The 72089-nt window shown below is 44.9% G+C and overlaps 1 protein-coding gene across 1 annotated transcript; it reads left to right on the plus strand.

Moving 5' to 3' along the window:
- The first annotated feature begins 27026 nt into the window (after positions 1-27026).
- RPL8 (ribosomal protein L8) lies at positions 27027-40308 on the plus strand. Its single transcript, XM_040338096.1, has 6 exons — positions 27027-27124; positions 30266-30409; positions 32245-32386; positions 35039-35257; positions 35389-35504; positions 40114-40308. The coding sequence occupies exons 2-6, from the start codon at positions 30272-30274 to the stop codon at positions 40270-40272; spliced, it is 774 nt and encodes a 257-aa protein (XP_040194030.1). The 5' UTR covers positions 27027-27124; positions 30266-30271; the 3' UTR covers positions 40273-40308.
- The last annotated feature ends 31781 nt before the right edge of the window (positions 40309-72089 follow it).

A 72089-nucleotide genomic window follows, 5' to 3' on the forward strand; every position in this document is an offset into this window, starting at 1 on the left:
TACTTGACAGAAACACAGTATATCACAGGTACACAGGTGGTGTGGCAGGTGTAGTGCTGTTGAAATACTGAGTCACCTATACAGTGCTGACTGCCCCAATAGAAAAAATATTTCAGGAACCTGTGCCTGCCTGACTATGTACTTGACAGAAACACAGTATATCACAGGTGCACAGGTGGTGTGGCAGGTGTAGTGCTGTTGAAATACTCAGTCACCTATACAGTGCTGACTGCCCCTATAGAATAAATATTTCAGGAACCTGTGCCTGCCTGACTATGTACTTGACAGAAACACAGTATATCACATGTGCACAGGTGGTGTGGCAGGTGTACTGCTGTTGAAATACTCAGTCACCTATACAGTGCTGACTGCCCCTATAGCAAAAATATTTCAGGAACCTGTGCCTGCCTGACTATGTACTTGACAGAAACACAGTATATCACAGGTGCACAGGTGGTGTGGCAGTTGTAGTGCTGTTGAAATAATCAGAGTCACCTATAGATTGCAAACAGCCACTATAGTTGAATAAAATTCCTAAACTATATGAAGCACAGCAGATGTCACAGGAATAGAGTGCTTGTTGATATTTTTGGACCAACATAAACCTAACACTTTCCCTCAGCAGAATCAGGAACCTTCCCCTCACATAAGTGAAGCAGTGACAACGAGCCAGATGCCATAAGATGATGCAGATATCTAAGGAATAAAGTGTGCCTCTTGATATTTCTGGAGCAGTATAACAGCATAGACCTAACACTTTCCCTCAGCAGAATCAGGAACCTTCCCCTCACATAAGTGAAATCGAGCCAGATACACCTAACACTTACCCTATGCAGCAGATTCCACCAGCCTTTCCCTATCTAGACTGAAGCAGAGTGACGATCTGTGCTGTTTGCCTCTATCTAATATAGAGGCACGTCACATGATGGGTCACATGCTGCACTGGCCAATCACAGCCATGCCATAAGTAGGCATGGCTGTGATCAGTTCCCAGTCACAGTAGTAACACGAATGGCGATTGGCTGCCGTGCAGCGCGCCAAAACATACCCGAACTCCGAACCCGAACCCAGACTTTTTCCAACTATTCGGGTTCGGGTCCGGGTTCGGGAAAAACCCAAAGTCCGTACCGAACCCGAACTTTACAGTTCAGGTTCGCTCAACCCTATTCCAGAGGTCTTTTTCAGAGTAGAGAGGTAGTCTTCTACTGCTGGCACGTTACTTGGAAGGGAAGAAGAGGGCAAAGTATTAGGGTGGAATCCATAATTCGCGTAAAATGGAGACAATTGGGTAGATGAACTGGTGGCATTGTTGTACGCGAATTCGGCGTGAGGAAGTAGATGGAACCAGTCATCCTGGAGATGGGTACAGTAACAGCGGATATACTGTTCAAGTGTTTGGTTGACACGTTCTGTTTGCCCGTTGGTCTGAGGGTGGTATGCGGTGGACATGTGATGGTCGATTTGCAATGCTTCACACAAAGCCTTCCAGAATCTGGAGATAAACTGACTACCTCTGTCCGAGATGATCCGAGATGGTAACCCGTGGAGCTTGAGAACGTGGGCGATGAAAGCTTTCGCAGTCTGAATGGAGGTTGACAAACTTTTCATGGGGAAGAAGTGAGCCATCTTAGTTAATAAGTCAACCGTGACCATGATGGTGTTCGCTCCCTGTGACCTGGGGAGCTCGACCATGAAGTCCATTGAGACAGCTTCCCAAGGTCTCTTTGGTATGGGAAGGGAGGTTAGGAGTCCATAAGGAGGTCTTCGAGAATGTTTGCTGCTGGCGCAAGTTACACAAGAAGTAACGTAGTCCTGTATGGTTTTGGTCATTCCTGGCCACCAATAATTCCTTTTGACAAGGTGAATAGTCTTTGTGATACCAGGGTGACCAGCCAAGGGGCTGTCATGGAGTTGTTTAAGGAGTAAAAGTTGCAGAGTGGGGGGAACGTAAAGTTTGTTGTCGTAGGTATATAGGCCATTGGCAAGTCTTGTGAGACCGTTGGGTAAGGAGTCAATCCTGGAGCAACTTTGTATGAGCAACTGTTTGAAGCAAGTAGCTGAGCCAACGAAGCGGTTCGGGGGAATGATGGGAAGAGGAGGAATGACAACATTGTCTTCCTCGTTCATGCGGGATAATGAGTCGGCCTTGACATTTTGTGAACCGGGACGATAGGAGATTTGGAAATCGAAGCGATCGAAGAACAGACTCCATCTAACCTGGTGTGCGGAAAGGGTTTTTTCAGGCCTTAAGAAATTGCAGGTTACGGTGATCTGTGAGGATGGTGAAAGGGTGTGTGGTCCCCTCTAGGAGGTGCCTCCAGTTAGCTAGGGCATCCTTAATGGCAAGTAGTTCTTTTTCTCCAACAGGATAGTTTTTCTTGGCAGGTGATAGGGTCTTGGAGAAAAAGGCGACAGGATGTAAAGGCGTAGATGGGGACCCCCGTTGGGGGCAGCTCCTAAGGCAAAGTGTGAGGCATCTACTTCTAGAACGTAGTGACAGTGTGGGTTAGGCAGTTGGAGAATCGCAGCCGAGGAGTATCTTTGCTTAAGTGTGTCAAAGGAAAGTTGTGCTTCATTAGACCAGGCAAAGGGAATCTTTGTACTCGTTAAACAACTTAGTGGTTTCACAATTGCTGAGAAGTTTTTGATGAACTTGCGATAGTAATTAGAGAAACCGAGGAAGCGCTGTAGTGCCTTCCTTGAGCGTTGAACAGGCCAGGAAAGAATGCAGTCAACCTTCGACTGGTCCATCTGAATGCCTTCGGGGGTGATGTAGTATCCGAGGAAGGATATACAAGATTGTCCAAATACACATTTTTCTATCTTGGCGTACAAGGGATGTGCTCTGAGTCTGGCTAAGACCCAACGTACGTGTTTGATATGTTCTTGAGGGTTGTTAGAGTAAATCAAAATGTCATCAAGGTAGATGACAACACATACATCAAGTAAATCCCGAAAGATATCGTTGATGAACCGCTGAAAGGTTGCGGGTGCGTTGCACAATCTGAATGGCATAACTGTGTATTCAAATAAGCCGTAGCGAGTTTTGAACGCTGTTTTCCATTCGTCGCCAGAGCGAATTCTTATCAAATTATAGGCACCCCTGAGGTCTAATTTTGTAAAAAAAATTGAGGTTTGTAGCCGTTCGATTAGCTCAGGGATGAGAGGTAAAGGCAGTGGCGGCCCGTCCATAGAGGGCGCCCGGGCGCCGCCGCTCCCTCCCCCAATCAAAATCTAAAAAAATTTTTTTATTTAAACATGTCCCTTTAAGGAAAAAAAAAATTCCAAAAAAGGTCCTTAGGTGCACTGTGTCCGAGTGCCGGACGCCAGGCACAGTGCTGTGTGGGTAGCGCCACGTCTGTGCAATCACGGGATTGCAGACGAGGCGCTACATTGGAAGCAAAAAAATGCCTTTGTGGCATTCTCCATCGCGCCACTTGGCTCCGGGAGTCCAAGAAGATGGCTGTGGACTCCCACATGGAATGGGCCAACCAGTTACAAAGGGTGGCATCCCTTTGGGTCCAAGGGTGCAAGGCCAACACCGGGGAGGAAGTATTGCAGCTGTTCCTAATGGAACATTTCTTCCAAGACCTGGCCGCAGACATACAAGACTGGGTACGAGATCGCCGTCCCGCTAACTTAAACGAGGCGGCTCGGCTAGCAGATGAGTACGCGGAGACAAGGAAAGTAAGCCAGGGTACGACGCGGCTGGCTCAGAAGGTAGAACCGCATACTCCAACCGTCACCCCACGCCCAGAGTTTCGGGCTCCAGTCCCACCACGTCCTCAGGGGCCTAGCAACTACCCCCGGGATTCGCCTAGGGTGACGTGCCATCACTGCAGCGACACGGGACATATTGCTCGTTATTGCCCTTTGAGAGCTACAAATAACAACTGGAGACGCACAACACCCAACACAGAGGTCACTCCATCACGTCCCTCTGCGGCCCACTGCCTGGAGACCGAGGGGGGCCCTGAGGAATGTCTGGGAATTTGGTATGAGGCAGACCCAATACAAGCGGCCTCTCCGGATAACCGTCAGCATCACCGTCAGGAGGTACGAGTGAATGGACAAGTAGCACAAGGCTTAAGAGATTCCGGGACTACTATCACTCTGATTCAAAAACATCTGGTAAAGCCAGAGAACGTGTCCACTCGCACAGTTGCCGTCCGGGTCGCAGGGGGTGCTGTATTTCGCGTACCCACCACCCGTGTGCACTTAGACTGGGGAGCCGGGTCAGGAAAGACCACAGTTGGTATCATGGACAACCTACCTGCCGAGGTGGTGCTGGGCAACGACATTGGCCCTCTGACTTCGGCTTATTTACCTACACCTGCTGCTGCTTGTCCCGGGACCACCCGCGTTGCTGGAATCAACCCGCTTGCTGCTGAGAACCGGGTAAGACTACCTTCCCCGACATGTACTGTAGATCCGGCACAATATCACAGTCTAAAATGGGAATGTGACAAGTTGGCCAGTGAGAAATCAGAGATGCAACGACACTATGTCATGTATTATGAGATGTCCCGTGGCTTGAACATTGAAATGCACAAACAGGCGGAAATTGTCAAAAGATTAAATGGGATTTGCATCCAGGTGGTGCCGTATCTGTCCCAAGAGCATCAGCAACAGGTTTTGGGAGCCATTGAGAGAGCAAAACAAGTGACTGTTCCAGAATTGAATTCTATTCTTCACCGTCACCATCAGCTACCGACCTGGTAAGCCAATGGGAAGGCCGACGGACTGTCCAGGCAAACGGAACTTTTACCCTAACAGCAGACCGGACATCCCCAAGTTGATCCGAAAAGGATCAATCTGGGTCTGCCGGAGTGTTCCACAAAGGGGGAGTAGTGTAACGGACACATGCATGCTGCCGAGACAGTTAAAATCTTCGTGCAGGGGGACTACAAGGAACTGCATGGCTTGTCACAAATGGATGTACCACATTGTATTCTGAGCACAAAGGGTTAATTGGACAAGGATCTCTTTCATTGCTGAATGCTAATGTTCCCTTCGCATAGATAATGAACCCTCTGTTGTGTGCAGGTAAACAGCCCCCTGTGAGGTGTCTGCTGATGGGGATTATGTGTGAGTGATAATTGTTTTAAAGGTTAATTGAATTCTATGTGCCTGGCCAGAAAATGTTAAGTGGTTGCGGTGCCGAAGCGGCTAGAAACTGGCCAAGTGATTAATTCAAGGAGATGTCATTGTTTCAGGGGGTCTGTGTTGAAGCCCCCTACTGGGAAAAGGGGGGGGCGGAAACTGTCATTGTTCTTGTAACAGTTGTAACCAGATATAAGCAGGTGAAATATGCCAAATAAAGTCAGTCTACTTGACCCTTCAAACGTAGCACGTCTCGTTTCTTGGAAGGGCGTTCGATGGGATATACCGGCGGTACCTGCATATCGCAGCTTGCCAGGGAAAAGGACGTCTCAAACGGCTGAGACCCTCACTACCAGTGGGTAGCCGTTACACCCGCCTAAAATGAGGGTACCTCTTTGGAAGGATGTAAGTTGATAAAGGGTCGAACGGAAAAAGGGAACTTGTTTTGTGTTGGGGGCATAAATATTCGCTATTGTGTACATCACATTGTGTATGGTACCCCGCAGGAATATGTATCGTCCCTGAGGGTCCCTCTGAGTATCTAGGATTTCAAAAGGACAGTGTCGAGAAATTAATACCGACACTCCCTTGGATTTTGCCTCATTATTGGGGGCGTGAAACACCAGTGGGAAGTTTCTATCAGTTAATTTGGGTATTGTATCTGCACGAAAATGTGTCTCTTGGAGGAAGGCTATGTGTACTTTTTCTTTTTGTAGTAGAAAGAGTAGACGAGACCGTTTTTCGGGAGTATTCAATCCCCTGATATTCAGGGAATATATTTTAATGCGACTCAGAGGTCCCGCTTTCTGTGCAGGGGGTAAGGGGGGTGATACCGGGATCATGTCTGCAGCGCACTAAATCTGATGGGAAAAGGAGAGGAACTGTGTTAGGCAAGGGGCAGGATGGGAAGTATACCGCCCTCAGGTGCGGTCAACAATGGCAAGTACAATGTTGGTAGAGCGGGCCGGGCGACCCGTAAGTTTTAGATACCGATTAAGTGGTGAAGAGTAATTCACTCACTTACTATTTACAAGGAACAATCGGAAAATTACAGTGGGTGCGAGACCCCCGGGACCCCACCACAATCCCAAGAGCACCCACACACCCCTGTTGCGGGGTCAGCCAAGCCAGCCAAGGGGAGAGAAACACAATTACTGAAGTTTTACCTATGAGTTTCTAGCAAGATTTTTAAACAAGTAAATAAATGTAACCAGTATTAGCCAAGCCACCTCAGAGTGGATTCAGACTGAGAGAAGACAGGGAGCTTATTAAAGATGTAATAGGTACCAATTTTGTTAGTGACCTAAGGCAGATCACAGTCAGTAGTTAATTTTGGATCGAAAGGGGTTTCTCAGTGTGAATCTCACATTCTGATCAATGCAAAGAAAGAAAACTTTTTCTTATCCCATAAGGAAGTGTAATCAAGAGAACCTGTTTAACAATTAGAAAATACTATATAGTCGCTAATAACATTGAAAGTGATCCATTTCAAGACTACAACATAACCGGGCCTGTTCTGCAGTCTCCCATCCGGGAGAAATGCCAGTGGTGCGGATATGCTGCCGAACACACCCGGTCAAAACTGTTTACCTGTTACCGTCGATACTCCAGGGTCTCGGGGAAGCAGTGACGAGATAGAAGGGAGGAGAGGGGCCCGAGAAACCCTGGGTCTCTGTTAACACAGGTATGAGAACCTAACTGTGATTGGTTTTGGGTTTGAAGTAGAATACTAAAGTCACACTACCCCAGTGTAGTGAAGGACAAAATGACTCAAACAATGGAGGACGAGATGGCAGTCCAATGTTCTTTGGTTGAGATACATCTTAAGTGACCCTAAAGCAAGATCTGTGGTCAGGAATTTTCCACTGTCGACCCCAGAGGGAAGATTATGTAGTTAGGCCCCGTAACACCAGGTAGTGTGAAAAAAAAAAAAAAAAACTTTGTGATCTAAGTGAGCAGGAGAGAGGTATCTCTCAGTATCGGGGACAACGATGAGGGGTGAACTTGGTAGGGCAACGGGGAAAACTTTCCCATTAAGAACTCAAGAGAAAGGGGTAAAACGAAGCATGTCAACAAGCAATTGATGAAACTATCAGGGGCTGTTGTATGATCTAGATCAGTGTCAAGTCCATTACTCGTTCTGATCTCTTCTGGCCCTCCTGGCCTCCGGTGGGGTCATTTGGTCTTGTTCTCGTCTTACTCCAGAAGAGTTCTGAGGGGTTCTTGAGTTAGAGGGAGATCTCATCCTGCGGAACCTGGTGACTTGGGTTTCCATGGGTGTTTCAGGTGGTTTCCCTCTTCTCCCAACTGACCGGCGGTAGGGTGCGTACCAGTCAGGCACTGAAATCGGTGGCAGGCCTAGTGTTTCACAGAACCTGGGCAGGTCCTCCGGCACTCTCAAAGAGGCATTGCGACCTTGGTTTGAGGCTGCCAAACAGAAGGGGAATTTCCATTTATACCTAATGTCTTTTGACCGCAGCACCTCCAGCAATGGTTTAAGATCGCGCCTATGTTGCAGGGTGATTCCTGAAAGGTCTTGGTATAATTGGACCGGGGTTTCACCGCAGTACAGTCTCTGACCCCTGGCCCTACTCAGGATTTCTTCTTTTAGTTTGAAATTAGTCATACAACATATTATGTCCCTAGGGGGGTCTGTATCTCTGCCCCTTGGGCGCAGGGCACGGTGTATTCTCTCAAAATCGATGAAGGTTTGAGGGGGTTTACCTAGAATCGAATTGAGAAGGGAGGTGACTTCTTTTTGGATTTGCTCTCCCTCAATTACCTCAGGCATACCTCTCACGCGAAGATTCCGGCGTCGGCCTCTGTTGTCTAAATCTTCCAGCTGTCGATTCACTTCCCTCAGCTGGAGGGTATGGTCATCTATCTTTCTGGTGGATTTTTGTAGAATTACTTCGTGTTCATCCGTTATCTGTTCAGTAACTGACACCCTATCGGCAAGAGAGCGCAGGTCTATGCGGAGTTCTGCTATTGCTGCGGCAAGGGTGTCCTTGATATCTGCCGCTACTGCTCTTAAGTCAAGTAAATTAATTTGTTGTGTTCCAGCACTCCCGGTGCCCGCCATAGCCCCCATTGCTTGAGAGGATATCCCTGGTTCTGGAGCTGTCAGCACAATTTCTGTGGGAGAGTGTGAAGGTGCTTGAGATGTACTCTGAGTACGACCCCGGCGGGTGGGTGCCATGCTCCCTTGGGAAATGCGATGTTGATCCGTGATGCTATGTCCTGCTACTCCAGTGTGTTCTCTGGGAGACCGGGAACGAGATGCCGAAGAATGGCGTGATGAGGTTCCCATACTCGCCGGTACCCGAGTGGAGACGGAAAAGGACAACAGAATTACTTTCTTTTTCCCCGGGCAGTCTGTACTTTTGTATACTGCAGTTTCTCCTTACGGTATGTTGCAAGGGGGTATATTGCTGTTTGGCAGTGAGGATATTGAGTTTACTCAAGGATATTATCGGCCACCACTGGGTTGTCCAAGCGGGCTGACAGAATTTGCGGATTTGCCCACCCTTTCATGCCATGCGTGGCGTATTGCAATTAAAGTTCTTCCCCTGCCTTCCTTTCAGAATGGTTGGTGGGTTAATAGGGGGTCTGAGGTGCCGGGCAAAGAGAGCAGAAAAGTATTTCCAGGAGGAACTTAATGTTCAACTGTATAGGGTGAGGGCCGGGATTGCGGACCAGCAGGCATTTCCTCCAAGGGGGGTGATGTCTTGACCATGTCCCCAAACCCCTCTGATCCCCACTTCTAGGGATATTGTGGTGAAAGACCGTCAGCAGTGTTAAATGTGTTCCACAGAAGCCTCCACAGGGAGGACCAATATGGCCGCCGACACCGGGTGTGTATGCCTAACTCAGGGGCTTGCAGGTAAGTATTACCTGGTGCTGAGGGCGTCCTCGGGCTGTGCGGTCCCCGGTCCACTAGGTAGTGGGGTGTTCAGGAGCAGGTGAGCACTGAAAACTCTGCTGGGAGCCTTCACTGAGGGGACCAAGATGGCCGCTGCGTCAGACTGGGGGCCGATGCGGCCTATCGGCGGGTCCGTGAGGTAATGGCCGTCGTTCGGTGGTGTCCCCCCAGACAGCGCGGTGCTCGGTCAGGCTGAGGAGGGATGTTGAAGAGCACTGGGGGTCCGTTTGGGTCGTGCGGCTCCAACTCCGGAGGTGACAAGATGGCCGCGGCTCCGTGACTAGGCCGAAGCCGCGGTCTTTCCTGAGGTGCGTCCCCGGGACCGGGGAATTCGTCTACGGTGGCCGCAAAAAGCACTTTTTTTGTGCAATACGTGACACGTCCGTAGGCAGAGGGGTCCTCTCAGGCTCGCAGGGTGGTTTCCTGGCACTTTGGAGGCAGGATGCTGTCGTGAAAGCTGATGTGCTTTCTGAGGCGGCAGGAGCTTAGAGGTTAGGCGTCCATACTCTCCGCCGGCTTGGCCACGCCCCCTGTTGCCAAACATTTGCCCATTTTAAAATCTGATCGGATTTTAGGCCCTGTTCTTCCAGATCGCCCCCAATTCATTTATCGTAAAACGCCTTCACTTCGAGATAGTTTAGCTCCCGGGGTTATAGATCCACACATGATTGCTGATCCCAAGCTTTTTAGTTTTTTATCCGGTTTTTACGCTTGTGGCCGATGTGCGACTTGTAAACATGCAAAAAATTATATAAAAAAACGGAAATATTTTAGTTAATCCGTAACGCATATACAGTATAAGATTAAACAACTTATTATGTGCACTACGGTAGGAGTTGCCTATATGCTAGAATGCGATTGTGGCCTACATTATGTAGGCTGTACCTCTCGAGCATTACATGTTCGAGTGGGTGAACATATTAGCAATATTAAAAGGGGAGTAAAAACACACAGCGTATCTAGGCATTTTAGAAATTGTCACCAGCAGGATCCAAAAAGCCTTAAGTTTTGGGGTATTGAAAAAGTACCCAGACATTGGAGGGGTGGACATTACATACGCCAACTCAGCCGTAGGGAATCTTTCTGGATTTTTCAAAGTTTGATGTTCTGGATTTTTGAAGTTTATGACGCCCGCAGGTCTTAATGTAGATTTTAATTTAAATTGTTTTATTTCTAACAGATAAATTATTTTGTTTTTTATTGTATTTTTTATTGTAATTACATGGTGTCTATTGTTTATTTTATGGTGGTTGTGGATGACGTCTTTTTTATATATATATATATATATATATTTTATATATTTTTTAATTATTAATATTTCTAAGATTTTTTTTATATTTAAAAATATTTATATATTTTTAATTATTGGTATGTTCCCCTTTAAAGTTCAGTTTACGATTTACCGTATTTATCGGCGTATAACACGCACAGGCGTATAACACGCACCCTAACTTTAAGAGGTTAGTTTCAGGGGGAAAAAAATTCCACAGCCCCCTGCGTATAACACGCAGGGGCACAGTTTACCCTCTATTTTCAGGGGAAAAAAGTGAGTGTTATACGCCAATAAATACAGTACATAGATTGTGGCCAGTCTATGTTATTTAGTGGTGAACTTGGTACCATAAGCACCTTAGTTTATTTATTTGTAGTAAGCATGGCAACCTTCTTTTCATTGAATCTGCTCATAGTTCATAGTGGACAGTGGAGTAGACAGCATAGTGTAGTGGACAGTGTAGTATATGATGAGTATGAGTATGAGTATGAGTATATGATAGCCATGAATAAGCACTAAGTCAGTGCGAAACGTCGGTTATCCTCCTGTTTCTGTTGCTGTGATCTGGTACGTTTTGCTGTTCGTTTAAATAAAGACAACCTGTTTGGTTTGGAGTGCGGCCATCCATCCTTCATTTTACGCCCATGCTTGCCTAGTGCACTGCCAGCACCCTTGGAATCCTACACCTGTGTATGACCCTATAGCAGACCCACCTTGAGCGGTGATTTTCCTTCCCCTTTAAAGTTCAGTTTACGATTTACCGTATTTATCGGCGTATAACACGCACAGGCGTATAACACGCACCCTAACTTTAAGAGGTTAGTTTCAGGGGGAAAAAAATTCCACAGCCCCCTGCGTATAACACGCAGGGGCACAGTTTACCCTCTATTTTCAGGGTAAAAAAGTGAGTGTTATACGCCAATAAATACAGTACATAGATTGTGGCCAGTCTATGTTATTTAGTGGTGAACTTGGTACCATAAGCACCTTAGTTTATTTATTTGTAGTAAGCATGGCAACCTTCTTTTCATTGAATCTGCTCATAGTTCATAGTGGACAGTGGAGTAGACAGCATAGTGTAGTGGACAGTGTAGTATATGATGTGATTGTGGTATGAGAAACGGTCCGTGATTGGCCGACTCTATCAGTGAGTTTCATTTGTTGTAGTATGGTTGCCATGCCGCTATATTAGTTGTTATCAGCGGGATGTCTTCGTGTTATCCTACCTCGCGCTGATGAAGTCCCGCCCACGGACGTAACGTGCACGAGGGGGAGGAGTCACATTAGACGTCACCCACAGCCACCGCTGCTGTTATTGTTTCTCATGCTGTCGGTTATGTGAGTAGTTTTGCTTATGTCCTTTTTCAATTAAACACTCTTCATACAGAGAGCACTAGATTGTCTTAATTTATGCCTTTTTATATGCACATTGGAGACAAAGCTCAGGACCTTGATTTACATCTTTGGATTGATATGCTGATCAACTGGATGTTCTAATTAGCTACACTGGGAATGAGTTACATGCTATGTGACCTATTATAGGTCGAATCAGTGAGGTGAGAGGCCACTCTGTGTGCGGTGGAGGGATTTCTGGCCACGTTTGATCCACATTGCATGCCGTTAGAGTTATTGTGCCTTCTCACATTCACTTATGGACTTTTTCTTCTCATGGACATTATTTATTAGTGTTTATATTTATATTTAGAAGAATGGGGTAAAAATTGCAAAATTATATCCTTTTAAGGAAGAAGACGTAAAACACCTTGACTCTGCTCCTTTGGTTGATGCAGCTTTCATGCGTCTGGTTAGATACGTAACCCTTCCCCTGGAAGATACGGTCTCGTTCAAAGATCCTTTAGAGCAGGGGTGTCAAACTCAATTTAATTGTGGGCCGCATCAGCATTATGATTGCCCTCAAAAGGGCTGGTTGTATCTGTAAGATTAGATGTCCAGCGCATCCCTTCCCCTTTACATTAGATGTCAAGAGCCACCCCACCATCAGAAGTTGAGTCCCCCACTCTCCCATACATCACAGTGCACCCCCTTTTCTTATGCTGCTGCTTGGGAAAAAGCTGGATGCATTGCTTGAAAGTAGAAAGTAAGGGTCTGGAGTAGAATCAGAAGAGGGCTGGAGCTCTCCTGCAGCTGCAGGAGAGGTGCGAGGGCTGGATTCGGCCTGCAGGTCTTGTGTTTGACACCTGTGCTCTAGAGAGATGGATTGATTCGGACCTGAAGCGAATCTATCTGGCGGCAGGTTCAGTCTGTAAACCAATTCTGGCTTTAGCAGCTGTCTCAAAAGCCTTAGAGGCATGGTCAGACAATGTGGACGATTCCCTCAGAGGTATCTCTGAAGAAATGGCCAAAAGCTCTCCTATCCAGGAAATCAGGCTGGCATCTGCCTTTCTGGGGTAGGCCTCTATTGATGTTATTCGCCTAGTGGCTCGAGTAATGTTGTCAGTGGTTTCTGCCCGCCGTGCTTTATGGCTCCGTCCCTGGTCGGCGGACCCAGCTTCAAAGCAGGCTTGGTGCTGCATTCCCTTTGAGGGCTCCTCTCTCTTTGGCAATAAACTTGATAGTGCCATTTCCCGGGCCACGGGTGGTAAGTCGGGGGTTCCTCCCTCAGTATAGGCGTTTGCAAAACCAGAAATGCACCTTTTCGAGAGCACAGAATACAGACCGTGCAAGGAAAGCACACAGCTACAGACCAGGTCGTGAATTTTCAAGGTCCTGGAAATCCAGACAGTTTTCTTTTAAGAAGCCAACTAAGAGTACTCCTTCTGCTAATCAGGAGTCTACTAAATCTTTTTGAAATTGGGCCCGTCCAAGCATGTCAGGTGGGGGCTCGTCTTCTCCACTTCTGGCATGTCTGGGCGGCCTCAATTCGAGATTTTTGGACCATCAAGACAGTCTCTTTAAGCCACACCTGGGTCTTCAACAGCACCCACAGGCTCAGATTCATGCCTACAAGTCTTCCATGTGCAGAAGAAAATAAACAAATCTTGTTAGCTTACGTAAGCTCTTTGTTAACTCAAGGCGCAGCCATTACTGTTCCAGATGGCGAACGAGGGCGAAGGCATGTACTCCCCTTTGTTCATGGTACAGAAAAATAACGGTACCTTGGGACCAGTAATAGACTTGACTCATCTCAACCGATTTATTCGGAAAGAAAAATTCAAAATGGAGTCAAATAGACCTGAAAGACGCGTAATTTCACGTTCCAGTGGCGGCAGACTATCAAAAGTACCTCCGCTTTGCTGTAGGCAATCAACACTTACAATTCACCTGCCCACCATTTGGTCTCACGACATCACCTCGGGTGTTCTCTAAAATTCTGTTAGCCATTGTGGTTCTCCTCTGAGTAAATGGAGTTCATCTTCACCACTACCTAGACGACCTCTTACTTCTAGCCAGTGGCGTAGCGTGGGGGGTGCAGTAGGGACTGTGGCCCCGGGCGCGATACATAATGGGAGCGAATTTTCACGCCAGTGTGTGTGACTACTGGCTGCCTCCTCCTAATTTTTTTTTAGGTTCCGTGTCCCCAACACTCCGGCTGCCATGTTGAGTGTCCGGCGCCCTGTGATTGGGCGTATGGGGGTCATGTGGGGCGTAGGGCTGGCCTGTCTGAACAAGGCGTGGAGACAAGCTGCTGCTGCCGCCGCTGCAACTCCTCCTCCGCTGCGGGAGACAAGTAAAAATGTGAGCTGCCTCCGCTGCCTCCACTTCCTCCACCGCTGCCGCCTTCGCCTCCTCCGCTGTGGGAGACAACCAAACATGCATTGTGAGCTGCCTCCTCCTCTGCTGCCGCCACCGCCGATGCCTCCTCCTCCGCAACCTCCTCCACTGCTGCCGCGGGAGACAAGCAAAAATGACAGCCGCCTCCGCTACCTCCTCCTCCGCCACCGCTGCCGCCTTCTCCACCACCACCGCCTCCTCCTATCCGCCGGACCGATGCAGGCCAGGACAAGAAGAAGGTGAGTGAGACTCCCTAGTGTTACTGGCCCGGGGGGGGGGGGGGGTTGAGAGAGAGAGAAAGGACAGTCAGCAGGACAGTGTAGTGTAGTATGCTGTAGTATGGTGGTCAGTGTAGTGTAGTATGGTGGTCAGTGTAGTGTAGTATGGTGGTCAGTGTAGTGTAGTATGGTGGTCAGTGTAGTATGGTGGTCAGTGTAGTGTAGTGTAGTATGGTGGTCAGTGTAGTATAGTGGTCAGTGTAGTATGGCAGTCAGCAGGACAGTGTAGTGTAGTATGCTGTAGTATGCTGGTCAGTGTAGTGTAGTATGGTGGTCAGTGTAGTATAGTATGGTGGTCAGTGTAGTATGGTGGTCAGTGTAGTATAGTGGTCCGTGTAGTATGGCGGTCAGTGTAGTGTAGTATGCTGGTCAGTGTAGTATAGTATGGCGGTCAGTGTAGTATGGTGGTCAGTGTAGTATAGTGGTCCGTGTAGTATGGCGGTCAGTGTAGTGTAGTATGCTGGTTAGTGTAGTGTAGTATGGTGGTCAGTGTAGTGTAGTATGGTGGTCAGTGTAGTATAGTGGTCAGTTTAGTATGGCGGTCAGTGTAGTGTAGCATGGTGGTCAGTGTAGTGTAGTATGGTGGTCAGTGTAGTGTAGTGGTCAGTGTAGTTCTCAGTGTAGTGTACAGTATAGTATGATGGTCAGTGTAGTGTAGTATGGTGGTCAGTGTAGTGGTCAGTGTAGTGGTCAGTGTAGTTCTCAGTGTAGTAGACAGTATAGTATAGTGGACAGTATAGTATAGTGGTCAGTGTAGTGGACAGTATAGTGTAGTATAGTGGTCAGTGTAGTGTAGTGTAGTGTAGTGGACAGTATAGTGTAATATAGTGGGCAGTGTAGTGGACAGCATAGTGTAGTGTAGTGGACAGTGTAGTATAGTATAGTGGACAGTGTAATATAGTGTAGTGGACAGTATAGTGTAGTATAGTATAGTGTAGTATAGTATAGTATAGTGGACAGTGTAGTGGACAGTATAGTGTAGTATAGTGTAGTGGACAGTATAGTGTAGTGTAGTAGACAGTATAGTGTAGTGGACAGTATAGTGTAGTATAGTATAGTGGACAGTGTAGTGGACAGTATAGTGTAGTGGACAGTATAGTGTAGTATAGTATAGTGGACAGTGTAGTGGACAGTGTAGTGTAGTATAGTGGTCAGTGTAGTGTGTAATGGTCAGTAAAGTAATCAGGTTGGTCAGGGACTCTGGGAGTGTCTAAGTCTGCAGGTTAGGGGGCGCAAATTACTTGCCTTGCCCCGGGTGCTGACAACCCACGTTACACCACTGCTTCTAGCTCAAGACAAAGGTCAACTCCTGGAACACAGGAACCTAGTAATTGCCACTCTCCAAGAATTCGGGTAGCTACTGAATTTGGAGAAGAGTCATCTCGTTCTAACACAATCCCTGGTGTTTCTAGGTGCCCTCTTCAACACAATAGAAGGCACCATCTCATTGCCCAAAGAGAAGATTGCAGTAATTCAGGACAGGATCCGCGCAACACTTGTCTGCTCTTCAATATCTGAAGAAAATTGGTACCATGGCAGCCACCATCCCTATGGTGAAGTGGGCTCAGTGCCACATTTGCCCATTCCAAAAAGGGTTCCTCCAGCAATGGGACTCCCCCAGCAAAAGTCAACACATCATGCTCACTCAATCCATGAGAGAGTCTCTTCTGTGGTGGCTTCAAGGGAACAATCTTCGCAACTGTCACTCGATCCGTCCCATCACTTGGGTTACCTATCAGAAATAGCCCAGGGCAGGTGGAGCACACCTTCTCAAGGAATTGTATACAACATACTGGAGTTGCGGGCTGCCTTTCAGGTGCTCATATCCTTCCGCCATCTATTAATGGACTCCTCTGTGATGCTCAGACTGGACAACACAACCGCGGTTGCTTACCTAAGGGTGGAACCCGCAGCTGGTCCTTACTCCAGGAGGTAGAGCCAATCATGAATTGGGCCCAGAAGAACCTAGCTAACATCTCGGCAGTGTACATTCCGGGGGTCCAGAATGTACAAGCGGATTTCTATCACAAATTAAAATGAACAACAACGAATGGTCTCTACACAGGTGTTCAATTGGCTTCTAACTCTGGGAGTGTCCCCAGAAGTGGATCTGTTTGCGTCCCCATGCAACCACAAGTTGACCAAGTTTTATTCAAGGTTCTGGGATCCCCAAGCCTATGGGATTGACGCTCTCACGGATCGGTGGAAATTCAGCAAGGAGTATGCCTTTCCACCAGTACTTGTGATACTTCAGTTTCTTCGCCGGCTCAAATCAGAGAAAGTAGAAATCATAGCAGTGATTTCATTTTGGCCCAACAGGCCATGGTTTTTCCCCTAACGTTACCAGGACTCAATTCCTCTACCTCTCAGACCGGATCTCCTGTCCCAAGGCACAACGTTGCACCCGTGTCCGGCTCATCTGCACCTCAGGGTGTGGTTCTTGAGAGGGGAAGGCTTGAAGCCTTAGGATGTCCAGAAGAAGCCATTTAGACTCTTCTTAATGCTAGAAGAAATAGCACTAACAAAGTTTACGAGCGTATCTGGGGCCAATCCTTACAGTTCCCCAGAAGTCCAAGATATACTTAGTTTTTTACAAACAGGTTTGGACTTGCCTTTAGCAATCAGTTCACTCCGAGTGCAAATTCCAGCCATCTCTGCATTTACAGGAACCTCTTGAGCCAATCATCCCCTGGTTCGCCAATTCTTCAAGGGTGCTATCCGGCTTAGACCCCAGAGAAAACCGAGGTTCTCCAAATGGGACCTGCCTCTTGTCCTGGACTATCTTTCCACAATCAGCACTGATCCTGATCACCAAAGGATCTTACTCTCAAGACCGTCTTTCTAGTAGCGGTCACTTCAGCTAAAAGAGTGTCTGATATCAGAAATAGGAATGAGCCGAACACCCACCTGTTCGGTTCGCACCAGAACCTTCGAACGGGCCGAACGTTCGTGCAAACATTTAGAACCCCATTGACGTCTATGGGACTCGAACGTTCGAATTCAAAAGTGCTCATTTTAAAGCCTAATATGCAAGTTATTGTCGTAAAACGTCTTTGAGAACCCGGGTCTTGCCCCAGGGAACATGTATCAATGGAAAAAAAGTTTTAAAAACAGTCGTTTTTTCAGGAGCAGTGATTTTAATGATACTTAAATAAATAGAAAAATAATAATAATTAAAAATTCCTTTAAATATTGTACCTGCTGGGTGTCTATAGTATGCCTGTGAAAATGTCTTTGAGAAACCGGGTCTTGCCCCAGGGAACATGTATCAATGAAAAAAAAGTTTTAAAAAGTGTCGTTTTTTTCAGGACTCCTTCAGCAGTGATTTTAATGATGCTTATAATATAGCTGGGTGTCTATAGTATGCCTGTGATAACGTCTTTAAATAGCACAATCACCTGCCTGCCAGTAAATTAGGAAGAACTGATCTAGCTAAACTATACAGTGTATAAATATATGTACAACACCTGGGATGTATATATATCCTCTACACACTGTAACATTAACTGACTAGCCTGCCTGCCTGCCTGCTCTATCTACCTGCAAAAAATGACACTCTCTCTGTCTCTCTCTGTTAACTGCCGCAACACACTACACAAGGCCGCCCTGCAGGCAGCCTTTTATAGTGTGGGGCGTGTACTAAACCCCCTGAGCCATAATTGGCCAAAGCCACCCTGCGGGTCATAGTGCATGCTTGGCCAATCATCAGCCAGCGATGCCGCAGTGAATTATGGTTTGGCGCAAACGACCCGTTTTGTTCGTATTTCGACGAACAATCGAACATACGATGTTCGAGTCGATCATGAGTTTGCCTCCAATACGAAGCTCATCCCTAATCAGAAACCTGGGTTAAAAAAAAAACTTTCTTGACCTTTTTTCCAGGAAGAGAAGTATTAATTCCCATGCTGGGTTCAAACCCTAAAGTTGCATCCATTTTTCATGAAAATCAGGAAATTGTACTGCCCACTTTTGGGATATCTGAAGATCAAGATACTAATCCCCTTGATGTAGGTCACACATTAAGTCAATACCTGGAAATGACAACATTTTTCAGACAGACTTTCTTTTCATTCTTCTTCATGGAAAGAACAAAGGAAAACGTGCCTCAATCAGATCCATTGCAGCATGGATAGTTCAGACCATCCAAAGAGCTTACAAAGCCAAGGGCTTGGCTCCTCCAGAGGCAGTGACTGCGCACTCAACCCAGAGCATCTCGACTTCTTGGGCAGCCTCACGTCATGTCGCACCTGAAGTTATATGCAGAGCGGCCTCGTGGTCATCTATTAATACTTTTGTTTCCCACTATTGTGTTGAACCAGCTGCATTATCATCACTGAATTTTGGTTTACAAGTGTTGTCATTTGACAGTGTTGAATACATTTATTTTCTTGCATCAGCATTGTGCCCACCCGGGTGTGTTTGGCAAGTTATTTCCCACACGTATGCTGCCATGGAGCATGTCAGGAAAACTGAAAATGTATTATCAAATACTTACGTAATTTTCCTTTCCTGATAGGCTCCATGGCAGCAGGAGTCCCTTCCACTGCTTGGAGTAGGCTAGTTACAGAACATGGCTGAGAGCCCAGAGCCGAAATTTATAGGGAGGGGTACTATTGGGTAGTTATGGAGGTGGGGCCAACCCACACGTATGCTGCCATGGAACCTATCAGGAAAGGAAAATTACGGTAAGTATTTAATAATAGATTTTAAGTTTTTCTGCTAGGTGCAATTGGGTTTTTCTGGGCATGCTCAGGGACTTTGATTTTTTTTGTTGCTTTTTGTGTGAACAGCACTTGGATGTTTCTGGGCATGCTCATAGAGCGTGTTTCTTGGGTTAGTAATTTAAGGACATCCTTAACAGGTGTACCCACTTTGAAGTTCATTCTCTACATTGGGTGAACTTGCGTTTTGTTTGTTTCATGGACTGTGCATGTGTTTTCAATTGCCTCATTAGAACACAAACCTATGTTATATAAAGCTTGCAGATAGCAGTCTTTACCTTGCCCTGAAAAGAGGCAAGACTGTGTGTGTGTGTGTGGCTGGCCGGCAGGCAAGAGAGTATATTTGGGTGTCCTTATTGAGTGTGTAGCACATGTATTTTCTCTTTGCATTTTGTTTATGTCTTTGCAAAACAGATATATTTTTGATCAAGTTTTTTTTTGACTGGTTTATTTATTCATTTTGGGTGGGGGATATCTTCGCCTTAAATATTAGAGTGAGGTTGTCAATGTATGTTGTTTTTAGTGTGTTCACTTTGATGTAATTGTCTGTGCTGCATTATTTAGCAAAATCTTTCTCAAGATGTTGTGACTAATTAATGTTTCAATCTTTAATAGATGTCCGTTTGTGGGCACAGTCCTTTTATCTCCTGTTAATTTCCATTGCATAAACCAGATTCTGTCATGCCGCGTACACACGGTCGTTTTTTGTGATGAAATAAAACAACGTTTTTTATCATGAAACAAAACAACGTTTTTCAAACTTCATTTTAAAAAACGACGTTGCCTACACACCATCGTTTTTTCAAAATGCTCTAGCAAAGCGCGGTTACGTTCAGCACGTACGACGGCACTCTGTTCCATTCAAGCTCGCATCATAACTTAATAAAACATTGTTTTAAACGTCGTTTTACCCATACACTATCATTTTAAATGACACAAAAAACGACGTTTTGAAAAATCACATAAAAAATTGAAGCATGTTCGAATTTTTTTTTGGTCGTTTTTCAGATAACATAAAACAACGTTTTCCCCACACACGGTCATTTTAAATGACGTTTTTAAAAACGTCGTTTTTTTTTTTATCACAAAAAATGAGAGTGTGTACGGCATAAGTGTCTCAAATTAACCTACGTGTGTTTTTTTGTTTTTTTTTGCTTTCCTTGCTCTTTTCTTAAAGTCCCGTTTTGTTGACCAATAAGTTACTTTTCATGCAACAGATTTCCCAGCTGCAGCTTAAAGGGTCACTAAAGGAAAAAAAAAAATTGCCTAAAATTAATGTCTGCAAGGTAGACAGACAGAATAGTGTAATGATTCTGTTAAAAAACTAGTAAATACCTATTATATTCCTTCATCTATATCACCTCCGGCATTCTAGTTTCTGTTCTCTCATTCACTTCCTGGTTTGCATCGTTTGTTCATGTAAGAACTACATTTCCCAGTATGAATTGCAGCACGGCCAGTAATTCACACCTCTTTGAAGTCTCTAACATGTAGAGAGCGTCCTGCCGCACAGATGTAGTTCCCAGGAGGGGGTGAGCACGTCACTGACCACCGCAGTAAAGCCTCCCATCACGGTGGTGAGTAAAATCAGACAAGCAGGAAGTGAACAGAACAGAGAAGAAATAGAGCGACTTCTGAGCAAAAACGAACAATGAGGAAGTGAAAAGAGGAATGTCTGCAGGTAAAGGATGCTTATTATGAAAAAAAAAATCCTTTACAACCCCTTTAACTAAGCTGATTGGCATGTCAAAACAAAACAGGTGTGATTTGTCTCTAAGTTCCTTTCCTGGTGCCTTTCCTGGTGCATATGCATGGATTGTGTGCTGCCATGGATAGTCACCAGGAAAGGAAAAATACAGAGCGGTAAGTATTTAATTTTCCTTTTTACTGCAGTGGTTCTCAGCCTCAGTCCTCAAGTACCCCCGACAGGACATGTTTTGTGAATTTTTTATCTAGAATTGCTGTCCAAACTACTAAGGCCTCATACACATGAGACGCTGTTAAACGCGTGTTCAGAGGCAGTTGGACACTGCCCCTTTCAACTGCCCCTGAACACATTCAATGTTATCCTATGTGTCTATGCACACAGTCTCGTTTATTGCCGTTTTTAGGCAGTTGCGTTTAACCTAATTTTTTCCAGAAGCAAAAAAAGGCTTTTCAGATGCTAAACACGGCTAAACGCGATACTGGCGTTTTGCAGCGATTTCGCTTATAAGCGTTTTTAAAGGTGACCTATTTTTTTACATTAGAGATCTCAAAAATGATGGCATATGATGAAAAAACATAAAAAAAATTATAAAAAAAACTGTAATTGCTTGCATTGCATTGTGGACAATCCACAACTTGTGGCAGGTGACGTGACAAGTGGACAATTCAGAACTTGTGGTAAGTGGACAATCCACAACTTGTGGCAGGTGATGTGGCCAGGTGACGTGGCAAGTGAACACTACACAACTTGTGGCAGGTGATGTTGCCAGGTGATGTGGCAGGTGACGTGGCCAGGTGACGTGGCAAGTGGACAATCCACAACTTGTGGCAGGTGACGTGGCCAGGTGACATAACAAGTGGACAATCCACAACTTGTGGCAGGTGACGTGGCCAGGTGACATGGCCAGTGGACAATCCCCAACTTGTGGCCAGGTGACGTGCCATGTGATGTGGCCAGGTGACGTAGCAAGTGGACAATCCATAACTTGTGGCAGGTGACGTGGCCAGGTGATGTGGCCAGGTGAAGTGGCAAGTGGACAATCCACAACTTGTGGCAGGTGACATGGCCAGGTGACGTGGCAAGTGGACAATCCACAACTTGTGGCAGGTGACGTGTCAAGTGGACAATCCACAACTTGTGGCAGGTGATGTGGCCAGGTGACGTGGCAAGTGAACAATCCACAACTTGTGGCAGGTGACGTGGCCAGGTGACATAACAAGTGGACAATCCAAAATTTTGGCAGGTGATGTGGCCAGGTGACGTGGCCAGGAGACGTGGCCAGTGGACAATCCACAATTTGTGGCAGGTGACGTGGCCAGGTGATGTGGCAAGTGGACAATCCACAACTTGTGTCAGGTGACGTGGCCAGATGACATGGCAGGTGATGTGGCCAGGTGACGTGGCAAGTGGACAATCCACAACTTGTGGAAGGTGATGTGGCCAGTGGACAATCCACAACTTGTGGCAAGTAATGTGGCCAGGTGACGTGGCAAGTGGACAATCCACAACTTGTGGCAGGTGATGTGGTCAGGTGACGTGGCAAGTGAACAATCCACAACTTGTGGCAGGTGACGTGGCCAGTGGACAATCCCCAACTTGTGGCCAGGTGACGTGCCAGGTGATGTGGCCAGGTGACGTGGCAAGTGGACAATCCACAACTTGTGGCAGGTGACGTGCCAGCTGATGTGGCCAGGTGACGTGGCAAGTGGACAATCCACAACTTGTGGCAGGTGACATGGCCAGGTGATGTGCCAGGTGACGTGGTCAGGTGACGTGGCAAGTGGACAATCCACAACTTGTGGCAGGTGGCATGGCCAGGTGACGTGGCAAGTGGACAATCCACAACTTGTGGCAGGTGATGTGGCCAGGTGACGTGGCAAGTGAACAATCCACAACTTGTGGCAGGGGATGTGGCCAGGTGATGTGGCCAGTGGACAATCCACAACTTGTGACAGGTGACGTGGCCAGGTGACGTGGCAAGTGGACAATCCACAACTTGTGGCAGGTGACGCAATCGCGGCTGAAAGCATGAGATCAGTGAATCTTTTTTTCCCAGTCTCATGCTTTCCAGCCTGGAGGAGAGATGCGGGGTCTTATCAACCCCGCCTCTCTCCATAAAGGGGACCTGTCACACACTATTCCTATTACAAGGGATGTTTACATTCCTTGTAATAGGAATAAAAGTGATAAAAAAATATATATATTTTTTTAAAAAGTGCAAAAATAAAAAAAGAAAGTCAAATAAAAAATTAAATATAAAAAAAGAAATGAAAACGCCCCTGTCCCCAGTAGCTCGCCCACATATGTAAACGTTGTTCAAACCACACATGTTAGGTATAGCCGCGTGCGTTAGAGCGAGAGAAATTATTCTAGCACTAGATCTCCTCTTTAACTCTAAAATGGTAACCTATAAAAAATGTAAAGCGTTGCTTATGGAGATTTTTAAGTACCGAAGTTTGGCGCCATTCCATGAGTGTGCGCAATTTTAAAACGTGACACGTTAGGTATCTATTTACTCGGCGTAACCTCATCTTTCACATTATACAAAAAAATTGGGCTAACTTCTGTTTTGTTATTTTTTATTTCATGAAACCGTTTTTTTTTTCCAAAAAAAAGGCGTTTAAAAAATTATTGCGCAAATACCGTGCAAGATAAAAAGTTGCAATGACCGCCACTTTTTTCCCTAGGGCAGTGGTTCTCAACCTGGGGGTCAGGACCCCCTCGGAGGTCAAATGATGATTTGCCAGGGGTCACCAAATCCTGGGCTGTTCCTGGCTCTCATAGCATTTTTGCAGCCGTCCAGCAGGGCTGTCCCTGGAGCCTGCGGCCGCCCATTCAGTCTCTTCGCAGCCGCCCATTCAGTTCATGGCATGGCTGGGGGGCGGAGGCTAGAGGTCAGCTGACTGGTGAGGAATGTGAAGGGGGAGGGGCTGGAGGAGACCCTATCTCCTGATTTCCACATAGGTGTCACTGCTACGAGACATCATAAAGTCGGAGACACAGTGAGTAACATTACCTGTGATTATAGTTGCCATTAAAAGTCCCCACTACAGTTCTCAGATCAGCAGATGACCTTGATCAAGAGCACCTAAGTTGGCTGATCAGAACTCCCCCCAGCATTACCACTGATCCCTAATCCCCACCAACAGTGCCACTCATCCCATTCCCCCCACCAAGGAGTAAGAGAAGGAATAAAAATAGAGAATACATGGAAGGGAGAGGAAAAAGGGGGAGAAATAATAAGAGAAAGAACAAGAAAGACGGCGAGAGAAACAGATAAGGGGGAAAAAAAGAAATTAGGATAGAGAGAGATAAAGGGGAAAGAAAGGAGAAGAAAGAGAGAGTGGTACACCTTAAAATGTACCATAAGGGGGTTCAATACTGTATGAGTGTAAGGGACTCAGGGAGCGCAAAAAATTACTTGTCTTGCCTTGGGTGCTGACAACCTACGCTACAAAATTAATTTTACTGTTAGGGGTCCCCACAACTTGGGACATTTTATCAAGGGGTCACAGCACTAGAAAGGTTGAGAACCACTGCCCTAGGGTGTCTGTTAAATATATATATAATATAATGTTTCTAGTACAAAAATTATGATTTTTACATAAGGGAGAGAAGTCCCAGAATAGGCGCGGTATGGAAGTGGTTACAGTGAAACAATAAAAGTGAAATATTCCTTTAAATTTCGTGCCTGGGGGGTGTGTATAGTATGCCTGTGAAGTAGTACATGTTTCCCATGCTTAAAACTGTCCCTGTACAAAATGTCATTTCTGAAGGAAAATAGGTAATTTAAAAGTACTCGTGGTTATAATGAATTGTTGGCTCTCGGCAATACAGAGAAAAGTCATTGAAAGTCATTGATAAAAAAATAAAAAAATAAATGTGTGGGGGTCCCCCAAATTCAATTACCTGGAACCCAGAGAGCATCCATCGCAGGATACCGACAGCGTTGGTGTGGAGACCGAGAGTGGATTACCACCGCTGGAATATATATATATTTTTTTTAATAAAGGACTTATCCCAACGGTGTTTGTGTGTTTTTTTACCATTTGTTTTACACTTTCTTTGTGAAATGGTAGGGGTACAATGTACCCCATTACCAATTCACATAGGGGGGGCCGGGATCTGGGGGTCCCCTTTGTTAAAGGGGTCTTCCAGATTCCGATAAGCCCCACGCCCGCAGAACGTGGAGATGGGGCCCTTGTCCCCATTAACATGGGGATATGGTGCTTTGAGGGGTCACAGACCCCCAAAGCATCCTTCCCATGTTGAGGGCATGTGGCCTGGTATGGTGCAGGGGGGGGCGCTCTCTCGCCCCCCCCCTCTTTTCCTGCGGCCTGCCAGGTTGTGTTCTCAGATAAAGGGTCTGGTATGGATTTTGGGGGGAACTCCACGCAGGGTTCCCCTTAATATCCATACCAGACCTGAAGGACCTGATAATTGAATTTGGGGGGACCCCCATGCAATTTTTTTTTTTTTTTATCAATGACTTTTCTCTGTATTGCCAGGAGCCGACAATTCATTATAGCCGCGAGTACTTTTAAATTACTTTTTTTCCTTCAGAAATGACAGTTTGTGCAGGGACTGTTATAAGCAGGCATACTATACACACCCCCCTAGGTACAAAATTGAAAGGAATATTTCACTTTTATTGTTTCACTTTAGGCATTATTAAAATCAATGCTCCCAAAAAAAAATTATTTTTTTAAAACTTTTTTTTTGCATTGATACATGTCCCCTTGGGCAGGACTGAGGTCCCCAAACACGTTTTATGACAATAACTTGCATATTAACCTTTAAAATTAACACTTTTGATTTCTCCCATAGACTTCTAAAGGGTGTTCCGCGGCTTCTACCATTTACATATTTATTATTGCATTGTGCCCATCTTCTACGCCAGTTCACATGCTCAATTAATGATTTATCCGGCGCACCAATTAAGGTATGAACCGGCGCAGCGCATTGTTCATAGTAAATCAGCCCCACTGTGTCCACTGTACTGTACAAGATGTTTATACCTTATCCATTATGTGCCCAGCCATATGGATGCTTTAAGAACTCAGGGCCAGATTCAGAGACATCTGCGGCGGCGTAACGTATCGCATTTACGTTACACCGCCGCAAGTTTTACGGGCAAGTGCTTGATTCACAAAGCACTTGCCTGTAAAGTTGCGGCGGCGTAGCGTAAATCCCTCCGGCGCAAGCCCGCCTAATTCAAACGGGGCGTGGATCATTTAAATTAGGCGCGTTCTCGCGTCGAGCGTACTGCGCATGCTCCGTTTTGAAATTTCCCGCCGTGCTTTGCACGAAATTACGTCGCACCGACGTGATTTTTTGAACGTCGACGTGAGTTATGTCCTTTCCTATTCACGGACGACTTATGCAAAAAAAATATATATTAAAATTCGACGCGGGAACGACGGCCATACTTTAATATGGCAAGTCTATCTATACGCCACAGAATAGCAGCTTTAACTATACGCCGGGAAAAGCCGACTAGCGACGATGTAAGAGAATGCGACGACCGCGCGTACCTTCGTGGATCGCCGTAAAAAGCTAATTAGCATACCCGACGCGGAAAACGACGCGAACTCCACCCAGTGGGCGCCGAAGTATTACACCTACGATCCAAGGCGTACGAAGCCGTACGCCTGTCGGATCGAAGCCAAAAGCCGTCGTATCTTGGTTTGAGGATTCAAACTAAAGATACGACGCGGCAAATTTGAAAGTACGCCGGAGTATCAGTAGGTAAGCCGGCGTACTTGTACTGTGAATCTGGCCCTCATTGTTTACTGCCACAATGCTTCCATGTTGGTGTGTACGTAACCCTATTTTGGTTGTTCGAGTCCATTTTGCTTAGGGGCCCCCAAATTCCTTCAAATGGCCCTGCCTGTATTAGACAGGTATCTGCTCCCCCCAAAAAGGTACCAAATGTGACACTGGAGTGGGGTAGGAACCAAATCAGCGGAAGTTCAATTTTTGGGTGGAACTCCGCGTTAAGACGAGTTGGCTATTTTGACAGAATGCATTCCTCAGATAAACGTTTTTAGAAAACTTATGTCTGCCAAGACTTTCCCAAAGCTAAGCAGAGAATTCTCCTGAGGGAAGAATACAAAGAACACGTGTGACCTCTAACTAACGAGCAGCCAGAAAACCTTAGTGGGAAACCTAGTAACACATAACACCGGTGACCGAACTCGGGCTTTAATTCTTTGTTAAATAAATACGTTATAATCGGTTTCAAAGACTTTGCCCAATTCAAATATGGCCGCCAAGGTATCATTTTCGTGACGTAGTTTCCCATATAGCTTTGCGCCGCCTCTTTCTCCGGAAGAAATTCGCCTCCTGGTGCTGGGAACTTCCTCTTCGCGAACAGCCCGGGCCTAGGTAGGATGATAGTGTTGTGTCTCCGTTTTGTAATCCGTTGTGTAGGGCAGCCATCCCGCCTCGTTAGTGCTCAATGTATTTCAGGACGGGTGTGTGCACTGCGCTCGGTGCTGGTAGACGGTGAATTGGTGGGATTGGAGGGGGAATTGTGGGTATTATCGGAGTGAAGCAGGACGCGGGTGTCGGGCCGGCTTTGCTGTTCATCCATAGTGCTATGATAGGGCCGGCTATGATTGGAGGAGAGGGACCGGGCAGCATTGATTCTAAGAACACAATGCATTGATAGAAGCGCTTCCTATATATGTGACATCTTCCTATATATGTGACATAGAGCTGCCTTCTCTTCTGTGTTGTCATTTCTCAATGTCCAATCATTTCACTCCCCTTGTGTATGATTTCTAGTAAGCTTATGCTTGTGTGGATCATACAGAGATTAAACTACAATAGTATTAAATCCAAACCTGGCAGATGATGACCTCTGGTGAGCAGAGGTTCCTATCCCACATACTACCTTTCAGTGGCGTTCACACTTATGTGATTGCAGACATCGCATGTGATATGCATTGCTGTGCAGATAACATGTGATGTCTGTGTGATGCGACTTGAGCCATACAGTTTGGATGACTGAAATTGCATCACATTCGCACCAAAATGGTCTGCGCTGGAATCGGATCCCATGGGTGTTCAGGCTAGGGTTGCCACCCTCATGCCTTTAAACCTGAACACATATTAATTACACAGGTTCTGTGGCTGATTAAGGTGGTAATTTAAACTCTGTGCCTTAGCCCTCTTCCACACAGATCTCTCCGCTGAGCCGGCGGATGACAAGTCCCTCTCTGCTCACTGAGCGGGGAGGGGCTTGTGCAGCGCCACTGTCTCCTATAGGGAGATCGGATCCGCCATGGATGGATGGGGGAAGTATCGCCATCTGTCTGATTTTGGCGGTTCGGATGTCAGTGGACTTGTCTCCGCTGACATCTGATGCATTATTGGACTGCATGAAGCCGCTGTTCAGGTCCGCCTGTCAGTTTTGACGGCAGATCTGAACGCTCCGATCGTGTGAAAGTAGCCTAATCTGCATTAAATTAGCCTCATAACCTGTATAATCCATGTGTTTGGATTTAAAGGGATGAGGTGGCAACCCTAGTTCAGACCCATGCTCCATCTCTGCTTTTTTTTGGGTGACATTACCTTTTATGTTGATGCCCACACGCCTATTGCGATTCAGATGCAATGCAGGAACCCGCACAGGGATCGCTGTGGTTCACACATTGCACCAGTGTGACCCGATCCTCTATGTCCATAGCTCTAAAGACAGGAATTCAATAAGAGAAAATGTGAGACCACACTGGTGTGATTTTTGCCTGTGTTTGCTGTAATGCTTTACTATGAAAATCGTGTTATTCTCCAATTCCCATTCACATCGACGCAAGTGTGGTGCAGTGTGACTTCTAAGGTGCAAGTGCTTCTTTTGGTGCATTTATGTCCATAGACTTCAATAGGAACAAATGGGGGGAAATGCATATACGTGGTGTGTGTCTTTATTTTTATTTTCGCAGTTTTGTGTTTAAAACTCAACTTCTCCTGAATGTGGAGTTTCTTGGCACATATGCGGCCTCTAGGTGGGTGGGCCTTAGTGCTGAGCAGCCGCATATATGCGTGCAGCTGAGGGATTAAAAATAGAAGTTTACATTAGTGTAAATACAGCTTTGCTGGGAGCGCATGCTCCTGGTACAGTTAGGGCTCTTTCACACGGGTGGCCCGTTCAGGTCCGCCTGCCAGTTTTTTTAGGTGGACCTGAACGGGTGCTCTGTGCTGTTCTATGGAGCCGCGGATGTCAACGGTGACATGCCTGCTAACATCCGACCCGATCCGCTTAAGTGTGACGGAGGAAAAACCTACTTTTCCATCCGTCTGGCGGATCAGGTGAACACGGACACGGACAGACGGTCCGTGTTCATCCGATCCCCACCATAGGGGAGAGCGGAGAAAAGACAGGGCGGTCCCTGCACAGTGTGCGGGGATCAACGGAGTGATCATTACTGATCCGCCCGTGTGAAAGGGGCCTTATTGACAAGCTCCCGATTGCTACTTGTGATCGTGAGCTTTCTGATCATGTGGCAGCCAAGTCACATGATCATAAACACAGCCTCCTAAACCCCTTAAAGGGCCATGAGGCGCCAAGGGGTTAGGAACCCCCTTTTTTTTTTTTTTTTTTTTTTTTTTTTTTAATAAACGTTATTGAAGTTTATTTTGGGGGGGAGGAGAGGAGGTACCTGCTTGCAACCTCTTGGGACATGCAGTGTACGCTTTATATCTATACGTTCCCTGGCTACTACCATTAATGTTTGTATATACTGATTTAAAGTGGAAGTTCAGCCTAAAATTTAAATCTTGTACTGCTTTCACACTGAGGCATTTTTTTAGGTGCTAAAGGGCTAAAAATAGCACCTGTAAAACACCTCCCTTTGCTGCCCCAGTGTGACAGCCTGAATGCTTTTATGGCCAGGTCACACTAGATGCAGTTCCGTACCGTTTTGTGTACATTTTTTCTGCACTAAAAATGCATGTTTTCCATGTATTCCAATGTCTCTAGTTCACACCATGCAGTCAGTTTCTAGTGCAGAAACTGACTGCATGGTGTGAACTAGAGCCATTGGAATACATGGAAAACACTGTGCATGCATTTTGTGCAGAAAAAAAAGCACAGAACTGCGTCTGGTGTGAACTGGCCCCAACACTGGATCGGTGCACTTGCAGGACATTGGAGAAAGTCCTGCAAGCAGTATCTTTAGATAGGCCGCAGAGGTGATCAAATACCACCACAATAAATCTCTATTTCCGGGGAAAAAAGGGACGTTACTTTTGTTTGGGAGTCAAGTTGCATGACTGCGCAATTGTCAGTTAAAGCGACGCAGTGCCGAATCGCAAAAAATGGCCCATTATTGGGCAGCCAAATCCTTCGGGGCAGAAGTGGTTAATAAGTGTTCCTGCAGTACATGTCTGTTTTTATCTGTTTTATGTTTAGTAAATAAGGTTTTCTACTAGTTTTAAAGTATATTTTTTTAGTTTGTGGCTGTTAGGTTATTTGATATGCAAAACCAAATTAAATATATCTTTAAAAACATTTGTGTTTTCTAGTGCACCATGGGACGTGTAATCAGGGGACAGAGAAAAGGTGCTGGGTCTGTTTTCAGAGCCCATGTAAAGCACAGGAAAGGACCTGCTAAGCTCAGGGCTGTCGACTTCGCAGAAAGGCATGGCTACATCAAGGGTATTGTGAAAGTGAGTACCATTTATCCAATGCTGCCCTTGGTGATCAATCAACATAGAAGTGTGCCAGCCCTAATTTCTGGTGTGTTTTGCAAAAGTTTGTATGACTTTTTTTTTTTTTTTTTTTTTTTTCTGATGATTAAAGGGGTTGTAAAGGTACATCCCCCCCCCCCCCCCCCCCCCGCGCGCCCCCCCCCCCAAATAGCTTCCTTTACTTTAGTGCAGTCCTCCTTCACTTACCTAATCCTTAGATTTTGCTTTTAAATGTCCTTATTTCTTCTGAGAAATCCTCACTTCCTGTTCTTCTGTCTAACTCCACACAGTAATGCAAGGCTTTCTCCCTGGTGTGGAGTGTCGTGCTCGCCCCCTCCCTTGGACTACGGGAGAGTTAGGACGCCCACTAGCGCACAGCTCCTTTCTCTAGCTGCAATGTAGAGAGCGTCCTGACTCTCCTGTAGTCCAAGGGAGGGGGAGAACATGACACTCCACACCAGGGTGAAAGCCTCGCATTACGGTGTGTAGTTAGACAGAACAGGAAGTGAAGATTTCTCAGAAGAAATAAGGACATTTAAAAGCAAAATTGAGGGATGAGGTAACTGAAGGAGGACTGCACTAAGGTAAAGGAAGCTATTTAAGGAAAAAAAAATTGTACCTTTACAACCCCTTTAAGTATATGTGCATTTGTGTGGTGGTATAACTAATGATAATCTAAAATTTGCATGTGAATGTTGCCCAAAAGTTTTCTCACATGTGTTGGTGCATTGCATGCTTGCTGTGACAAAGTTGGACACCAAGCTGGTGACCCTAACGCAATTGCATGAAACGCAGATAACGGTCTACTTTTGGCCTTTACTATCAAAAGGGCAGCGTGAAATGCAGTTACCCCTTGCCCATGCACTTTGACAGGGGGGGAGATTAAAGCCTTCTGACTACCATCACTGTGATGAAGGCACATTGGAGGAAATAAAAAGGTATCTGACTCCCATTTCAACAGGTGATGTAACCCATAGCAACCAATCGTCTAGCTTTCGTCTGACCCTGGGCATAAAAAATGCTGCTTATAAAGCACCGACAATTGGTCAATTGCAGTGGTATGCAAGATTAATGACACATAATGCTTGACGGTGGCTATGAAACAGTAAGAGGTCATACTTGTATGGGTTTGCTAGACTTCAGTCTCTACCCCATAGTCATCTCCTCCTTTCTTTCCTGTCCCCCTTTCCCATTTTTTAGTGTGGGTCTTTTTTTTTCCTTCATGCATTCGATGCATGAAGGTAAATAAAATGTGTGCTGCTTCCCCCAAAGCCATCCCAATACTTACCAGAGCCCAATCCAGTGCTGTGCACAGAACCCTCGGATCTCCCTCTGCTTATTGTCTGAGACAGAGCCGCAGGAGCCATTGGCAAGGAGTGCCAGCAAGGGGACCCGAGAAGAGGATTGGGGCTGCTCTGTGAAAAACCATTGTACATAGCAGGTAAGTATGATGTATTTGTTTTTAAAACAGAAGTTTTCGTGACACTTTAAGATGTAAGGGGTCAGAAAATGTATTTGCAATTGACTAAACTGTGGTATCAAGTGTACGTGAAATTCTTAGGGCTTCCTATGATATCCAGGATAAATTGGTAAAGTGTGCATTCAACGTATTATTTTTTTTTTTTTTTTTTTACTGGGTTCTTTTGCCATCTCTTTACTGGTATTTTTTTCATATTGAAGTCTTGGCAAAAGGTATGCGAGGAAGATCTAGTTATACATAAAAGCATGTGGACAGTAGTTCTGGTAACTGTTGGGGAAAAATGTTTAGCTGTTATTAAAATATATATATATATATATTTTTTTTTTTTCCACAGGACATTATCCACGATCCTGGCCGTGGTGCTCCACTTGCTAAAGTTGCCTTCCGTGACCCTTATAGGTTCAAAAAGAGGACTGAACTTTTCATTGCGGCTGAGGGTATCCATACCGGTCAATTTGTGTACTGTGGCAAGAAAGGTAAAATGGCAGTTCAATCTTAAACATTTAAATGACTACAAAAAAGGCATCCCTTCAAATTCAATGCACTTTAATACAAGCTGGTGCTAAAAGCGGAGCTCCACCCGCTTTTTGGATTTCACAATGGGCACCTTTCGGGGAGGGGGGGGGACAGGATACCTGTCGGACAGGTATCCTTTCCCACTTTCGGGAGTCCGGCCGCAGCAGTGACGTCACCACGGGGCTTCTTCCTTTCCTGGCCGTCGGGCTAATGGAGAGGAGCAGGGCCTCACGCATGCGCAGTAGGGTTCCCGGCGTGAAGCCGAAAGACGACACTGCCACCGCGGGTAAGGGAACCCGGCAGTGTAGTTTTTCGGCTTCACGCCGGTAACCCTACTGCCGACATCGCTGGACTCCAGGACAGGTAAGTGTCAATTTATTAAAACCCAGCAGCTGCAGTATGTGTAGCTGCTGGCTTTTAATCCCCCCCCCCCTTGCAGAGGCGCATTGCGGGTGGTATTGACCCTTTTTTGGCCGCTAGCGGGGGTTAAAACTGCACCGCTAGCGGCCAAATCGCTATAATGTTGGCGCATCTTCCGCCCCAGTGTGAAAGGGGCCTATCTCTCTCTCGAACCAATGGGTTCAACTCATTGGCCTCGTACACATGATCGGACATCAAACAAACTTTCCCTTGGATTTTTGTCAGACGGGAGTTGTCCGGTCACACCCATAGCATACACACGCTCTGACTTTTTCGGCAACAAACACGAACGTAGTGAAGTTTCAACGTACTGACGAGAGTTTAAAAGAGGAAGTTAAATCTCCGGCATCACCTTTTGGGCTCCTTCTGCTAATCGAGAGTTAGTAGAGGTTTCGTCTGTGTGCATTCGCGATTTTCAGTTTCCTGCGATTTTGTCCATTTGTCAAGCAGACATGTTGCGCAATAAGGTTGTGCTAACTTGACCCACAAAAAATATAGAAATTAGTTTGATTCATATAACCAAAATACACTAATCCAAAGTAAAGACATTTGTTTTGACTCGGACTAGGCACCATCAGACTCTTATTGACGTAAAGTTTGTCCATTTGCAGACCAAACTTTTTGTCCCATGAAACCCGAAAAAGTTTGTCCGATGGAGCATACACACGGTTGGACTATTTTGAAAACTTGCTTGTTTTGAAGTTTGTTGGCAAAAAGTCAGACCGTGTGTATGGGCCTATTGACGTGAAACAATAATTCAGATGAGCACTGATCCGAGCATATAATGCATTGTTAAATAAAAGATTATAAATGGTTTTGGATGTTATAATATATATTTTATACTCGCAAGTTTGTCCATACTGTTCTGGCCGTTGCCATCATGATTGTGCTTCACATGCACACAATCGATAACTCTTCCGGGATAAGCATTGAAGAGGTGCATGCGATTCACTGGCGGCTATAGCACAGATTTGTTTCTAAAGTTGCCAAAACTATGGGCAACGGAGGAAGGTCCTGCCCAGTTGTGGCTACCGCCGTACATCATGTCATTTCCTGTCAGGAAATAATGCATTTTTTTTTAACATGGTACTGCCCAGACTTTTCCTAGGTTTTAGAGGAGAAAAACAAGTAAAAAAATATTCTGAACCAAATGGTGTACTAAAATATTTTATATTATACTACTATAGGTGGGTGGTGGACACACAGCAATACCACCCCACCTTTCAAATCAGCTCAGCTACACTATACCTGGGTGATGGTGGTGGACACAGCAACCTCCCCCCCCCCCCCCCCCCTTCCCAGATCAGCTCAGGGTGGCAGGGCAGACACAAACACACCTTAAGCCTCTATCACATTAGCTCAGGTGATGAGCAATGGATACCATGCTAGCTCACACCACCCACCCCCTTAACGGCTCACCTCAGGCAGTGGAGGACACTGCCATTATAATCCCCTCTGGCTGGCTCTCAGATGTACCCAGAAAGCAGCTAGGAATTAGTTGTGGGACATCGTTTACACCAGCATCTGCGGGGAAGGAGCAGGAAGTCAGACAGGGTTAGACCACGGCGCCGAAATGGGAGGGGGGTTCGGCTGAAAAAAACAAAACGCCAAAGGCTCTCACTGCCTTCAGGATGGTGTCACCTCTGGCGGGTGACACCCGATCTGGGTGCGGAGCGTACCCCCATCGCACTGCTACTGACATCCCCCATGTTTTGGCTCCCTCTTGGTATGCCCCTGCTAGGAATGCACCACATGTCCTCTCCTATCAGAGAGGGATTCTGACACGGGGGGGGGGGGGGGGGGGGAGTGACTGGTCAGCATTCACCCTATAAGACACATGGACATTTTACTCTGTTTTTTGGAGTAGTAAAACTACGTCTTATACGGCTAAAAATACGGTAACTGAGTGCTGAAGATTAGAACAGGGAGTTTCTGGTAAGTATAAAAAAAAAATCCTCCAAATGTTACTTTCTAGGTTTTAAAGGAGTCTGCTTATGGGGGGAAAAAGAAGTTCAGGGTGGAACGCCGCTTTAAACATCACTTAATTATATATTTCTACCAGGTTGGTGATTATTGAAACCAGTGTGTCAAAGTAGCAGATGTTAAATTGCTTTTGGAATGTTTTGTGTTCCTAAAAAAAAAAAAAACTTGATTCTTAACCCTTTTTTTTTTTTTTTTTTTTTTTCTTTTAGCTCAGCTAAACATTGGTAATGTCCTCCCTGTTGGCACCATGCCCGAAGGAACTATTGTTTGTTGTGTAGAGGAGAAGCCAGGTGATCGTGGCAAGTTGGCTCGTGCATCTGGCAACTATGCTACAGTCATCTCCCACAATCCTGAAACAAAGAAGACCAGAGTAAAGCTGCCCTCTGGCTCCAAGAAAGTTATCTCTTCTGCAAACAGAGCAATTGTTGGTGAGTGCTTCAGCCCAGTTAGCCGGCCAGAATGTTTGGCCTTGTAGCGTTAAAATGCAAGCCTTTTACTTCTTGATTACATATTACAACTGCGTGTCCCTTACCAACTGGTTTGATGTTTTTAAATGCAGGAGTGGTTGCTGGTGGTGGACGTATTGATAAGCCCATCCTGAAGGCAGGTCGTGCTTACCACAAATATAAGGCTAAGAGAAACTGCTGGCCACGTGTCCGTGGTGTGGCTATGAATGTAAGTTTTTTTTTTTTTTTTTTTTTATATATTGTATCCAATCCTAAATCTTTGTACATCCTAACATGCATAAAGAATATTTGGGCCTTGTGGTAAGAGGCCAGGAGGAGGGGTTGTTTGAAAAAAAAAATCAGCTTTAAGATTGATAAGAATATGTGGAAATCCAGGGTTTAACGTTTGTAGTCCGTACCTGACTGATGCCTTTGGAAGCTGAGAATCACTCTAGTTCCCATCGCTGGTGAAAATCCAGCAAAAATATGCGCTTTATTTAACTTGTGCAGCTCTTTCCTCTTATCATAATGGTGGTCGCCCGCACCCCTTGCTAGCTGTTTAGTCCTCTTACTACTTGCATAGTAGAGGATGTCTGCACTGTTGGTCTCTCTCTCCCTCCCCTTAATTCAGCAGACAGAGCATTCCGGTAAAAACCTAGTGTAGACAAGCTACATCAGTCGGCATGATATATTGGGCCATCTGGTTCATTCTGTCTTCTGCTAGCCTCTGACTACCTGTGCTAATACTTGAACCGCTAGCTCCTAGCTTGCACTCTCCTTGGCCAAAAGCAGTGACTACCTAGATTCCAAATTATGTGTTCAAGCTCAGGGTGGCTCTGTTGGCACAACTGGGCTTGACAAGTGTGCTCTGCTGGCGGGGAATGCTATAGCTGGCAGCACAAATCCTTTGGGGGGAAAACCCTCACAGGCTTGTACTCAAGTTGGTCGATCAACTTGTACAACCAGGGTTCCCATACAATTAGGCTGGTCCTAGCTGAAGATGTGCAGTCGCTAATCCTGTGTTCAGTAGCCATGGGTCCTGCTGGCTGCTGCTTACAATAGCTAATAAGCAGCATGATATGTGTTGACAAACACATTGGCTATTTTTTAATCACAAATCCAAAAGACGTGTTTTTTTTTTTTTTTTCTTTAAGAGTGGTTGTAAACCTAGTTGCACCACTTTTACCTACAGGTAAGTCTATAAATAAGGCTTACCTGTAGGCACTGGAAATGTCTCAACCTGCACGGTGTAGGAGATATTTACCATACACGCATGTGTGGACTTCATCGGCACATGCGCACTCAAGAACTGCACGATCGTGCCCTCTTCTAAAATGCCCATGTCGTGACTGTCGGCTCCCGCGACTCCAGCCAGTCAGAGTCCACAGCCCTGGAAGGAAGAGGGGTGAAGATGGATGCGGAGACATTTTTGTGCTTTGTTTGCAGGTAAGTGGGGCACATAATGGGCTAGAATGCACTGCATACTAGCCCATTATGTTTTTACTTTGCAGGGAACAAAAGAGGAAATAAAACCCATAAGTCTTTACTTCCTCTAAGGATAACTACCAAGCCATGTGAATGCTTAATATAGTGACCATCTGTGAACAGAGGACTGCCAGCGCTTGGCACATATTTTAGTCTTCAACATAGAACTATCTTGCATACATCTGGTATTGGCTTTTGCCATTTCTCGGTACACAATCTGGACACTGGCTTCAGTGGAGTATGACTTGTAGCAATGACAGAATAACCACTTGAAAAGATTTTGTCCCTTCACGGCAACATTATTGTCTGAATTATGACCATGCCTTTTTAAAATTTAAAGTGGTAGTGAAGCCTGCTTGGTCATTGCCTGTAGGTAAAATTAATAATTTAAGTGCACCGTTTAGGAGATATTCACCCTGCATGCAGCCAGTGATGTACATCATAGAGAGAATGGGTGATCTATAGAATGCGCCCTAATAGCCGCCCACCGTTGCACCTGTGGAGGAGTGAGTAGATGATGCCTAGCTGCTGCTTAAAAAATAAGTGAACAAAAAAAATATAAGATCACACTCCCTAAGGGGTGTCAACAAATTAAAACAGCGCTAACAAATATCTGTGCATATTTGACTATATGTGAAATACATTATTACAACCCATATGTAATGATATAAGGTAATAATAAGCAAAATATATCCAGTTGAGAAATAGAAACTAAACTGTCACTGTAATAATAAACACCCGTGATTAACTTAAACGTGAAGTGAACGCACTAAAGGTGCAAGAGGACAGTCTTTAAAAAATTATTCAGAACGTGGTCAAAAAAACCAAAGTTCATGTTTTTAAGGATCCTGCGATCTTCAAATTTGCAAAAACTTTCACCACACCCGACAGTGCTCTGTGACTCCTCCCCCCCCATCAAATGGACACTCACCGGATAGGCATGCCTCACACTCTCGTGTTTTGGCACAAAAACCTTATCAGATGTAGGTGTTCCCGTCAGTATAGATGTAATCCAAATATGACATCCAATCGGTTCCACATATGTCAGACAAAAGAAGTGCAAATAGTGTGATACCGTCAAGGGTTTAATAGCACACCAAAATAAAACTTCAAACAGTACACTCACAAACAAAATCGTGTGAAACGGCAAAATGTCACATCAAAAAACGTCAAAATTGGTGAGAAGCGGTCACGGCGGATCAGCGAGAAAGTAAAACCAATTCTACTCACGGTGCCATAGACTGCTGTCAAATGAAGCTGCACATCCACTTAAATAAAAACTTCAAGCACACTCTGCATCCAAATACGCAGCATTCACTGGTAAAAATAGACTGTGTAGCAATACCCCGACATGTTTCGTTATAAAAACGTATTCATGGGACTAACCACAGTCACAGATGGTTACCTTATATCTGATGTAGTCAGATCAATCAGCCTATCCTCACTGGGCGCTTTCCCACTTCCTCCATATCTGTGGGCGGAAGTGATCCATGCTAGTGTGGGCAAAAAGCATACCCTATCGCTACTGGCTGGTGTAGGAATCAATCAGCCAGTGCGACAGGCGTGGCGCACGTCCACAGCTTCCGATAGTCTCTCTGACATATTTGTGGAACTGATTGAATGTCATATTTGGATTACATCTATACTGACGGGAACACCTACATCTGATAAGGTTTTTGTGCCAAAATATGAGTGTGTGAGGCATGCCTATCCGGTGAGTGTCTATTTGATGGGGGAGGAGTCACTGAGCACTGTCGGGTGTGGTGAAAGTTTTTGCAAATTTGAAGATCGCAGGATCCTTAAACATATGAACTTTGTTTTTTTTTTACCACGTTCTGAATAATTTTTTAAAGGCTGTCCTCTTGCACTTTTAGTGCGTTCACTTCACGTTTAAGTTAATCACGGGTGTTTATTATTAGTCACAGTTTAGTTTCTATTTCTCAACTGGATATATTTTGCTTATCACTTTATATCATTACATATGGGTTGTAATAATGTATTTCACATATAGTCAAATATGCACAGATATTTGTTAGCGCTGTTTTAATTTGTTGACACCCCTTAGGGAGTGTGATCATCTTATATTTTTTCAGTGATGTACATCACTGGTTTATGCACTCTCAAGGTCTAGCATACCTTGCGAATGACAGCTTGGTGCCGGAACCAAGGGTTCCTGTGCGGGAGTGATTCCATTGGCCAGAGCCACAATTGCATAGACAGAGCAGGCGAACCCGAAAGAAAGACCAGGGGAAGAAGTCAGCTGGTGAACCTACAGTGCTGGAGGGCTTTGTTCCAAGGTATGTGATGCATACTAGCACATTATCCCATTGCCTTGCCCTAATTCTTCTATGCATCACAGGACTAAAGTTCACTGTCAGCCAACATCGCTCAACCGGTCCAGGTGCTGGATCGATCCTGACCTCAGTCGGGATCCACCTAGATGCCTGGACTGGCAGCTGGCACAGCCTCTCAGTGAGCCGCTGGTAGACAATGTCGGCTGCTACCACCCCTTCCACAGCCCAGCACTCCAGCTGACAGTCAACCACCTTCTGCTCAAAGGGGAGGGGGAAACTGAACAATCGACAATGTGTTCGCTCAGTTTTCTGTGCAAGGGGACAGATGTATCAGATCCATGCTGCATCCACCTATGATTTACTTTTTTTTTTTTTTTCCGTGCAGGCCCGTACTTCTCCCTTAGGCCCCTTTCACACTGAGGAGTTTTTCAGGCAGTTTAGCGCTAAAAAATGGCGCTTAAATACCGCCTGAAAAACTCCTGCCCAGCATTCTCATGTGAAAGCCCGAGGGCTTTCACACTGAGGCGATGCACTGGCGGGAGAGAAATCTTCTGCAAGCAGCATCTTTGGAGCGGTGTGTATACCGCTCCCTCCCATTTAAAACAATGGGAAACCGCGGTAATACCGCAATGCGCCTCTGCAGAGGTGCATTGCGGGCAGTATTAACCCTTTTTCGGACGCTAGCGGGGGCTAATACCGCACCGCTAGCGGCCAAATTCCAGCGGTATAGCGGTGCTATACCGCCACCACACCTCCCACCCCAGTGTGAAAGGGGCCTTAATGAATTTTGCATGCTGTCAATACAAAGACTACATAATAGTTGGGCGTACTGACTGCTTTGCCACCCTAGCAGCTGGGTACATTTCTTAATGTTTTACTTTGTACTTTAACTCTTTATATATGCAAGTTAAAATGTAAATTTTTGTTAACTACTTTTTAATGCCCTGTGATAAATTGGAACTTTAGCTCATTGCTTCACTAACGTGTCCAGTTAAATTTCAGTGGATTATAGAAACCTAACCCCTAAATTTACTGACCCTTTACTCTTTTTCTCTACAGCCTGTAGAACATCCCTTCGGTGGTGGTAACCATCAGCACATTGGCAAACCTTCAACTATCAGAAGAGATGCTCCAGCTGGTCGCAAAGTCGGTCTTATTGCTGCTCGTCGTACTGGACGTCTGCGCGGCACAAAGACTGTGCAAGAAAAGGAGAACTAAAATATTCCTGCATAATAAACTTTCAAAAACTTCTAAGATGGTGTGTTTTTAATTTATTGTAAATACACAAGTAGAGCTATAAATGTTTACTTGTTTAATTTGGTGGCGAAAGGGTTGAGCATATCGGGTAACAATCATATTTAGGACTTAACAGACTATAAAAATGTTGCTTATAGTTCTGTACGCATCAGTAAAGAAGATTGTGGGCCCATTCACAAAACTGCACTGTGTTCAGCAGTGCAAAAAAAATGGTGTCTGGGGCTGCATTTGGACCATGTTCTATTAAAAACATTTGTGCTGGAACGTGTAAATATTAACAATGTTGTAGCCAGTAGTGTGGCCGATTTTAAACTTTTAATGTTTACGTGTTGACCCTGAATGACGCGTGTGTGTGTGTGTGTGTGTGTGTGTCACAACAGGAATAATTCATTCAAGGGTGACAAACATCAATTGTAATTGGCAGCACCACTGGCTATGCATTGTTAATGCTTATGTGTTGGTACTGAGGAGTGGCAGCCAATGGGTCTATCTCGTACAAGTCCATCTTTTTAAGCAGGATTTTGCTGCCAAATACTTTGTTGGACCTATACCGGGGAATCGACCAAGCCTGGAAACTGTAAGAAGTGGCTGGTGCCACGGTAACACAAAAAAATCTTTCGGATCCGTCTGCCACCTGCACCAGTTTATTCAGAGTGAAATGCAAACTAGCACAGGTCTGCACCTGATAGGATAAGGCAGGTTTTTATGTACAAACTGACAAATTTTCTCCAGATGTGACCCTGTCGTATGAGCTGAACGCTCACATTCCCCTGCCCATGTAGTGATGGTGCTACATGAGCAGAGACTGCACAGGATTAACACCCTCCTCCCCTGCACTGAGCTGATTGGTGGGTTTAGGCCTGGTATTTTGTAAAAAGGCTGTTTGATCTTGTATGGACAGATCCTCATCTTCTTGCATTGTTTCCAAAGCATGTCTGTATAAGAGTCACGATGCACTTGCTGTTTGTGTATTGCTAGAGTTTTTATTTTTTATTTTTTTTGCTTTCTTTCTTGGGATTGCATGTGATCAGCACAGGTTCAAGCAGCATTATCCATACAGGGTCAAGGGTTGTGCAGTATGAAATCTATCGGTTATGATCGAAGCTTGTAGAAGGCACAAAACTGCTATATACTGCTAAGAAAAGGTACAGGCAGTCCCCGAGTTATGAACGACTCCTACTTACGAACAGCCTCTAACGCCGGCTACTTGTGCGAATGGGCGTGCCTGTACGTCCGTCCCTCCCATGGGGCACGAGCGCTCCCGTCTGATTCGTTACAGGAGCGTTCAGTCATCGGGTCCAGGCCAATGATTCATGGCCTTAACCTGCTGATAGCTCCTAAAGAATGCTTCCCCTGTCTGTGTGTAAACACAGACAGGGGAAGGTGATGTCATCTCTCCTCTTGGGGTCTTTTTGATTCCAGTAAGAGGAGAGGACATCCAAATGTGAGTTGCACAACACTACACTGATACTAGTACACAGGCACATATTTCACCCTTGTTAATCCCTGCACTCCCTGTCAATTTTACCAATTGCAGTTTTCATATTTTTCACTGATCACTGCATTGGTGTCATTTGTGACTAGATGTTAGGGCAGTTAACCTAGACCCAATGGGGCATACCACTAACCCCCCCCAATAAAGGTTTAACCCCTTGATCGCCCAGTTAACCCTTTCACCCCCCGTCACCAGTGATCACTGTATTACTGTTACGGGTGATGCTGGTCAGTTTGTTTTTTTTTTTTTTTTTTTTTATAGGATCAGGGCTCCTGCCATATATTAAGGGTTAACCCCTGATTGCCCGGCATGTAATATCAGTTTAGTTTTTACTGTTATGGTCTGTGCCCCCCGCCAGGCAGTGTCAGATTAATGCCAGCAGCGCTAACATCCATGCATGCACCTCCCTTAGTAGTATAGTGTCTGAACGGATCAATATCTGATCAGATCTATACTAACGTCCCCGGTAGTTTAGGGTTCCCAAAAACGCAGTATTGGCGGGATCAGCCCAGATACCTGCGTTTAGCCCCTCCGCCCAGCCCACCCAAGTGGGGGATCGATCACTGTCACAAGAACGCATAACTGCAGAGTCGGGGCTGATCTCTGCTAACACCAATGTGTGTTTTTTTTTTTTTTTTTTGGTAGCGTTTGAATCAGTCTGACAGTCGGGAGCTTTTTTGGTGGCATAGTGGGTATGGACAAGAGCTCGTACGTCTCTGAAAATTAATAGGATCTTGACTGATACCATTATACCTTTTGATTTATTATCATATCTTCAAGTACAAAAGGGAACTTACTGGGCATGTTGATGCTGGTTTTTGTAGCAAATTGATCAATAAGAGGGATTTTTTTTAATTTCACTGGCTCCAAGAAAGCCAGTTACCATATATACTCAAGTATAAGCCGGCCCGAATATAAGCCGAGGCACCTAAATTTACCACAAAAAAAATGGGAAACTTAATGACTCAAGTATAGGCCTATAAAAAAAAAAACAAGCAATACCCCCTCAAGGGTGGGACTTTTAAAGTGACACACATGTAGAAAAAAATTATATAATTTTATTAAATATGGACATCAATAAGTGTCCTGTAAAGGATAAAAAACACATGCAAGTGGTATGCAAATCCTGCTTAATACATTAGATAAACAAACCTAATACCATGTATAATCCAACCCGACAACCGTTTCGGTATCTGTGATCCTTTTTCAAGGGGTATTCTGGACGATCATAAAGTTACATCTCTATTAAAGAGATATGTACATATATTACAGAGAAACTAAACTTGGACATTATTTACAGTTCAAGTAATTACAGTTGTTTGCTTATGGAGAAAGACGGGAAGAAAAGGAGAACAGTGCATATATGGTTTTTACAAAGTGAGCCATATTACTTACAGCAAGTGGGATCTGCAGGACAACTACTGTCTAAGCGTCACACACGCATCAAAGGAAAGATGTATATAGAGACATAAGTCTGTGTTCTCAAAGGATATACGTATATAGCCAACCAAGCAAAGGTCCATCCCTGATAGAAAAAAAAGGAAATGGTTTGTAGTCAAACGCTCACTTAGAGTAAAAAGAGGGGGGGAGGAAGGGCGTAATAACCCTATATTGACTAAATATGGCAACTCAAAACAAAGGGGCAACTTGGGTTGCCCCTTAGTTTTGAGTTACCATATTTAGTCAATAGGGTTATTACGCCCTTCCTCTTTTTACTCTGTAGTAAAACAAAACGCTTACTTACAAACTAGGGTTGTCCCGATACCACTTTTTTTAGGACCGAGTACAAGTACCGATACTTTTTTTCATGTACTCGCCGATACCGATTACCGATACTTTTTTTTAAAATGCAGCCACGTGTCCCCAAATGCAGCCATGTCCCTAAATTCAGCTATGTCCCTAAAGTCCCCATCAGCAGTGTCCACCGCAACATCCCCATCAGCACAGCAATGTCCCTGTCAGCGGTGTCCCCATCAGCACAGAAATGTCCCCATCAGCAGTGTCCCCAGCAGCATGTGTCCCCATCACTGCTGATGGGGACACCTCTGATGGGGATATTGCTGTGCTGATGGGGACATCGATTATGGGGTCACCACGGATGGGGACATTGCTATCCTGATGGGGACACCATTGATGTGGACACCCATGTCCCCATCAGCAGTGTCCCCAGCAATGTCCCCATCAGAACAGAAATGTCCCCATCAGCAGTGTCTCCATCATCGCTGATGGGGACACCTCTGATGGGTACATTGCTGTGCTGATGGGGACATCGATTATGGGGTCACCACGGATGGGGACATTGCTATCCTGATGGGGACACCATTGATGTGGACACCCATGTCCCCATCAGCAGTGTCCCCAGCAATGTCCCCATCAGAACAGAAATGTCCCCATCAGCAGTGTCTCCATCATCGCTGATGGGGACACCTCTGATGGGGACATTGCTGTGCTGATGGGGACACCATAGCGGTGTCCCCATCAGAACAGCAATGTCCCCATCAGCAGTGTCCCCAGCTGCACAGCAATGTCCCCATAAGCTTGTGTCCCCATCAGAATGTGTCTCCAGCAGCACAGCAATGTCCCCATCAGCCTGTGTCCCCAGCAGAAGTGTCCCCAGCAGCCTGTGTCCCCAGCAGCCTGTGTCCCCAGCAGCCTGTGTCCCCAGCAGCCTGTGTCCCCAGCAGAAGTGTCCCCAGCAGAAGTGTCCTCAGCAGAAGTGTCCCCAGCAGCCTGTGTCCCCATAAGCATGTGTCCCCAGCAGATGTGTCCCCATCAGCCTGTGTCCCCAGCAGATGTGTCCCCATCAGCCTGTGTCCCCATCAGCGCAGCACAGCAATGTCCCCATCAGCGTTGTGCAACATTCACTTGCCTCCGCTGTAGCCGGCTTCTGCTCCTCTTCTTAGATTCCAGAGTCCGGACTCCCGCCCGCTGCTACACACGTGGAAGATTTGTCATTTCAAACAGCGGGCGGGAAGAGGGGAGGTGCCGCGCCTGTGACGTCACTGGTTGTCGGGACATCGGCGGTCCCAGCAGCCAATCAAAAAGCACAGCCGGCGGGCCGGATCGAGCGGGCCGGGGTTTGGAGACCCCTGCGCTGGGGGAACACAACAGCTGTCATTTGCATTTGAATAGCTGTGTGTTCCCCCGCCGCGCTGTCATGTATAGCCCCTCCCCCTTGCCCAGAAACTTTGATAGACAGTTGTATCAAAGTGCCCAGGCAAGGGGGAGGGGCTATACATGACGGCGCAGCGGGGGAACACCCAGCTATTCAAATGCAAATGACAGCTGTTGTGTTCCCCCAGCGCATAGTAACTAGATATTGGCAGCGGCGGGGGAAGGGGAGGGGGATTGACTTGGCTTTGTCCAAGGCGGCAGGAGTTCTCCTCTCCCCCATACGAGGACTGCTCTGCTCCGCCCCCTCTCCACCCGCACTCGTAAAAAAAAAAAAAAAAGTATTCTATTCAGGTATCGGGAGTATTTGCGCGAGTACAAGTACTAGCGCAAATACTCGGTATCGGTCCCGATACCGATACTAGTATCGGTATCGGGACAACCCTATTACAAACCTTTTTTTTTTTTAATATCAGGGATGGACCTTTGCTTGGTTGGCTATATACGAATATCCTTTCTGAGAACACAGACTTATGTCTCTATATACATCTTTCCTTTGATGCATGTGTGACGCTTAGACAGTAGTTGTCCTGCAGATCCCACTTGCTGTAAGTAATATGGCTCACTTTGTAAAAACCATATATGCACTGTTCTCCTTTTCTTCCCGTCTCTCTCCATACGCAAACAACTGTAATTACTTGAACTGTAAATAATGTCTAAGTTTAGTTTCTCTGTAATATATGCACATTTCTCTTTTTTAATAGACATGTAACTTTATGATCGTCCATAATACCCCTTGAAGAAGGATCACATATACCGAAACGGCTGTCGGGTTTGATTATTCATGGTCTTATGTCTGTTTATCTAATGTATTAAGTAGGATTTGCATACCACTTGCATGTGTTTTTTTTTTATCCTTTACAGGACACTTATTGATGTCCATATTTAATAAAATTGTTATATATTTTTCTACAACTTATGTGTTTGTGTCACTTTAAAAGTTCCAGCCTTGAGGGTGTATTCCTTGTTTTTTCTATAACTTTAGGGATGTGGTGACCAACAACCATTAAAGGAGTTGTAAATGAAAACATTTTTTTTTGCCTATAATTAATGTCTGCAAGGTAGACAGACAGAATAGTGTAATGATTCTGTTAAAAAACAAGTAAATACCTATTAAATTCCTTCATCTATATCACCTCCGGCATTCTAGTTTCTGTTCTCTCATTCACTTCCTGGTTTGCGGCGCTCGTTCATGTAAGAACTAAATTTCCCAGTATGAATTGCGGCACGCCCAGTAATTCACACCTCCTTGAAGTCTCGAACATGTAGAGAGCATCCTGCCACACAGATGTAGTTCCCAGGAGGGGGTGAGCACGTTACTGACCACCACAGTAAAGCCTCCCTTCACGGAGTATGGAGTGAAGCAGCATGTGAGATGAGGTGGTGAGGTGTAAGCCGCTCCCTCCATGATTCACTATCTCTGGTTCTAGTGTCCTCTGTAAGACCCCCTGCATCCCTCCTGATGAACTTCTTTACTACCTATTGAGCCTCTCTGCTGAATCCCCCACTGCCGAATGTTTAGTTCTGACATACTTTGACATGCTGATATGCCGACATGCTGGGGTTAACGGAGAATTAGAGCGCACCTGACTGTCTGTGGAGCGCGCTGGGTCTGCTGATCCGGAGGCGCGGCGAGCGGGAGTACCCCTGGAGTGTCCCCGAAAGCTGAGGGCCAGCTGATTGAGAGGTGCGCTGGAGGACTTTTGGGGTGAGCTCGTCTGCAGCCTGTGTCCTGGGCTCCAAGATTAGCTGAAAGCTCCGGGATTGGTCGGCGGTGGTCAGCTGACCAGATCATGTGTGCAGCCCAGTGAAACCCAGCGTCTCCCCGTCGGAGGCTAGAGGAGGAGAGGTCTAAGGAGCGTCCCAAATGCCCTCAACCAATATGGCGGAATGACTACTTCCTGATGATGGCTTCTATGTTAGCCGAAACGTAGAGGTAATATCACATCATCGCGTTACTTATGCCCAACCAAAATACCCCTGGGAATCATGCACCAGGACGCCAACAAGGGGCTCAGCCGTTCAGGGCCGATTACCTTTTATATAATCGTTTGCTACATACGCCGGGTGCCAGGACTATCAGGCACTCAGCAATGTAAGTGTAACTTTTTTAACTTTTGTGGAACCAATAAATTTTAATACGGCATTGCGCAATGAGGCTCTCTTTACTATCTCTACTTCCAAGGAGTCATCCTAACCATTCGAGGTATCCCCACATGCGCATAAGACCATACTAGAGATAGGTGGTCCATATCCAGTGGTGAGTGTACATCTATGTGGGGCACCCAGTCCGAGCACCAATCTGTAAGAGACATCTTTTGAGCACTGAACACCATATGGGATTATCTGATGTCATTATTTTATTGATGCATTTTCATTAATATATTTTTTTGCTTGTCCCATGATTTTTCTACTACTTATATCTAACTATTTCTAGCTCAATTTTTTGTTTTCTTATACAGCTGTGTTCAAAATTATTCAACCCCCCAATGCTGTAAAGGGTTTTAGGAATTTAGTGTACATTTGTAATTGTATTCAGAATGAAATCCTACAAGGACTTCTTAAAGAACCATATGCAACTAAAATGACATCAATTGATTTTGTAATACAGTAGTAAATGTTTATTTTGTGAATTCTTCATTTACACAATTATTCAACCCCTTAAAGACTACCACTCTGAAGAACAGAGGTTCATTGAAGTGTATTCAATCAGGTATTGAAAACACCTGTGGATGTCAGGGAGCAGCAATAAAGCCTAATAAGCATTAATTAGGCAGCTTTAAAATGACTGTGATCTTCAGCTCCTTCTAGACATTTACTGGTGTGGTTACAAACATGGTGAAGTCAAGAGAATGTTCCAGGAAGAGAAGAGGTGATTACTCTTCACAGGAAGGGCAATGGCTATAAGAAGATTGCAAAGATGTTAAATATGCCAAAAGACACCATAGGAAGCATCATTCGCAAATTCAAGGCAAAGGGCACTGTTGAAACGCTACCTGGTCGTGGCAGAAAGAAGATGCTGACTTCGACTGCTGTGCGCTACCAGAAGCGTAGAGTGGAGAAAAGTCCCCGTGTGACTGCTGAGGAACTGAGAAAAGATTTGTCAGATGTGGGTACTGAAGTTTCTGCTCAGACAATATGGCGCACACTGCGTAATGAAGGCCTCCATGCCAGAACTCCCAGGCGCACCCCCTTGCTGTCTCCAAAGAATAAGAAGAGTCGACTGCAGTATGCCAAAAGTCATGTGGACAAACCACAGAAGTTTTGGGATTGTGTTCTGTGGACTGATGAAACTGTTTGGGCCCATGGATCAACGCTATGTTTGGAGGAGGAAGAACAAGGCCTATGATGAAAAGAACACCTTGCCTACTGTGAAGCATGGCGGGGGGGTCAATCATGCTTTGGGGCTGTTTTGCTTCTGCAGGTACAGGGAAGCTTCAGCGTGTGCAAGGTACCATGAATTCTCTTCAGTACCAGGAGATATTGGATGACAATATGATGCAGTCCGTCACAAACCTGAGGCTTGGGAGACGTTGGACCTTTCAACAGGACAATGATCCCAAGCATACCTCCAAGTCCACTAGAGCATGATTGCAGATTAAAGGCTGGAACATTTTGGAGTGGCCATCGCAGTCACCAGACTTAAATCCGATTGAGAACCTCTGGTGGAGCTTAAAGAAAGCAGTTGCAGTGCGCAAGCCTAAGAATGTGACTGAACTGGAGGCTTTTTCCCATGGCGAATGGGCGAAGATACCCGTAGATCCCTGCAAGACACTTGTGTCAAGCTATGCTTCACGTTTAAAAGCTGTTATAACTGTAAAATGATGTTGTACTAAGTACTAAGATTGAATGTCACTGTCATGAATATGCATCAAGCCTGTCTGCCTACCTGATCTCCATGTGTTCATTAGAGGCAGATCCTGCTCTGGTTCCCCTTTTTATCACTTCCTCTTCCTGTATGGCTCCACCCTAGTCCATCCCAGGAAGCCTATATTAACCGTTGCTCTACAGGTCTGCAGTGCTGTTCAACAGTGTTCCATGCTTAGTTCCTGTCTGCAGTGTATTGCTAGTTCCTGTTTGCAGAGTGCTACGATCATCTTCCGTGTACCGTTTTGGCTTGTCCCCGACTTCCCTGTCTGCCTGTGCCCCTGACTATTTGCATGTTCCACGGTTATCCTTGTCTGCCTGTTGCCCTGACCTCGGCCTGTCCATCACCACTGTTTGGTCTGCTGGCTGCTTCCCCCTTCTCCCTGCGGAGTGTGACTTGAGGAATCTCGGGGATGCGACCTGGACCCAGTAGCGGCCAAGACCATCCTTACCATCAAAGGCTCTGGTGAATACAATACTGGGTCTTAGACTCCGCGCCCTGGGTGATCTTAGGTTCACGCTTCGTCTCCGCTAGCAGCAGTCGGCCATAGGATTCACCACCCTGTGGTGCATCCCTGACCCCTACGGGGTGCACTTGTCACCTGGCTACGGGTGACCTGACAGTTTGAACAGCCATGAATCCGGCCGACATGCCGCTCCCCGCAGATGATCCATTACAGTGCATTGTTCGCAGACTCGAGACGCATGAAGCTAATCAGGATCAGGTGATGCGTTTCCTTCAGGATCTGGCTTCCCGCTTTGATCAGCTTCAGACCTCGCTGGGAACCCCGAATCCGCAACCCCAAGTACAACCAGCAGCTGCACCTGTTGCACCAGTCGCAGAGTCGCATTCACTGAAGTTATCACCTCCAATCCGTTTTTCTGGAGACTCCAAAGCCTGCAGGGGATTCCTTAGCCAATGCACTATTCATTTTGAGCTCCTGCCCCAGTACTTCTTGTCTGATCGGGCCAAGATAGCCTATATCATTTCTCTCCTCTCCGGGGAGGCCTTAGCCTGGGCTGCCCCTCTGTGGGAATTGAATGATCCAGTGGTTTCTAGCCTGCCTGTTTTCTTGAAACTTTTTCGGAATATCTTTGAAGAACCGGCTCGTGTCTCTTCAGCAGCCAGCGCCCTTTTACGTCTCCGCCAAGAATCCCGTTCAGTGGGACAATATTCTCTGCAGTTCCGTATCCACTCAGCTGAACTGAGCTGGAACAATGAGGCCTTAGTCGCAACCTTTTTGCATGGCCTATCTGATAGAGTGAAGGATGAACTAGCAGGAAGAACCATCCCCACTGATCTGGACGGAGTGATCTCCTTGTGTAATCAGATCGATATTCGCTTTCAGGAAAGGACCCTAGAAAAGCGACGCCAACATTCCTTGGCCCTTAGTCAGCCTGAGCTCCCCTCTCTTCGACCCGTGGAGCATCCCTTGCCAACTGAGGAACCCATGCAGCTGGGTCGGACCAGGCTATCCCCTGAGGAACGTGCCAGGCGCAGAACTCTAGGCCTGTGTCTATACTGTGGGGGCAAAAGTCATTTTCGTGACACTTGCCCTCTTCGCCCCGAGAAACGCTCGGGTTCAATACATCTGGAAGGTGGAGTATTGGATCCAGAAATATCTCCTTCACCTTCTCGTCTTTTTCTTCCTGTGTCCCTTCATTTTGGTGCTTCTTCTCATTCGGTCTCGGCATATCTGGATTCCGGAGCCGCTGGCAATTTCATAGACTGGGAAATCGCATCGTCCATGAGACTTACCCTTTTGCCCCTCACCACACCATTGGTGGTCTCGGCGATTGATGGCACTGTTCTCCCGGGGGGTCCTATTCGCTTCCAGACGGTCCCTGTTAAGATGTCAGTAGGCACACTTCACCAGGAGTGGATATCCTTCCTTGTTCTACCTAAGACCTCAGCTCCTATCGTTTTGGGTCTTCCTTGGTTAAGACTCCATTCTCCTCACATTGACTGGACTGCCGGACAGATCCTGGCTTGGGGTCCCTCCTGTTCCACGTCTTGCCTACCCAAGGTTGCCCCAAAAGAGAAACTTCCTGTTGCCACCATTCCAGAATCTTTTGCTCGTCCCACCACATGTAGTGATGTCCGGAATGTGTCCTGCAATAGTCAGGCTGATGCACTTTTTAGCCAATGTAGCACTCTGGATGAGGAGCCCGTCTGTGAACCTGAGCCGATCATTCACTCCAGTTTACCGTTGACTGTCCCTAAAACGCACAGCCAGGCTAACTTGTCTGCGAGTTCTGCAGTCACTACGCCTTGTGATGCGATTCGGGTAATCGCTACACCTGAATATGCTATTCAATCGGCCTCTGCATCAGCTATGCCAGGTCAGCCCATGCCCAGTGAGCCTCCTACCTTTTCTTGTTCAGGCCCTCCTGCAACCTGTCTAAGGGGCTCAATCCATCCTTTGGATAGATTGCCATCGTCGGCCAAATGGGGTTTTCTACCTTGTTTTCAGGGCTCTCTGCATTCTGCTGGTTTCCCTGCTATCCAGCTTGACTCCTGTGCCCTGTCACCTTCTAACCAACCTGACTTCAGGGTTCCTCTGACCTCTGCCCAGTCTGATGGTCCTGTGCTTAATCCCCAGTTCATCTTTAAGGGTCTGCTTGATCCTCCTCGGATTCCTGTTGACCCTCTCATGCCCTTACTTATTCCTAAAAGGCCTTTGGTCCTCAATAAATCCTCTCCTCCTGTCCCTACTTCGGTTCTGGTCAATGAGGATACTCAAGTTCTGGATTCTCGTCTCCGCAGAGGCGTTCTTCAGTACCTTGTGCTTTGGAGAGGATTTGGTCCTGAGGAGGCGTCTTGGATTACTGCATCTGAGATCTTTGCGCCCCATTTGTCGAAGAGGTTTCTTCTGGGATTCCCCTTTAGCCCTGGCTCCAGGCTGGGGAGGGGGAGGGGCCTTAAGAGGGAGGGTACTGTCATGAATATGCATCAAGCCTGTCTGCCTACCTGATCTCCATGTGTTCATTAGAGGCAGATCCTGCTCTGGTTCCCCTTTTTATCACTTCCTCTTCCTGTATGGCTCCACCCTAGTCCATCCCAGGAAGCCTATATTAACCGTTGCTCTACAGGTCTGCAGTGCTGTTCAACAGTGTTCCATGCTTAGTTCCTGTCTGCAGTGTATTGCTAGTTCCTGTTTGCAGAGTGCTACGATCATCTTCCGTGTACCGTTTTGGCTTGTCCCCGACTTCCCTGTCTGCCTGTGCCCCTGACTATTTGCATGTTCCACGGTTATCCTTGTCTGCCTGTTGCCCTGACCTCGGCCTGTCCATCACCACTGTTTGGTCTGCTGGCTGCTTCCCCCTTCTCCCTGCGGAGTGTGACTTGAGGAATCTCGGGGATGCGACCTGGACCCAGTAGCGGCCAAGACCATCCTTACCATCAAAGGCTCTGGTGAATACAATACTGGGTCTTAGACTCCGCGCCCTGGGTGATCTTAGGTTCACGCTTCGTCTCCGCTAGCAGCAGTCGGCCATAGGATTCACCACCCTGTGGTGCATCCCTGACCCCTACGGGGTGCACTTGTCACCTGGCTACGGGTGACCTGACAGTCACTTGGGGGTTGAATAAAACTGATAATGATGTGTGCACAGAAAAGACATTTGTGGTTATTTCATTATAAATGTTATGTTATATTTGTCTGACCTACACGTGCCTCTTTGATTTAATTGTAAGCAGGATGACTGAATGATCAAAATCAATGTCAAACTGGCCAAAACAATCAATTTCAGTGGGGGTTGAATAATTTTGAATACAACTGTACATGTTATTGCTTTGGTAATACTCTGCAAGTTTATTTTTGCAGCTGAAATTCGTTATTATAGGTACATACTCATATCTATAGGCGCTGTCTAGTCCTTATATTCATCTCCTGGTGGGAGCAGCGGGAACACCTGCAGGGAGGGAAGAACTGGGCGCAACATGCTCCAGTAAAAGTTACTACAGATGCCAGTCTGTGGGGCTCGGGTGCGCACTCTCAGGGCTGGCAGGCTCAGGGAGCCTGGTTGCCAGAGGAGGCAGGTCGCTCCTCTAGTTTTTTCAGACAATGCCACTACGGTGAACAAGCAATGGGGGCACTCGTTCGGAGTCACTTCTAAAGCTATCACAGCAGATTCTGTCCTGGGCAGAGATCAATGTCACCTCAATCAGAGCAGTCCACATCAGGGGTTCAGAGAATATGCTGGCGGACTATCTGAGCAGAGTAAGCGTCAGTTCCAGCTGTTGGGAGCTACATCAAGGCACGTTCCAGGAGATTGTGCTAAGATGGGGTCTTCCTGCAGTAGATCTGTTTGCCTCCAGTCGCAACAGAAAGCTGCCAGCATTTTTCTTACTGGAAAGAGAGACAGGGTCCTTGGGGACGGATGCTCTCTTCTTCCCGTGTGATTTTGCCTCTGGTAGTTCGGAAAATTATTCAGGATCGGGCAGAAGTGGTTCTGATTGCCCCCTGGTGACCCAGGAGGAGTTGGTTTTCCTCTTTGAAGACCCTCTCTGTAGATCTTCCCTGGCCCCTACCAGATCGGAAAGGATCTACTCCATCAGAGACCATTGCATCCAAGCCCTCAGACCTTGCATTTGACGGCCTGGAGGCTGAGCGGCGCATCTTACAGTTGAGAGGGTGTTCAGAGAAAGTTATTCAAACTATCCTGGACAGCCGCAAGTTGGTAACTAGGAGAATCTATGGGAAAGTTTGAAAAGCTTTTAATTCCTGGCAAAGAAAATCCGGTTTAGATTATTTTTCCACTCCCTGTATATTGGATTTTTTGTACAAGGGAGTGAAGAAAGGTCTATCTGTCAGCACCCTTAGGGTTCAGGTTGCGGCCCTGTCTGTGTTTTCAGACAAGAGGCTAGCGGAAGATCCTTTAGTCAGGAGGTTCCTTTCAGCCAGGTCTAGACATGCTGCCAGGATCGTCAAACATGTGCCTCCTTGGGATCTATCATTGGTCTTAAATGCTCTAAGGGCTCCTTTTGAGCCTTTGCATGAAGCTTCCCTGAAATGTATTTCCTTAAAGATTTCCTTCCTTTTAGCTATTACGTCAGGGAGAAGGATTTCTGATCTACAGTCCCTTTCCTGTAAAGATCCCTTCCTGAGGATTCTAGAGGACAGGGTAGTGATTAGGCCTTATCATTTCTATCTTTCATAGGTCCCAGGAAGTAGTCCTGTCTAGTTTCTGTACCTCTCCCAAAAATGTGGAGGAGGAAAGATTTAGTTTTTAGATGTAAGGAGATGTCTTTTACTTTACCTAGAGAAAATCCAGTGAGTTTAGGAGTTCCTCCCAGCTGTTAGTATTGTTCAGTGGCACCAAAAAGGGGTCCAAAGCGTCTAAAAGCTCTATTGCTAGATGAATTAGAGAAGCTATCTGTGAAGCTTACAAAGCGTCAGGTCGTATCCCTCCTTCTAGAATTAGGGCTCATTCTACGAGATCCATGGCCAGGGTTTGACAAATTTGCTTGGAATCTAGGAGCCAGCTAAAAAAGTTCGGAGCCAGAAAACACACCCCGTCCCGACGAGCTTGCGCGCAGAAGCGAACACATATGTGAGCAGCGCCCGCATATGTAAACGGTGTTCAAACCACACATGTGAGGTATCGCGGCGATTGGTAGAGTGAGAGCAATAATTCTAGCCCTAGACCTCCTCTGTAACTCAAAACATGCAACCTGTAGATTTTTTTAAACGTCGCCTATGAAGATTTTAAAGGGTAAAAGTTTGTCGGCATTCCACGAGCGGACGCAATTTTGAAGCGTGACATGTTGGGTATGAATTTACTCGGCGTAACATTATCTTTCATAATATTTAAAAAAATGGGGATAACTTTACTGTTGTCTTATTTTTTTATTTAAAAAAGTGTAATTTTTTCCCAAAAAAAAGTGCGCTTGTAAGCCCGCTGCGCAAATACTGCGTGACAGAAAGTATTGCAACGATCGCCATTTTATTCTCTAGGGTGTTAGGATAAAAAAAATATATATTGTTTGGGGGTTCTAATTAGAGGGAAGAAGATGGCAGTGAAAATAGTGAAAAATGACATTAGAATTGCTGTTTAACTTGTAATGCTTAACTTGTAATACCAACGGCCACCACCAGATGGCGCCAGCTCACACAAAGAAGAGCTGGGGACTTCACCAAAAAAGTGGCTTTTCCCCATGAGGATCTGTTATTTTTTTCTTGTTTATTTTTTTTGGTATATTGTATGTGTGTGTGTGTGTGTTTTTTTTTTGGGGGGGGGGGGGGGGTTCTTGGAGTATTTACTATTATGCCTTATATTCATATGTCATATATTTGTATATGGTACAGGTTGGATGTCCAATAGCGGTATTTTGTTACTGTACCTATGGTAAAACAATCAATTAGGCTACTATCTTTGAATGTTAGGGGAATGAACAATGCTTTAAAAAGACAATCTGTATTAGACTATATTGATTATTTTCATCCTGCCCTTGTCTGTCTGCAGGAGACACACGCCAAATCCATAGGTATATAAAAAAGTGAAAGTGAAAAAGTGGAAAGAAAAAACATATATGAAAAAAGCATGTGAAGTTAATGTAAATTCATAAAGTGCTTCCTCCTAGTATATGGTGGAAGTAAATGTGCAAATATATATATATACCATATATAAAGTTTATCAAAGTCCAAGCCAAAGAACTCTGCTTTTCTGGGCAAATACACCTGGTTAATAGTGGCATCAGATTGACATAAAGACAAGGCCTGTAATGAGACTGAACCGCTAAATTGTATATCCACAACAAGCCAAAATCACAGTGACTTCTTAAATCCAAATTATAGCTGCTTGGTCCTCAGGTTGAAACCAGGTAACATAAAATTGATCCCCCCTTCTGAGTCCCCACTCACCAGACGTAGTCACCCCTACAGGGGCAACAGGCACATCAGGGGGGGTGGATGGACGGCTCCTCTTGCTGTAGTTATGTTCCTTAAGTTGTAGCACTTTGAGGGTTTTCAATCCTCATTCAAGCTAGCCAGTGTAGAAATAGTCTTCGCTCAGCTCCCCATAAAAAGTAGACCAAAAAGGCTCCCATAGTTTAAAAAAGTTTTATTTAAAAAAATCACAAAAAAATGTTTAAAAAGAGGCCGCTTGCATCTAGTCACCAGCACTGAGCAAGCTGACCCACAACGAGTAAAAGAAAAAGCTACAGAGATGGCCAAAGAGCCAGTAAAACTCGCTAACATGGATGGCTGGTGAGAGCCATGGCGTGCGTTCCACTGCTCTGTCCCTGTGTACCGGATGTGATGCGAGAGGTACTGGATAGCCAATCAGCTGACGCGTTTCAACGTAAAAACGCGTCAGTGATTGGCTATCCACTACGTCTTGCGTCTCGAGAATCCTGGAGTTGATCACCTATCAGAGGAATTACTATTATCTTTAGAATATATTTACTCACTTCATTTACTGACACTTGTGGGCAGGCAGCCCACACATTATAGCGCACAGCAGCACAGATTTTACACAACACCAGGGAACAGGTGTCAGGATACCCTGATTCATGGGACATGCTGATGTATCCTAGTTAGTTAGCAGCGCCACCGCTACCAATCTTCCTTTACATATATACTATAGCCCTGTTTCAGGACTCATATAAGTGGGGGCAGCAGCTATTTTCATCCACTTGCGCTGATACTATTATTATAACATCGTCTTAATGTTGTTTGCATATAAAAATAAAAAAGGATCTGATTAAAAAAAAGAAAAAAAATCCTCTTCTAATGAGATCGACTATAATTTCTCAATGGTTACTACTTATTCGCAGCAACATTTTGACATCAAGAAAATTATGACTAAACACTGGGGAGTTCTAAAAAAATTGCAAATTCATGGGTCCAGTCCTTCCAGATCGGCCACAGATAATTTTTAGAGGAGTTCTCCCTCTCAGACTTTAAATAGCACCCAACTTTTTGGATGCTCCTAACAGCCTTTAGTCTTTTGAAAAAACTACACTCTATTACCCTTGTCATAATTGCAACATTTGTGCAATCAATAAAGATAGGAGCAAGAAAATATGCCAGTTTAAATCTCACAGTACTGTAGGGTTTTTGACATCAATACCTTTATCACTTGTACCTCTTTAAATGTGGTATACCTATTGATTTTCCCATGCGGCCTGCAATATGTGGGCCGCACGATACAGGCTATGCATGTTAGGGTTAATGAGCACATTACGAACATCAAGAAGTGATTCCCTAAACATACTGTTTCCCGACCCTATTTAGAGTGCCACAATAAAAATCCTAAGGGAACCACCTTTGTGGACATCGACAGGTTTAATCCACACTGGCAAGGAAGTATTTCCAAACGGAAATTTCCAGACTCGAAACCCGTTGGATATATGACCTAAAGTGCTACACCCCTTTTGGCATGAATGTCGATTGGGATGTAAATTGTTTTATTAAAGTGGATGTAAACCCCAATTTTTTTTTTTATGTCACAATGTAGAGTATAAGATTTCCTATCATCTGTGCCCATTCTTGCCACACAGAGTTAATCCAGCTCTGAGCAATCCTCTTTTATTGTTCAGTGAAAATTAACAGACTTCCAGATAAAACCCTGTCTAACTAAAAAGTTCATTCCTCTCTCCTTGCTTTGAGTGACAGGTTATTTACATATCTAGCTTGGACATGTTTATCATATGTTATGTTATGTTTATCATAATATGAGGTGAATCACAGTTCATTGTATATTACCAGGATGTGTTATGTGGGGGACGGGTGGATTTCTCACTTTATATACTGTGGATCACCTCATATTATGATACATTTTTGGGTTTACATCCACTTTAATAACAGCAAATTTTTTAGCGTTTATATGTATAAACACTAGTGGGCAGTGTTTACATGTATATATATATATATATATTATATTTTCTATATCATGTATCTACCATTTTTTACCTGAACATATATTGCTTCTTATAATATTAATTATTATCATAGCATTGAATATTAATATTTGAGAGCCTCCTTTTAATCCTCTCTTCAATGAAAGATACTGCAATTTTTATGTATTTTTTATATTCTCCATTTTTATATGTATTTTTGGGATACATTGTAAGATGTGGGTCTCTTGATGGCTCTGCGTTCGGTTATGCCAGTTTTTGTTCCTATTCATTCTTTTCCTCCTATGATCTCCTTGCTTATCATGCTTTGAAGTGCAAACATGGCTGAAGTGCGCCTCAGTGATGCCATTTCTGGTTTAGGTGGTTTGTTCTGCCCACCGGATGTCGTCACAGCATGGGGGTGATGCTCCTATGTGAACTGTGTTTACATCACGTTGATGCTGTTCCGCCTACCGGAAGTGATAAGGGAGTATGCTGGTTTTTACTTCCTGTCCTTTGAATAGCGCGGCTGTACTGCGCATGCGCGGCCGCATGACACTGGATTTATTTCCTGTTTTTGGATTAACACGGCCGTACTGCGCATGCGCAGCCGGAGCTTTAAGATGCCATTAAATGGAAACAGCTGGTTACAATGTTATGCTGTCCTATCATGGGTCAGCATGGCTTAGAATGCTTTGTATATATTTGGGTGTGCTTGTATTATAGGCCACGCCTCTGATGATATCCACATAAAATAAAACATGTCAGGCTGGCCGATACAAGCACGCTGAGAGCTGTGGAGTTTTATATGTCATGATGTTCCTTTTTACCTGCAAGTAGACTACAATAAATATTGTGTGTTTTACCTCTACGGGCTTTATTATTGTTGCTTTTTTCCTTACATTGGGTTAATATCCTGCTGGAGATCGCACAATATATCCATCTGTTTGTGCGAGTCCTGATGTCTGGCAAGGCAAAGATCATCACAGCCCTGTTTCCAGAGGGTGCTGTGGCCCAACTTCTTAACCACTTAAGCCCCAGACCAATATGCAGCTAAAGGACCAAAGGTGTTTTTACAATTTGGCACTGCGCTGTTTTAACTGGTAATTGCGCGGTCATGCAATGTTGTACGGAAACAAAATTTGTGTCCTTTTCTTCCCACAAATAGAACTTTCTTTTGATGATATTTGATTGCCTCTGCGATTTTTATTTTTTGCAATATAAACGGAAAAAGACCGAAAATTTTGAAAAAAAATGATATTTTCTACTTTTTGTTATTCGAAAAATCGAAGAAACGAAATTTTAGTCAAACATTTAGGCCAAAATGTATTCAGCCACATGTCTTTAGTAAAAAAAAAATCGCAATAAGCGTATATTTATTGGTTTTCGCAAAAGTTATAGCGTCTACAAACTAGGGTACATTTTCTGGAATTTACACAGCTTTTAATTTATGACTGCCTATCTCAATTCTTGAGGTGCTAAAATGGCAGGGCAGTACAAAACCCCCCCAAATGACCCCATTTTGGAAAGTAGACACCCCAAGGAAACTGCTGAGAGGCATGTTGAGTCCATTGAATTTTTTTTTTTTTTAGTCCCAAGTGATTGAATAATGACAAAAAAAATAAAAAATAAATTACAAAAAGTTGTCACTAAATTATATATTGCTCACACATGCCATGGTTATATGTGGAATTGCACCCCAAAATACATTCTGCTGCTTCTCCTGAGTACAGGGATACCACATGTGTGGGACTTTGTGGGAGCCTAGCCGTGTACGGGACCCCAAAAACCAATCACCGCCTTCAGCATTTTTAAGGGCGCAAATTTTTGATTTCACTCCTCACTACCTATCACAGTTTCGAAGGCCATAAAATGCCAAAATAGCACAAAACCCCCCCAAATGACCCCATTTTGGAAAGTAGACACCCCAAACTGTTAACATGCTGAGAGGCATAGTGAGTATTTTACAGCTCTCATTAGTTTTTAAAAATGAAGAAAGAAAATAAAAATGTATTTTTTTTTTCTTTTTTACATTTTCAAAACTTTGTGACAAAAAGAGAGATCTGCAAAATACTCACCATACCTCTCAGAAAATAGCTTGGGGTGTCTACTTTCCAAAATGGGGTAATTTGGGGGGGTTTTGTGCCATCTGGGAATTCCATGGCCTCCGAAACTGTGATAGGTAGAGAGGAGTGAAATCAAAAATTGACACCCTTAGAAAGCCTGAAGGCGGTGATTGGTTTTTGCCGGTCCCGTATGCAGCTAGGCTCCCAAAAAGTCTCATACATGTGGTATCCCCGTACTCAGGAGAAGCAGCAGAATGTATTTTGGGGTGTAATTCCACATATGCCCATGGCATGTTTGAGCAATATATAATTTAGTGACAACTTTGCGGAAAAAAAAAATATATATATATATTTCTTTTTCCCGCAACTTGTGTCAAAATATAAAACATTCCATGGACTCGACATGCCTCTCAGCAAATAGCTTGGGGTGTCTACTTTCCAAAATTGGGGTCATTTGGGGGGATTTTGAACTGTCCTGGCATTTTATGCACAACATTTAGAAGCTTATGTCATACATCACCCACTCTTGAAAGAAAGTTAAGTTGAACCCCCAAACATTATATATATTTTTTAAAGCAAAGGCCCTACAGAATAAAATGGTGGGTGTTGCATTTTTTTTCACACAGTATTTGCGCAGCGATTTTTCAAACGCATTTTTTTGGGAAAAAATACACTTTTTTTATTTTAAAGCACTAAAACACACTATATAGCCCAAATTATTGATGAAATAAAATAGATGATCTTAGGCCGAGTACATGGATACCAAACACGACATACTTTAAAATTGCGCACAAATGCGCAGTGGCGACAAACTACATACATTTTTAAAAGCCTTTAAAAGCCTTTACAGGTTACCACATTAGATTTACAGAGGAGGTCTACAGCTAAAATGACTGCCCTCGATCTGCCCTTCGCGGTGATACCTCACATGCATGGTACAATTGTGGTTTACATATGACTCCAGACCGACGCTTGTGTTCGCGTTTGCGCAAGAGCAGGGGGGGGGACAGGGGTGCTTTTTTTTATATTTATTTAGCTTTTTTTATTTTATTTGTAAACTGTTCCTTCCATTTTATTTATTTTTTACCATTTTTATTGTTATCTCAGGGAATGTAAATATCCCTTATGATAGCAATAGTTAGGGACAGGTACTCTTTTTAAAAAAACGGGGTCTATTAGACCCTAGATCTTTCCTCTGCCCTCAAAGCATCTGACCACACCAAGATCGGTATGATAAAATGCTTTCCCAATGGCGCTGTTTATATTCGGGGGGGGGGGGGATGTAAAATGTAAAAGCAGTCTAGAGGCTAATTAGCCGCTAGGACTGCTTTTACATGAAAGCCGACCGCTGGCTGAAAAGAATGATACCAAGATGATACCTAAACCCGCAGGCATCATTCTGATATAACCATTCAAAGTCCAGCAACATACCAGTACGTTGATGGTTCTTGTTGGACATATATTGTAATCTTTTTTTTTTCATGCAGCCTGTTGGCTGAACGAAAACAAGATTGATCGGTGGGTATGCCCACCATTAGAATACCTCCCTTCATCCACCCATTTCTAATGATGGGCATACATGCACCATTTATATATGCCGAAGCATGGGGGCATCCTCCTGCAAAAAAGTTATGCCGCGTACACACGGTCTGACTTTTCCACAGGCAAGCCTCCGTTTGAATTTCGACCATATTTACGCGGTATTAGGAGCAAAATGGCTCCTCTGCCCCCAATGCCACCATGCTCCTACAGGACTGGAGTCACGGCTTTATATATCGTGGGAACAAACGCTGTTGCTGTCAAGATAAATAAGTCCGCGCAACAGCTGAATGGCGTACCTGAAAACAGTAAACTAAATTACATACCTGAAAAAAAAGCATGAAAAAACATAATAACAATAAAACTTTGCAGAATAGAATACAGTAAAAAAGAGCAGAACAATAGAGAGAGAATAGAGAGGGAGAGAACAATAAAACGACAACTATTTTTTTTTATTATTTCATATTTTTTTTGTGTTTTTATTTTTTACTTAGAAAACGCTTCCAAAAAAAATTGTTAGCGATCGCAGGGATCAGGCCTGTCTCTGCGAATGCTGCAGTTATGTGTGTTGTGTTTTGTAAGTGACAGTGATCGATCGATACTGCACTTGGGTGGGTTTGGCTGGGCTTGACGGAGGGGCAAAACACAGGTGCTAGCGGGTATCTGGTCTGATTCCGCTAACAATGCGTTTTTGGGAACCCTAATCTGCTGGGTACGCTAGTATAGATCTGATCAGATCAGGTATCGATCCATTCAGATACTATACCACTAAGGGGGGTGTATGCTTTGCGCGTGGGTGTAAGCGTTACTGGCACTAACCTGGGGCGACGCAGACCCTAACTGACGCTAAAATTTAATTGATATCACCCGCCGGGCGATCAGGTGGTTAAACTTTTATTGGGTTATATACGGCGGGTGCCCTGATGCTATAAACAGCAAACTAACTAACCAGCGTCAACCGTAACACTTATACAGTGATCACTGGTGAAAGGGTTAACTAGAGGGCAATCAGGGGGTTAAAACCTTTATTAGGTAATATATGGGGGTACCTGACGCTTTATAAAAACCTGGCGGTGAACCTAAATTACTAACTGGCTAACCAGCGTCACCAGTAACACTTATACGGTGATCACTGGTGAAAGGGTCAACTCTAGGGGCAATCAGGGGTTAAAACCTTTATTTAGAAAATTTATGGGGGTACATAACGCTATAAAAACCTGGCGGCGAACCTCAAAAAATAACTAGCTACCTAGCGGCTCCAGCGACACTAATACAGCGATCATAAAAACAAACGCTTAGTGACACATGCAATAGGGGGTGAAAGGGTTAACTAGGGCGGTGATCAAGGGGTTAAACCTTTATTAGGGGGCTACACTGGACCTAAAGGGGCCTAAGACTAACTGCCCTGCAACTTTTAACTGTCACACTGACACTAAATGCAGTGATCAGTAAATAAATGATCACTGCAATCAGTGACACTGTGACTGGGGGGGGGGTGACTGGGGGGGTTAAGTGTGCTGTGTGTTACTGTGTATGTGTGCTGTTGGTGCAACTCACTTTGTGATGTCTTCTCTCGCCGAACGAAAATACCGCCGAGAGGAGAGATGACATCACTCCCCCCTGCCTGTGTTTACATTACACAGGCAGAGGAAGTCCTTCGGCAGAAGGAGATTGGCTAGGAGCGATCGCGAGGGGGTGGCCAGAAACGAACAGCCGCCCCCTCATCCCGGATCGCTCCCAGAGGCTTACCGACCACCGCATGTACCGGGGGGGGTCCCGATCGGACCCCCGACCCGCGGGAAGGCAGGTACGTACATCTGCCTGTCCGTGCCATTCTGCCGACGTAAATGTACATGCGGCGGTCGTTAAGTGGTTAAATTCCAGGAAGAGATCATCACAGCCCTGTTTAGAAAGCAGAGGTCCTCAAACTATGGCCCTCCAGTTGTTAAGGAACTACAATTCCCATGCCTAGTCATGTCTGTGAATGTCAGAGTTTCACAATGCCTCATGGGAGGTGTAGTTCCGCAACAGCTGGAGGGCCATAGTCTGAAGATCCCTGTTCCAGAGGGTGTTGTGGCCCAACTTCCCAATGCAGTAAGTCGGCTGCATGAGAGGCATTTTCCATATGTCCTCCCTGGTACCCCTACCCAACGAGCCCCCTAAAGAAAATGTGTCTGTAGAAAGCACGGATATAGTCATGATAAGCGCTATTATTATTATTTCTGGCTTCTCTCCAGACTGTATTTGACAAGCCAGATAGAGATTCTGTAGCTGAGTACTCACTCATAGACATGCAACAAGGCACCAGGTTTGTGGCACAATATGCTATCGAGTTCTGTACCTTTGCTGAGGAGACTAATTGGGACTCAAGGGCATTACGTGCAGCCTTCCAAAAAGGTCTTGCAGATCGCATCAAAGATGAATTAGTCTATAAGGATTCCCTAGAAAACCTTGAGAAATTCATAGAGCTGTGTGTTCGTCTGGTTGTCCGATATCGTGAAAGGTGCCAAGAGAGACTTAAAACTCGCAAGTTTCCTAGGCCAGTTTACCGTTTGGCCCCTAACTTCCAAGCACCACATCAGCCAGAACCGGAAATCTCACTTGAACCCCAGGCACTTGTGGAACCCATGGATGTAAGCCGTCTCCACCTGAGTCGGAGAAACAAAAGAGGCGTGCATTTGGCCTATATGCCTGTACTGTGGACTTAAAGGACATTTATTATCTGTCTGCCCTTCCCATCCAGTAAAAGGCAAATGTCTAACCAGTGTTGGAGGAGCTAGCTTAGACCTTACAGGTATATCCTCCAAGACCAAGATTACCATTCTTGCAATTATCCATTAACCTCTAAACTTGTCTCCTGTGAGGCTTTTGTGGATTCTGGAGCTGCTGGCATATTCTTGGACTACACTTTTGCTAAAGAAAATAACATCCCATTTGTTCCAAAGTCTAGACCCCTGAACATTACCACCCTGAATGGACAACCCTTTTGAGATGGCATTATAAAATTTGAGACTACGACAATCACCCTTCAGGTAGGCGTACTCCACAAAGAGGAAGTTGTCTTGTCTCTTATTGATTCTCCACTTCTGTCCGTTATCCTTGGTTACCCATGGTTACAACAACGTAACCCTTATTTTGATTGGGAAAATAGAGAACTAACCTCTTGGGGGTTGTTCTGTCATCCAAACTGTTTGTCTCAACCCAAAAGACGTTCTGCTTGTATGTTGGCTCCCCCTGACCGTTCCACCTACCTTGCCTCGTGAATACCATGAGTTTGCAGACGTATTTTGCAAGCAAAAGGCAGAGGTTTTACCTCCACATCGTTCTTTTCACTGTGCAATTAAATTGATTCCTGGAGCACCTCTTCCCAAAGGAAGGACTTATTCCCTGTCTTTGCCTGAACAAAAATCCATGGAGGAATACGTAAAAGACAACTTGGAAAGAGGTTTTATGGTACCTCGGGTCCCAGGCAGCACTTTAAAGGTTCCGAGGGCCGCCATCCAAAAGGGAAGCTGTGACCATGGAGAGAGGCGAGCTGCGGGACGTCAGTATATCTCCCCTGCTCGCCCCCTCCTTTCTCCTGTCAGCACAGCGTGGAGAGAGTGGCTCTCACCTGGTTCGCCGCTTAGTTCTTTGACTCTCCTGATTGGCTGTGCTGTGGCCAATCAACAGAGACTAGGGTCTAGCGGAGCATCATGGGACATGCAGTCCCAGAAGATTGACTGCCCCATTGTTGTGCACAGCCAGCAGACTTCAGCCCCCAGCATGCACTCTGCTGGGAGAGAGAGTCTGGAATCCAGGAAGTAACAGAGTGATTGCTACAGGACACAGGGAAACAAGAGGACTGCCCTACATGTGTCAAGTGACAATTCACAACGTGTGGCAGGTGACAAAATCTGCAATGTGTGGCAGGTGACGTGGCAAGTGACAATCTGCAACGTGTAACAAGTGACAATCTGCAACGTGTGGCAGGCGACGTGGCAAGTGACAATTCACAACGTGTGGCAGGTGACAAAATACGCAATGTGTGGCAGGTGACAATCCGCAATGTGTGGCGGGTGACGTGGCAAGTGACAATCTGCAACATGTGGCAAGTGACAATTCACAATGTGTGGCAGGTGACAAAATCCGCAATGTGTAGCAGGTGACAATTCACAACGTGTGGCAGGTGACAAAATCCACAATGTGTGGCAGGTGGTGACGTGGCAAGTGACAATCCGCAATGTGTGGCAGGTGGTGTCGTGGCAAGTGAAAATCCGCAATTTGTGGCAGGTGGTGTTGTGGCAAGTGAAAATCCGCAATGTGTGGCAGGTGGTGACGTGGCAAGTGACAATCCGCAATGTGTGGCAGGTGGTGTCGTGGCAAGTGACAATCCACAATGTGTGGCAAGTGACAATCTGCATCTGATGGCAGGTGAAGCGGCAAGTGACACACTCAGGGCTCCCACTGATTCTGCATTATGGTGAGTTGAACTATTTTATTTAATATAACAATTGTAAGGGGTTAGCTCGGTAGCGGGGTGTGTGACCCCCTGGATGGGTTCACTACACACTGAATTTATACAGACAGGCAGTCGAAGACGGTTGAAAACAAAGATTTTGGTTTATTCTTCCATCTTGCTGGAAACAAGTGCAAGCATCCAAACAGCATAAACAAAATCAAACATAAAATAAACACTGGCCACTTGGGGCGTCTACCTTCACCACACAGGAATCTATCTAGGGAGTCTGGCACAGCCCAGTGCTGGGCAGACACTGCTGGTCATACAGCAGAAAAACAATAGTCTCTTTTTGATTTTTATCACACAGAAAAATCAATCACCTCCTCAGAAGACTTTCAGCTACTGCTCTCCTTACTCACAAAGCCTCAGGATGCAGCAAATCAGTGGTAATCCTCTGGATTACTTATAGAGGCCTTAATTGCCTCCTTCTTAACAGCTGAAGTTTTCCAACGCCCTTAAACCTTTCCTGGCTACTTTTGCAGCCGACGCCTAATAACAATTGGTGTATTGTCTAAACAAGGCAGAAATGTATCTCCCGTTTGTGACAACACCCACAGATTTACCTGACTTCCTGTCACACAATGTAATAATAGAAATAATGCAATTCAATCATTTTTTTGTGATTCGGCACTGCATCGATTTAACTGACAATTGCGCGGTTGTGTGACATTGTACCTAAACACAATTTATGTCATTTTTTTCCCCATAAATAGAGCTTTCTTTTGGTGGTATTTGATCACTTTTGCAGTTTTATTTTTTGTGCTATAAACAAAAATAGCGAAAATGTAAAAATATATATATATATATATATATATATATATATCATTTTTTTACTTTTTGTTATAATTAACATCCAAAAAAATAAAAATATACATTTCTTTACCAGTTTAGGTCGATATGTATTTTTCTACATGTTTTGTAAAAAAAAAACACAATAAGTGTATATTGATTAGTTTGCGCAAAAGTTATAGGGCCAGATTCACGTACAAGCGCGTAACTTTGTGCGGGCGTAGCATATCCTATTTACGCTACGCCCCCGCAACTTGGACGGGCAAGTGCAATATTCACAAAGCACTTGCTCCGTAAGTTGCGGCGGCGTAGCGTAAATGGGCCGGCGTAAGCCCGCGTAATTCAAATGTGGAAGAGGTGGGCGTGTTGTATGTAAATCAATCGTGACCCCACGTAAATAACGAACGGCGCATGCTTGGTATCACGTCAAATTTACTCCATAAGATACGCCAGGCCCATTGCCTGTGACGTAAACGTAACCTACGCACAGCCCCATTCAGCCCTGTAAACGACGTAAAAAGATACGCTTGCCGACGTCCATACTTTGCATTACCTACGCCTCATATAGCAGGGGTAACTTTACGCTGGACGTAAGCCTTACGTAAACGGCGTAGCGGCCGCAAGTACGTTCGTGAATCGGCGTATCTACCTAATTTACATATTTGATGCGTAAATCTACGGAAGCGGCCCTTGCGGCCAGCGTAAATATTGCACCCAAGATACGACGGCGTAGGAGACTTACGCCGCTCGTATCTTGGCCAAATCTATGCGGAACTGATTCTAAGAATCAGGCGCATAGATACGACGGCTCACATTCGGACTTACGACGGCGTACGTGGAGATACGCCGTCGTAAGTCCGCTGTGAATCTGGCCCATAGCGTCTACAAAATAGAGCATGGATTTATGGCATTTTTTTTTTACTAGTAATAGCGGTGATCTGCGATTTTTAGCGAGACTGTGACATTGCAGTGGACAGATCGGACACCTTTGACACTTTTTTGGGACCAGTGACATTTAATACAGCGATCTGTGCTATAAAAATGCACTGATTACTGTGTAAATGTCACTGGCAGGAAAGGGGTTAAATGTGTTCCCTGGGAGGTGTTTCTAACTGGGGGAATGGGACTGACTGGAGGAGAGCGATCTCTGTTCCTAATCACTAGGAACAGCAGATGTTTCTCCTCCCCTGTCAGAATGGGGATCTGTCTGTTTACATTGACAGATCCCTGTTCTGGCTCTCTGGAGCGATCGTGGGTGTCCAGCTGACATTGTGGCCACGCACAGGTCCTTTTATACTCCTACATACATGTTTAGAGCCATGACAGGTCCTCTTTATACTCCTTCATACATGTAAATAACCATGACAGGTCCTCTTTATACTCCTTTACATGTATAAAGCCATGACAGGTCCTCTTTATACTCCTTTACATGTATAAAGTCATGACAGGTCCTCTTTATACTCCTATACATGTATAGAGCCATGGCAGGTCCTCTTTAGTTATCATGATATAAAATAATGGATGTGGGGCATTTTGGTGGGCGTGATTTTTTTTTGGGGGGGGGGGAAGCATTTCATTCTTGGTACCAGGCAGCACAATGTCTTGGGCCGGCACTGTGCTCCCTACCTACGTTTTCTGTTGCAGAAAATAGGGGGTGGGCAAGCAAATCTTGCCCAATGCCAAAGCTGACAGCATTCCTGTGTCAAATCCTGTATGTAGGAGCGCTGCACTGGCAAGAGTGAGAAAGCTGGGGAAGGAGCACAACCCACACTTCTAGCGCCAAGCCGACAAGAGTTTTAATACCGTTTCTTAAAATTGAATGTGTAGAGGAAAGGTCTTTTTAGATTTTGCCAGTCATCTAGTAGTGCCTATACAAGCTTATTTTGGCTGTGGAGATTCCAGTGCTATTAGACAAAGGCTAGCATGCACAACATCAAAAGGTAAGCTCAATGTAGAAAGAATATGGCATTAAGCTTTAGCTCCCAAATAGATTCAGGCAGTAGAGAGGCAGGGGAGCTCTTTTTGAGTCCCGACGATGGAAGGTCTCAAAAGGGCAGAGTTTCCAACAGCAATGAGATATAATTGCAGTGAAATCTGTTGTTCACCAGAGAGGGAGCTAGAATTAGAGGAAGGAACCGGTGTTGATATGGGACCTTTTTCCGATGCAGTGGGAACAAGCAATCACCTTGAGCGTTTTTTCTGGTTTTCGTCTGTGCCGTCCATAGCCAGAGAGCTATTCCCCTTTTTCCCACCAGCTCCTCTGCACCTTGTCTACATGATCATGTTTTTTTCCCCATTGCCCTAGCTCCATTTTAACACAAATTGCAGCGATAGGTGGTTGCAGAGCTAGGCCTGCAAGTGTAAAAAGAGCAGCTCAAACTTCCTATTGTCTAAATCTTTGAATAAATATAAGTCTTCAATTTATAAAGTAAAATGTTTAAAGCCTGAGACAGCAGGATCAACTATCAGAACAGGCCATTTAATAATAAACTATTTTTCCACTCGAGTTCAGCAAATTTTGGAGTGAAAATATTTTCTAAATTGACCCAATGGGCATAGATTACCCATTCTATTTGTTCATTAAAGGGAATGTACAGATATAGCAGCTCTTTGTACCCAAAGGGGCATGGCAAGATGGTGGGGTTTCAAGTGCAAATATATTGCGAGGAACTGCAACTTTAGGAGTCTAGGGTTAAGAAATCTTCCACAGCCTTCTCTATCACTGCCTCCGGGTGCATATGATTCCGTTCTATGCCTACCTCTTCTCGGTCATGCATATTGGGATCCAACTCCAGTAGTGATGTAAGAGGGGCTTGGCATTTTGGAACACTGGACAGAGATGGCTGTATTAAAGCCATTTGGTGTCTGAGAAAATTGTTGCATGCCAGAAAGGGCACTAGAGTTGGATGCAGAGACCAGTGTTAAAATCATGTCCTGCTCTGGTGCAAGAGAAGCATCTTCCATCTGAGGTTGTGTTGTGTGGGCCTTCAGCAGAGCAAATGTTCAAATGGTTTCTGCCATAGGTGAAGGTGATCCCCTGTTGGGTACTCACTGTGTATGGTGTTGAATTGTCGTGGGTTATGATACAAATAATAATAATACCTTTAATATTCCTGGCAGAAATGTGAGATTTGCTTAGATATCAGTGGTCACCTTAACACATGTTTTCCAAGTGTCCAAGACACTAACAATTGGATTAGCTCTCTATAACGTTTACAAGCTTGGGTTGAGTTAGAACAATGATTGTAGCTTTCTCACCAAACAAGAAGTTTGAACTGGTTTCAAGTGAAGAGATATACGCATTGTGGGGTAGTTTTAGTGGACACTAATATTGACTCTAGCTGTCCTAAAAACAATGGATGATATTGACCAAGAAGAGTCCCTAATAAGAATTTGTTTACACAGCTGAGCTATTATCCTGTCTTCATTAAGAGACAGTCTAAAGTCCGATCTTCACAAACTGTATAAATTTGACTTACATTATAAATACACATGGTATTAAAAGTAAGAATATATGTTGACATGGAATAAATGAAAAATAATGTTTAGATTATCAATGACATCTTAGGTCAGAGGGAAAAAAAATATGACTATAGCATCTAATGATTTAGAGACTTTGTTAGAAGAAAGAAGTATATAAAAATATATATGAATATGAGTTTAAATAGAAGTGTTATAGAAGCTAACCAACATAATGAAAGATGTCATATTGTGATTATAAAAGGATGTTAATTAACCTATACTTAGAATAACACATATTCATCGAACACATATCAAAAGGATACATGTATCCACATTAATAATTATTTTGTGTAGATTGAGAGATATAACCTGTGCATGTTTAGAAAAAAATGTTTTTAAAGATATACATTTATAAAGGAATATAGAAGCATGTTATGTAGGAATCAAAAGTATACTAATTGTATTTTATGAAATATAGACTTACCAGAATGTTCTATATATATATATAATCACCCCAGAATAATTTAATATATATTAACGTAAAGAGATAATCTCACAATAAAGGTGAGACACCTGGTGGTTGAAGGTGATATTACTTGAGGATCTCAAAGTCCAGAGAACAGTTAATCATTGAGTTGTCATCCAATAGAAACCAGACACTTTGTGACAGTAACTCCCATATCTGCAACCAACCTATGAGTTAAGGACACATACCGGTTGGGCAGAACTTAGTATAACTTTATAGTCTTATTGTTCTGATGGGTACTTAAATGGAGGAAAATTAGATGAAGGGGATCAATGACTGAAGGGAAGGACCCATGTAGGGATGATTCATGACTGACTCCAAAGGGGAGGGGCACATTAGCACCATGCATGAGGACATATTCTTATCCCATGAAGATCCATAGAAAGCCACTGCAGCCATTTAACTCTGGTCACTTGCAAGTAGGAAATAGCCATTTTGGAATGGGTCATTATGTCATTTTTGATTTCATCTTGAAGCTATTGTTGTTCTCTAAAATATTGAAGTATTGATGTTGTTCTCTAAAATATTGAAGTTGTTCTCTAAAATATTAAAGTATTGAATATCTTGCAATTATGATTTATTCTCATTAATCAATAACTGGTAGATTTTTCTCTAAAGAGTACATTTTTCATAATATTTTTTTTTACATGGTTCCAATTTTATTGACAAAACAAACATCCAATGTATTTCACATTGTTAACCACTTACTTACCTGCAGTATAGTAACAGTTGGACGTGTGAAATAGACGTTCTGTTCCATTGTCATTTACACAAAGTTATTGAAACCACATTGAGAATTTATCATGGCACAAATGTCAAGTGTACTGCATGCCCATTTTGGGGGTATTTTTATTGATTTTCAAGTTGATCATGTAACGCAATTGGTATTTTAATTTCATGTAAATATTCATATTTTTGTCAACCAATAAATGTAGCTATTTTGTATGATCATACGTCTCCGTGAAAAAGTTTCATATTATAGACTATGTCATATAGATTGACTTGTATTTAAAAATATCTTCATTAAAAAAGAATTCAAGACAATACTGATGCGGGTAAAAATGACCTTAAAAAAGCACAACAGAATATGGGGTAAGCGTATCAGAAAAGAGTACACAGCAACCTGGGTGCAGACTGTGCTGATGAGACCTCTATATGGTGAATGTGCAGAATGAAGCACTTGCGTACCCTATGAGGGCTCTAGTGAGCAGTGGCAGTAAAGCGTGCTACCAGCCATCCACCCAAGATTAAGCTCCAAGTGGTTGAGTTTTAGTACCTCGTTGGAAATGTTTACATTTAAAGCGAATACACTCCAAACATAACCCTTGTTTTTACAGTAATGGTCAGATACAGGGTCCTGTCCTGTCCATGGTGCCCTTAACCTATAACCCATAACCTATATAAAGTCTAGGCTTTACAAGTCACAGTGGACACACTGCACAAAGTGCCAAGGTGAATGTCTGTGCAAGATCCAATGCCCAAAGCAACATTACTTGCTTTTCCCACGGCAGGGGGCCAGC

This window comes from Rana temporaria, chromosome 2, assembly GCF_905171775.1.
Source record: "Rana temporaria chromosome 2, aRanTem1.1, whole genome shotgun sequence".
Lineage (NCBI taxonomy): Eukaryota > Metazoa > Chordata > Amphibia > Anura > Ranidae > Rana > Rana temporaria.

Excerpts from the sequence above, each read along its gene's own strand:
- RPL8 (XM_040338096.1), top strand. The coding sequence starts at position 30,272 with ATGGGACGTGTAATCAGGGGACAGAGAAAAGGTGCTGGGTCTGTTTTC. Across the intron at positions 30,410-32,244 it reads ACATCAAGGGTATTGTGAAA|GACATTATCCACGATCCTGG; the intron begins GTGAGTACCATT and ends TTTTTTCCACAG. Across the intron at positions 35,505-40,113 it reads TCCGTGGTGTGGCTATGAAT|CCTGTAGAACATCCCTTCGG; the intron begins GTAAGTTTTTTT and ends TTTTCTCTACAG.